At 32.0% G+C, this 52,130-nt stretch overlaps 4 protein-coding genes across 8 annotated transcripts in view; 1 reads left to right on the top strand and 3 right to left on the bottom strand.

Annotated features, from left to right (window-relative positions):
• On the bottom strand, positions 3,144 to 16,775 carry LOC109350272 (villin-1). The gene is made up of 23 exons (XM_019591473.1): positions 16,571 to 16,775; positions 15,355 to 15,468; positions 14,016 to 14,115; positions 13,644 to 13,712; positions 12,178 to 12,411; positions 11,690 to 11,867; positions 11,479 to 11,605; positions 11,040 to 11,205; positions 9,395 to 9,545; positions 9,225 to 9,310; positions 8,975 to 9,130; positions 8,499 to 8,567; positions 8,226 to 8,294; positions 7,983 to 8,120; positions 7,167 to 7,295; positions 6,832 to 6,979; positions 6,677 to 6,687; positions 6,185 to 6,325; positions 5,604 to 5,729; positions 5,302 to 5,364; positions 4,905 to 5,130; positions 4,275 to 4,450; positions 3,144 to 3,469 (listed from the first exon to the last, which is right to left on the bottom strand). The coding sequence occupies exons 2-23, from the start codon at positions 15,408 to 15,410 to the stop codon at positions 3,356 to 3,358; spliced, it is 2,733 nt and encodes a 910-aa protein (XP_019447018.1). The 5' UTR covers positions 15,411 to 15,468; positions 16,571 to 16,775; the 3' UTR covers positions 3,144 to 3,355.
• LOC109350538 lies at positions 21,446 to 22,141 on the bottom strand. Its single transcript, XM_019591770.1, has one exon. It carries the CDS (start codon positions 22,139 to 22,141, stop codon positions 21,446 to 21,448), a length of 696 nt encoding a protein of 231 aa, XP_019447315.1.
• LOC109350273 (pleckstrin homology domain-containing protein 1-like) lies at positions 30,909 to 41,244 on the bottom strand. 5 transcript variants are annotated; one of them, XM_019591478.1, is made up of 3 exons: positions 40,728 to 41,244; positions 32,792 to 32,802; positions 30,909 to 30,918 (listed from the first exon to the last, which is right to left on the bottom strand). In XM_019591478.1, the coding sequence occupies exon 1, from the start codon at positions 41,174 to 41,176 to the stop codon at positions 40,736 to 40,738; it is 441 nt and encodes a 146-aa protein (XP_019447023.1). In that variant the 5' UTR covers positions 41,177 to 41,244; the 3' UTR covers positions 30,909 to 30,918; positions 32,792 to 32,802; positions 40,728 to 40,735. The 5 variants fall into 5 exon arrangements, with proteins under 5 accessions (XP_019447023.1, XP_019447022.1, XP_019447021.1 ...); XM_019591477.1 differs by lacking the exons at positions 30,909 to 30,918; positions 32,792 to 32,802 and adding an exon at positions 39,170 to 39,181; XM_019591476.1 differs by lacking the exons at positions 30,909 to 30,918; positions 32,792 to 32,802 and adding an exon at positions 40,326 to 40,481.
• LOC109350539 overlaps positions 51,893 to 52,130 on the top strand; it is a 985-nt gene continuing 747 nt past the window's right edge. Inside the window, exon 1 of the mRNA XM_019591771.1 lies at positions 51,893 to 52,103. Coding sequence (XP_019447316.1) covers positions 51,893 to 52,103 — 211 coding nt within the window. The remainder of the gene's footprint in view (positions 52,104 to 52,130) is intronic.

A 52,130-nucleotide genomic window follows, 5' to 3' on the forward strand; every position in this document is an offset into this window, starting at 1 on the left:
TCAAATATTGTATAATTAAATGTTATTTATTTGATTATGTTTTAGCTAATAATCATTGTATGAAAATAACTCATAAATTAAAAACACACTAAGTTAGGATATGACAGATATTTTTTCTGATAAATTTAATCAAAATAATAAAAAGAGTCTAATAATTGATTTGTTATATTCCTAATTAAAATACATATATTTTTCATGAATAGAAGGAAAAAATGTGAGGAGGAGGTGACATGTGACATGAAGGAAAAAATGTAAGGAGAAATTGACATGTGCATAAGGGAGTTTTTTTTATTATGTTGTTAATAGAGAAAAATTAAAATTCAAAAAATCTGAACTGTAATATTAAAATTCAGTGCGAAAAATGTCAAAAAACTTTGATGATGTGGAAATGTACAATTATTCTTAGATTAATGGTAAACATTAAATTATATAGATAGATTAATGTAAATAAATAATTTGAATGTGAAAAATGATTTCAATTTCATCTAATGTTCAATGACTATTACTTTTTAACATAACAAAACATAGATGTTGTAAACACTCAATTTTAGTGGGGTAGCGACATGAATCAATCACTAATTAATATTAAATTATTATTAGCATATAAAATATATAATATATAAAGAGTAGGAAGAAAAATATGTGAGGAGGAGGTGACATGTGGCATGAAGGAGAAAATGTAAGGAGAAAGTAACATGTGGCATGAGGGAAGGAGAAAGTGACATGTGACATGAGAGAATTTTTTTTATTATATTGTTAATAGATATAGAATATATCAACTAATAACATATTGATGCCTAAAAATAGAATTAATTGAACTACATTCTAACACATATATTATTATGATTAAATGATTAATTTGTCAAACCAACAAATCGTTGATATAGTAGTGTAAGGCTTCACTGGATACCCAAGGTAAAAAGTTTGATTCCTAAGAGCGCCACTTGTTGAGAGGGGCAACAACGAATCTCGAAAGAGATTATTTTCTTACCCAAAAAGGTGAGGGATACCCTTGGTAGTACCAAAAAAAGATTATTAATTTGTCAAGGAATTGAGAATTAGTTTATTTAGCCATTTGATTTGTTTACTCAAGGAATTGATAAATAGAAAAGAAGAAGAAGTGATGGTGGGGAAAATCATATGAATGTCATAATTAGATTCTATAGGACAAATAGTGAAACCTAATAACAAATTCTTCATATTTCAGCTTAATATCTTTAAATTGCTTACTTTTACATTAGTTTAAATTTAATATTTTCACTAAATGAAAACTTTTTTCAACCCAAACTTAATTACTTTTCTAATTAAAAGAATATCAAGTAAGTCCTGTGGATTCATTATATATTTGTTTGCGGTAACCCGTTTGACTAAAAATAACAACTAATTTGTCAATTAGCAAAATGATGCCATTATCGGGGATCGAACATGAGTTATCCACATAACAGGTGGGAATACTTACCATTATACTACAACAACTTTTAGATATATATTTTTTAAATTATATTGTAGCCGTTTGTTTGATTATATTAACACAATCCTATGAATGAAGTTTTGAACTTGTGACATGTATCTTTATAGTAGATGTAACTAATATTGTGATAGGATTGTGACAATATTAACATAATACGTATAAAATTGTCACTTTAAAATATATTAGACTTAATATTTTAGTTATTTTATGAGTTTTGAAGTGTATTTTAGAGTTACAATCTTTGATAAAAAAAACTAAATCCAAATTGATCCAAATCGCATATAATATTTGAATCTGATTGGATTAGATGTTTTAATATAAACAAATCAAACTGAAACACAAATCAATTATGTGTTTGAATCGGATCATTTTTGCTTAAAAACTAATCCAAACCAACTACATACCTCATCATCTCCAATATTTATATAGTTATTAATTTTTAAATGAAATTTAAACGCATAAACTAAATGATACATTAACAAGGGTAAACAACTCTCTTGTATTAGTAGCTACATACAAAAATGGTCACGTAAGAACCATCATTACCTTTTATTTTTGGTGGGTGGATCAATTAAAGATAAGTAAGGACTTTAAAGGATGGAAAATGGAAGGTACTTGCAATTCCAACCCCTACCTTACCTTGGCCACAATTTTTTCCAGATATTTATTTCTACATCTCCTAAGTACATTTCTTGACTTGTACACTTATTAAATGTCACATTTTCGCATTTAAAGTTTGGTGTAATAATAGTGCTACATGTATATCCTTAGATAATCACTTTTTGTCATATGAATGTGACTCCTGTCTCCGGATACATGCCTATGTGATTTAGATATGGTGACTTTTATACTGTATGATAACTTTATTAATTTGGACCACTAGATAAATAATCGACTATTCAAATTTTAATTACAATAAAATAAATTTAAATAGAATTTGCATATGGTAGGCATATACCCTATTAGCTACACCCACATTTTTAATTTTCATGTTTTATAACTTTAACTTCGAGTACCAGGGTGAATGCATGAATAGGTATATATTGTCTCAATATTGTTCTCAAATTTTGCCTTACCCAATTATAATAAAGTAAAAATAACAATAATAACAAAGGTTTACAATTTTTAATTAATACCATATATAAATTCATGGATTGTGATTAGTAAATTGATTTAAATATATGATATTATCAGCTGTAATGTTTCTTTACCAATCAAAATCTATGATGCAGGTTGTACCACAAAACATTTTTTTATTTCATTTACACTTTCTTTCCTTGGTATAGACCTTAAATATTCATTATGGGAGACAATTCTGCTCAAGTCGAATGAGAATAAGTATAACCAATACATCCTCTTATTATTTGGGTAAGAGATTAATCTTTTTTGGGTATATGACTATCCTCCAAATAAGTGTCGTTTCTAGGAACCAATGAGACGTTACACCATTAGCCTAAAGTCTTGTTGGTAGCGAGAATATGAATAGTAAAACTCTTATGCCAAATATTTAATGCTATCCATATTTAGGACTTAAAGTAACTCCTAACAGCTGATCCATGACCTTGGCCAGTGCAAGATTTCTAAAACTGCTTCAAGTAAATTTGAATAGCTGAATGAAAATATCATTCTACCATCTTTTTTCTTTAAGGGAAAAGCAGAACACAGTGTAACATGCATGCAACAAAATCATCATTCACAGTATATATAAGATGAAGTAAAAGAATTTATATGTAAGCAAGTCAAGAACAATAATTATGACTTGCATTTCACAAAAATGAGAGCCACTCAAAACTCAAACACTCAATGCACTGAAAAAGGTACATGTTTTGTAATGCTACATAATATAGTGCCACAAACCGCAGTCATCTCTGGAACACACAAGCTCTAGAATAGATCCAGTGACATCTTTAGCTTGTTTTGTTTCCATTTAGGAAGCTTGTAGAAGGCGGGTTTTGACATTCCAAACTTCTCGCGGAACTCTTCATTAGATAAATACGCCTATTTTCATCGAAAAGTGCAGATTCAAGTCAAGGTATTGAGAGTTAAAATGAGACTATCTAGCATGAAGAGAGTGAATGGCAAGCTATATCTCATGTATTCAGACACAAAACTTAAGCATGGTATCTCAATCAGGAACCATAACTATCTGCTCAGAACTCATAAGAGTTAAAAAAAAAAAAAATTAGTATAAAAATATTGAAAATAGTGATAATGGAGGTAAAGGTAAGTCTTATGACCTGGACGTGGTCCAAATTATACAAACAGTCTATTCACTTATGAGAATAAAACTGCTTTCAATTGTTGGATTTTTTTGTTTGTTTTTCTCGTCTTTTAAAGGGGATTATATTATCGGGAGAAACAAGAGACAGTTGCCTCAAACTAGAATTTATTTTCATGTTTTTTTCAATAATCATTAAAATACATATGGTAAGATTCATTCAGAATCGACATAATATCTTATGGATGGCTGCTTCTATGTTAAAGAACCTAGAACCAAAATTCCAAATTCACCTGATTTTTCAGTTGACATTTGGTTCATCATGTAATTATTAGTGAGTGACCACATTTTAGTGTTTGACCATAGATATAGATATTTTTATCCTTTAGGATTGGAAATATTAGCCGACTCCACCTAGTGGTATAAAGGCTTGGTTGTTGTTGCTGTTGTAGGATTGGAAATATCTGTTATTTGTCTTTCTCGGTGATCCTCAAACCTGAAGATAAGGAAGTTGAGGTGGCTAGAAGAACAGACTGAGTGAATGTGAGAAAACTACATGCTAGATTTCTTCAGTTTAGGTATTACCTCTCTTCTGGTTAAATCAATTCCTGTTGCTGGATTAGGAGAAACCATTCTCAGGCGCTCATAAGGATATATCAACAATTTTTCATCATCCGCATTTCTGTCCTGTGTAGAACTTTCACTCTCATTTGATGACCTCAGTTCTGTTGATGGAGAACCAGATAGTGGTGTTGTTTGTTCTGGAGAAATAAAAAGAGGGTAAAATAAAATAAGAAGAAGAAAAGAAAGCATGAAAACAATCATTCTGGTAAGGTTACCAAAAGAAAAAATGTAACACAGAATTACTATGATATGAAGAAAACTATCCCTAAGCAAAATGATAAAGGATGTACTATTGCACTCTAGTATTCTACCACATATAGTTCCAATTTTCCATTGTTCAAATAATCAAATTTCATCTGCAAACTATGTAATATAAACATTGACTAGCCTAACTATAAGTTAATCAGATCAGCATTGTGAATCCTACTTATGATTCAAACTGAATCAAATACATGAACTAGTGGAATACTTTTCAACTATACTAACATTAGACTAGATTACTCCAAAGAGCATTTATGGACCTATTAGCTATCTTTCGGAATTTGAACAATAAATTTCACATCATAACTTGGTAAAATGGATTCTTATTACCAGCACTGTTATCTGCAGTGGATCCTTCAAAGAGCTTCTTGACAACTAGCGAAGGGCTCGAAAGAAGCCGATCACCTGATGCCCTAAAATCTGAGCTTGCACCACTTGGTACAGGTGAACTACTTCTTCCACGAGGACCACGGCCATTGGTGGTAACAGGAGTGCTTCTGTAACCAACAGGGGTTGAGTCCCTGGATTTTGCCTTCAATGAGATTCTTTTATGCCCCTGATTATTATTAGATTAAGCAGATGAATGAAGACAAATGAACCGAAATAACCGAACTGAAACTTTCTGAAATTATCATGTTAATTCTAAAAACTAGGCAATAATTTCTAGAAAAACAATAACCATATATATATATAGGACACCCAAATAACCACCAAGGCAGTCACTCACTTCAACAGATGTAGATTTCCCTTTTAGAATTGCAAGCTTTCTTTCAAATGAGTTACCAAGAACCTGCAAAAATATTTTAGTTAAGTTGATAAGATGGGTGACTACTATACTATACTTGAGATGTGAAGCTCAAGAAAGGTGAATCGACAAAGGCATAAATAATAGAAATTTCTTGGAAGGAGATCTGCTATCGATTTATATTTTTGGGGCAGTGTGGTGCTTGGGGTTTGCCTCTGGTCTCTATAAAAAATTAATCTGTCATAGTAGATCAATATATATAATTTTGAAGGGAGAGAACTTACATTTGCTTTTGAGTGGTCCCATGAAAAGAATCGAGTAAAAAAAGGCGGCTCATTGCCTTCAGATACAACATAAATAGGGACTTCCAGAGATAGGCCTTCAACAAGAACATCCATTTCCAGAAATTTCTGCATATTACAATTTGAATTGTAAGAAAAAATCGTAGCCAAGTGTAAGTCTATAAACTTTTACCTCATTTTATAGATGAATAAAAATTAGTTCCTAAAATGTGGTTACCAAAAAATTACTGAATAATGGAGAAAAGAGTATCAAACATGATTCTTTATGAATTTTAGTAAGATCCACAGACAATGATTTCCTTGCATAACATATAACGTTTTTAATGAAGCACAAGTATGGTGGATTCAATAGCATAAAAAAGTGTTCAAGAGGGTTCCAATCATGCTAGAAAAAATAGTTGAAGTACAAACTACAAAGTAGTTTAAGTTTAACAAAGTCTTTACAACATATACTAACATTGGGAATTCATGTAAGAGAGAAGAAATTCCATATTGAGAAAATGCTACCACAAGAAAAAGTATATTAGAGAAAAGATCAATATAGGTGGAAACAGACAATTTACCAAGCCAAGGCTTAGAGCTTCTTGTTTTGATCTGATAACCGAATGTAAGCCAATCCAAACATAAATCTCTCTTTGACAATCAAGCAATAAAACATCTTCCGTAACTAAGTCATCCTGTGTATAATTGTATATCTCTTTTACCTGAAATATTATATCAAGGTCACGATTAATTACGTTCAAGTTGCATTATTACATGCGTCGGAATTTTGTTAACAAAAACAGGCCATAATACAGATTTCACAGAAATTATTGACAAAAAATAAATGGCTTAAATTGCAACTGATGCCATTTTCTTTTCAATCTTAGTGCAGATTTTTATATGACTTCTAGAATTGCTACTGTTGGGGGCTTGGGGCTTATCTTGATATTTTTAAGCATTAATAATTTTGTTTTACTTACTGCCTAAAGCTTAGTAGGATATCATAGATATTCAAATTACCACATGTGAAGTGTAAAATACATGAATAGCTTTAACTTGTAGAAGCAGTTTACCTTGAAGTCGCCTGGTTTTGAATTCCGATAAATGTGCATGAGAAACAGAAGTTACAGAACCATCAATTAGACAAGCTTTCCCTGTCATTTTACCCAGGATAATTCGAAACCAAATAAGAAAGATATTATTTTTCACAAAAGGGCGATTTCTTTACCTCCAGTTAATTTTAATGCAAACAAATGTGGATCATCTGTGTATCCTTGAATTTCCTTTCCTTTTGGATAATCTGCCTTTCCACCAAGAGCATCCCAGAAAATATCAGGTTCATTCCCTTCCCTCACAGATACAGGTAGCCATGTTGGCTGCAAGTTGTGTCGAGAAATAATATAAAACTTAAATCCATTAGAAGAAATGGCTCAAGTAGAAGCGATCATCTCCGTTGTATAAATTAATATTAATCCCAACGCCAAACTTATTATAAAAAAATGCTTCCTTCCCAAACAAAGATTATCATTTAGATAAATATTTCAAGCAATTGTGATGACATACATTAAATAGTTCCACCATTCTATCGAGAAGATTATGGTCTCGAGATGAAGATAGGCTCCCAATCCAAGTAAAGACAGATTCTTCAGTTTGTAGAATGTAGCAGTAGGACGAATTCAGGGAGCTTGAAACCTATAAAATTTCTAATACATAGTCAATAAATGCTTACAAAGAAAGAGCATATATCAAAAAAAGAAATGAGATACACTAAAATTATGTTACAATAGTCGATAACGAACTGTTCCAAGTAAAACGAAGAAAAAATTACTTTGAAGAGATTATTCGAATTATCATGTTGTTTTGGTTCTCAAGACTAGATGGAAGTTCTTAGGGATTTATTACTACATATATAACAGCCAACAGACATGCAGAAATAGGGCACACAATAGGCCGGAATTTCATTATTTAATCCATATTCAATCAGAATAAGATATACAGTTAGTAATAATGCATAACTGTACACAATGGGTAAAACTTCATTATTTAATCCATAATCAATCAGAACAAGACAAACAGTTAATGATGATACATAATGGTAACTGACACAAGCTTTCTTCATGCTGAATATCTATTTTTTGAGTAATTAGAAATGAATTATGATAGAGCATTATGGCGCCGTTCAATCTATGTAGTTGACCCCATCTAATGAGATAAAGGCTTGGTTGTAGTTGTGTAATTAGAAATGAATTATGCAATTTAATTGAAAGGTTTCAGTAGTTTTTCAAGCCTTAGTATCCATTATCGAGTTATTAGAGATAAGATATATGGAAATACAATAGCTCCACCCAGCATAAGAATGTCAGAATCATTGAAACATACTTGATCAACTTGGATAGCCTGCATATTATCTGGACTTGTACCTTGAACCCGAAACAGAGCTACACGGTTTTCATTGTAAGTTTCATCCACCATACCTTCTTCTTCTATAAACTTCTTATATCCCGGACTGTTTCCCCCCTAACAACAAAAGAAAAAATGAAAGAATTTGGAGCATGTTACTTTTTCTAGTAATATTACATACTTACAAACCTTAAAATGACATTACACTAAGTACCGACTTACCTTGAATATGATTAGTCTCTGGAGTATTGAGAAAAACTGAGCTGGCTCCTTACCCTCATGAATTTGAGCCTAAACAGATATACGAATATGTGATATAAACCAATAAATTAGGCAAACTAAAAGAGTAGAGGTTGTATTTTGTTATGGATGTGCTTAAGATGCAGAAATATAAAAGATAAAAATTGTATAGGCGTTGTCCAGAACAATAATTTGAATGTTGCACACACTTAGTAGACAGCATATATCGAAAAAGTTAGCAAGAGCAACACTGACCACAACTGGACTAGTTCTAGCTGAATTAATCATAGTATCCATGTGGGAAATAGCTGCTGTTTTATCCTCCTGCAAGCCAAAAATCATTGAACAAAACAGTATTTTACGATAAAAAAGTTGACAACAACCAAGCCTTATGCCACTAGATGAAATTAAATGTTTATCAGTGGCAACAAAAATTGAAGAACTGAGAACAAGATACAATTTAGACAACTTCTCGATATAAATTTGAATTTCTCAACCTGTGTGTAAACTTATATTCAAACAAGATGTCCTAGGCAGCTATTTCATCAAACTAAGTTGCAAGTTACTACCTAGATTTAACAGATACCAGTAGAAAATCCTATAATAAGTTTAAAAAGGGAAAAGAAAGAAGGGAATTTTTTTTGGATATTTCAAGTAAACAATCTAATAATGATAGCTTAATCTCCACTGCTATGAATTACATGTGATAGAAAACCTTGCCTAGTGCCTACCATTACACATCTGCCACCAAGCCAGGCATAAAACAGTGTCTCATCCTTTCCATTTCCAGGAAATATATACTGTACTATATAGCAATCTCCGCTGTAAAGTCTTGTCTGCTCTGTAACTACGAGAAGGAACAATTCATCACCATCCACCCGCCAAACCTGAAATTGCAGTATTCAGTTAACAATTAACACGGAAAAGGAAAATATGACCACAGAACAATGAGAAACAGTTAAGTTTTGAGCAAGAATCTACTTTTGTTGTGCCGGTGCAATCTATAGATGGCTCATTGTCTTCTTCAGGAAGCTCTTTCACATCATAACCTTGATGCTTGAATATGGCTGGGGCATAAAAAACAAATATAAAGAAATGAACTATAGACAAGCGCGCACTTGAGCATAATTAAGTTGTATAAGGTACTGAACCTGCCACTTTTTCTCGGCCTTCCTCATACAGTCTAGGCTCCACTGTTTTAGGCCAATTAGCAAAGAATGACCGAAATATGGGACTTTCTAATCCCTCTGATAAAAATGTCAAATGAGTCCTATTTGATCTGCCTTCATTTCTGACATATTCCTGGTAAAATGGAAATGGTATTGAGAATATGCAAATAGCATTGCCCCTAATACAATGCTTATGGAAAAGTACAGTTGACTACATTCATCAATGTAACTTACCTTTCAGACAGTTATTCCTTTATTATATACAACAATAACCAAAAATATCATTGTCCCACTAGGTGGATGGATTACATAGATGTAATATACCCAGTCCTTTTTAGTAGTTTCACCTGGAGTCTTTCTTGGTCTCTTTCTACCTCCAACTATTGGGTTATCCTCTATCTACTTAACTTTTCTTACTGGGCACCTGTTGACCTTCTACTCACATGGCCAAATTCTCATATTAACCTTGTATACCAAATTCACCGTAGCACGTTATCTTAAATAAAGTCCTAAAATAATGTAAAAAAGTGACGAACCGCATACCCGTACTTGTAGTTGTAGGGTTGTACCACATATTCAGTAACAATGGGCAGAACCACATTGAAGGCACACCCTTAACTTTTGAAAATGTGAAAATTAACATTTAAGTTTTTATTTTTTTCTTCATAACATAATTTGAACCATTTGTAAAATTGAATTTAGTTCCCCATCCCGCCAAATGTTTTAGCTAGTTCAGCCCCTACTTACACAAGATTTTAGCATCTTTTCCTCAATAGGTGCAACAAGTGACAGAGCTGGAACATAGGCACTGAGGGGTCAAATACCAAAAGAGCATTTGACTTCTAAATATAGGAAAAAGTTAACTACGTAAACAATAAATGTGGAAATGCAAATAGGCACAAGAGAAGTGTGTGCAGAAAGAAACCTTCGATCTTTCAAAAAATGTGTCGCTGATAAATATAATAGGCTAAAGAAAGATAGTAATAAATTACAATATTATATATAGTATATACAACTAGTGAAAGTAAATAATTTGGGGGTGACAATGGAATAGGGAGTCACCCCCTCCCTCCCCCATTGGCCACAAACCATACTTTCTTTGTGTTGCATTTATTCCTGATCTTGTATTATCTTGCCTTGTGCATCTAATCATCCACCATTATGCTCTCCTCCCAAGATACAGTATGATAAAGCATTTCCGGTCTTTAGAATAAAGCAGTGCGATTTCATTATTATATACTGATAAGGAATTTTGACTACTAAGCATATATAATAAAAACAACACTTAAGGAAGAAACCTTCCAAACAATATATGTTTCTTTAGGAATGTAATTTGTACCATAGGAATAATATGGTGTGTGATTTTCACATAAAAATTCCATGAAGTGAATGGCCTGCAATCAGTTGGGATCAACTGCGATGCTCAGGAGGTGGATTTTAATCTTTAAGTGGGATATTAGTTGATGAGTGAAAGTTTGAGATAGGAACCAGTGTATGCCTCATTCTTAGGGACTATTGAAGTAAAAGAACTCACAAGGATAGCACTGCAGTCTGGCAAACGCTAAGATCTTTACAAAATCCTAACTCCTATGAGACAGAAGGGAAACTTAAAGAAAGAGACTCTTACTTCTATAGCTTTGGTTGCTGTTCTTCTTTCGGTTAATAAAGTCTGCCTTCCCATCCAGACAAATATTTCACCATCACAGTCTAACATATAGCATTTGTCACTTTCTAGCATTTCTTTGCTGAACGCATTGCTTCCAGTTTGGCGAAGTTTTCCCTGTAAATTTATCCTGTCCAAAAGAGAAAACAACCTCTCCTTAGTTAAGAGGATCAAAACTATTTCTTGAAGTAAACAAAACCATTTTGCTATTTCAATTCAATTAACTCCGATGCAAGTTGAACCGGTAAAGGTTAAGCCTATCAATAAGAATCAGTTTTATTATTGATCCAATACAAACTTGCTAGAAACTTAAGAGAGAAATAAGGTGGAGCAAGTATATATTATCAACACACGCGCTAACACATTCACACAAGCATTGTGGACATATATGTATGAACCTCACCAAAATAGCTTTATGGATGGAGCCACAGGTTCCTGAACAGAAGGCGACTCTCGAGGAATGGGAGCATAACCACCAAATAAACTCCAGAATTCACCCACATCAATGTCACCAACAAATTTCCCATCCTCTACAGAAAATGTACAATTATCATTTGTAACATCTTTCGCTCGGAAGCAATATATAAGCATAAAAGAGTAGCATATATTCCAACCTATTGTTGCCACCTCACATTTTCCACCATGCTTGTTGTCCTTGAGATACTGAACAACCTCCAAACCTTTAGCTCTTTCTTGAATGGTAGAGTTGCACCCGCTGAAGAGGAAGATTTTTGGTGCAGTATCAAGTATGAATATATCTTCATGATTCAATGATGCCCGCTGAAAAGGCACCTAATGAATACAGAAGCACATTAGACATGCTACACCAATCAACTTCCCATCAAACAAAGATTTAATGATAAAATATTATAAGAAATCAGTGTTCAAAATCAGACAACTGAAAACTAACCTATCCTTTTGAAAAAATCATAGCCAATATACAAACCGTTCGAAATAATTAGAAAATCATACAGAATGATATGAGAACCAAACAAAATATAAAAAAACATTAGCATGCTCGAGTAAATAACTATGCTTTTTCAGTTAATGGAGTTGCGTGAGGAGAAGATTTACAGTGAGAAAACATAACCAGTAAACTTACTTCTTTCACATGAACAACATAGTCTCCCTTGCATGTGTACATGCGTACTTGGTATTCACCATTCAGGTTCCCCTGCTTTGAAGTAAACACTCCTTCAATAGGTATCAAACAAGGCTTGAAATATGATAAAAACTTCTGTGATTCTTGGCCTTGAATTTCCCTATACTGAACACTGCACGATCCTAAGGCTGCATCCAACTCAAGTGCCTTCTCTGATGCCAAGCCTGAATCAACCTGAAAATGCAGAACTCAATAGTTAAACTATACAGATCATGCTGTTTTATTCTTCAAGTACTATCTTCATTGCCCGGTGTACTCATTTTAACCAAATTGTGCAAATGGATATTTGTTCCTCTAAAACACATTATAACTCTAACTTGGCATATGTGCCTGACTTGTACAGGTTTCATTTCTATAACCACAGCACTGACATTGAAGTTAACTTCTAAACAGCCATTCTTGATCAAGTTTACCGCTCCTTGGTCTATCTATCCATGATTAAATGGTCAATAATATTCTTAGATAAGCCAATACATAACCATAGGGTGTTCTTGATGCATATCGAGAGAGCAAAAACACAGGCGAAATAATTGTACCAGGGATGAGAATGTTGTGATGGATATAAGTGGACATAGACAAGATATGATTAGAAATGAGTGTATTAAAGAGAAAGTTGGAGTAGCTACTATTGTAGAAAATATAGTAGAATCATGTCATGGGTGGTTTGGACATGTGTGAAGTTGACCATTAGAAATCTTAGTAATGAATCAAATGGAGGTTAGCCAATTTCTAGACCAAGAGAGAGTCCAAAAAAATCATATGCGAAAGGATTAATGCTTCATTATTGTTGTATTGAGAGAGCAAAAACAAAAACAACACTAGTGCTTGAATCACATGTTAATTTTATGCGTTTTTACATGTTTGATGACTAATGCACGTGACTAAAATACCCTTTGTATTTTGTAACCCAAATTTCCTGAAATGTTTTTTGTAATACATAAAGGAAGGCTGGGGAAATAAAGCAGTAGGGTTTTTTTTGTCCAAACTTGTGACCTAGTTTAGTGGATAACAAAAATTAAGAGTTTTGTGTTGTCCCGTGATTTGCTTTTTGTCCTGTACTTAGACACTAGTATAATAATCAAACAGAGTACAATTTTTTGTGCTATGTTGTCTTTGTTTTGCTGTTGGAAAAACAAAAAATACATATCAAGCAAATCTTATTGTGGAAATCTTAGTCACTTTAGTTTCATGTCTTTCAATTTGATTTGATAAGCTATGTTTCTACAAGTTCCACCCTCTTAAAGAACACTAGAATAATTTATTGCAGTAAAATGGGAACCCCAATGGGGTGAAAAGGGTAAGCACTGAGGGTAAATAAAGCTTAAAATATACTTCCCTTCAGAGAATTAACAGTAATAAACAATCATCACTGGAAGCAAGACTATAAAACAAGAAAGGAAGCAAACCTTTTTCGTGTCATTTCCCAGCCAATAATGTATGTCATAATGAGGAGTGCCAATTTTTGGAAAAACTGCCTGTTTCCACAAAGAATATAAGAAGGTTGAGATCAATTGTATAACTTAAATGAAAATTATGCTAATACTGATAGTTATCCACTCATTGATTCAAATTGTGGACAGCATACGGCCGCAACCATTAACACAATCGCGACGACAACCGCAATTAAAAACACTATATTCATTATAACTGCATTATGATAAAACTATGAAAATGATTGAGAATATAAATGAAAATTTGGATTTTAATTGAGATATAGCCATCAACTTCTTCATGACTTTAAAAGGATCAACAGGGAATTAAAGTGAGCAATATCTTACATTCAAAACTATGTAAGCACTTCCAGAATAGAATTTTCCATGGCTTGACTTTGACACTGGAACCAACAACTGATTCTCAATACACCAAACTTCTAAGCCTCTAATAATTGAAAAGGCTAAGTAGAAAACAAAAACTTAAAATAGAGAAATGTACCTTAAGCACATTCTGGAAAAATAGAAGACATCTAAACAAATAAGCTCAATAATAAGGTTAAATACATGGGTATACTTATTCTACTTTATAGAGTGGCTGGGTTAGTGATACATTTTAGTTTAGTTGATACTTTCTATTTTTTATATTATTATATTTTTTATTTACTAACATTTGTCCATATATTAAAAGATTAAAACCAACAAAGAGTTGATCTAGTGGTGTAAGGTTCCACTGGATCTCCAATATCAAAGGTTCGATTCCTATGAGAACGTGTAAGAAGGGACAGCTACGAATCCCGGAATGATTCCTTATCAAAAAAAGAGTAAGAAATACCCTTAGTACCAAAAAAAATATTAAAATTAAAAATAAGTTATTAAGGTCATTTACTTTGCCAAAATAATTAAACAAATTAGTCCACTAACTAAACAAGCTCATTTAGAATTTAGGGTATTTACTTTACTAAAATAAATTAATAAATAAGCTCATTAACATAACAAGTCTATTTAGATTTTTGGATTTTCTTCATTCCTCTTCTCTGTAGCTTCAAGTGGCAACATTGTTTGTCCATGATTCGGGAACGAACGCGTGCCAAAACACTAAGTAACTGCAAATCGGTACTTACTAATAGGTAGCATATATGTTATCTCAAAGTTTGTGTCACTCTATGTGCCTATGATATGAGAAAAATACTTAATAATTAAATTTTAACTTATATATATTTTTTCTGACCAATCACAAGTTTATGGCACATGTACTAGTACAAAATATGAGACAACAAATGTGTACCACATCACCTAAGACTTGTGTACTTTCCAACTATGTTTAAGAAGAATCTAGATCCTCTCCGGTATTGACAGAGATTGTGACATGTGACGTTTAAAAATATTCAGTGGTACAGATTTTAAATAGTTTTGAATTAAACTTTTTTAACTTATCAAATCATTATGGATCTCACATTCCAGTACTGGACTGTCTAATACTAGAGAGAATCTCAACCCGTTTAAGAATGTCATTATTAAAATACAAGAACTACTTTTCTTCAGCATATTTTTTTTTAAAAGAAAAGGAAACTAAACCCAGAGATAAATATGACCAACTGATCAATATACAACAACCAATCACATGGATCAAAAAATACAAACATATATTATAAGGCAATTTGAAGGTAATGGTTTGTAAGGATACGGGTTTGCTCCTGCAGTTAGAAATGCAGAATCCAAGTCTTTAGTGACAATAGGCATTGTCTCTAACTCTCTATGGCTCTAATACTCCACCAATATAACTGAACAGTAGATTATTCTGCAATGCAGGATTCAAGTTATGTTAGTCCACATAACTCAATGTAAATGTAACTATAGTAGGATTCACTGCAATTTTCAGAGTATAAAATTGTAAATTTTTTTTATTCAAGATGTAAGATATAGAGATATTGCAATTAGAGCAGGAAGGAAGAAAGTTTGGGTTTTACATTGATAACTTACGCCCTGCCCGTATATAATCCAGAAGCAATATTGTAGGAAATAAATGAAGGTAAACAAGGATATGCTACAGTTATGCAATCTCAAACAGCAAAGATTGCATTCAAAGACAATAATCAAATCTATTAAGTCCTTAATTTGCAGAAGTTGGTATTTGTATGGAAGCCACTTGATTGTAAATTACTCAGCCATAATGTAAGAAGTAATCCTATCAAGTGAATAAGCCACATGTTAAGATTGCATCTAGAAAGAAGTCTTTTTTTATTACTGAATACAATAAAAATCAAATCACACAAAGTTCTAATTATTTTGGTATGAAAACATCCCAATGGAAAATGTGCATCAGACATGAAAAGAATGAATATTTTGTTTCTGCAACATCTATTAGATTTAACCAATGTTATTTTCTTGCTTAAGTAACTAGGATGGGAAAAAATAAATATGATTGATAAGCAGATACTTTTGCCTAGGCCTCAATGAATTTAAACATTTTTTTTCATATTCAGTCTGATAACCTTTTTATATAAATAGCAAAATGCTTAATTTATGATTTGAATCATTCTATAATCTTTAGGATCAATACTTAAAATCTAAACTATTGACAAAAACTATTGCCTCAAATTTCCAGAAGAATGTTTGAGAAACAAGCCCAAAACATAATGTCCCAAAATCAAAATAACAATCAAGTTGACTTGAATCTATTTTACAAAAGTCAACAACACCCTCCAATGAATGGAATAAAACCCAGTTCTGCATAACACAATCTCAAATTTAAGCCTCTAAAATCACTATACCAACAGAAAAACAATTCCTTGTGTGAAAAAATTAATACTAATGCAAGAAAAAAGAAAGAAAGAAGATGATCTGCAAAACTCAGAATCTGCATGGAACAAATTCAATTAACAAAATAACTCAGATCATACCTTGTTTATGCAAAAGATTCAGAAGCATTCAACAATCTAACAAGTATGAGAGTACTGATGCTGATGCTTGAACAGACAGGGAAAGAACAAAACTTGGATATTCCCACTTGCTAGATGCCACATTGAAAAGCAAAGAAGACTATAAGATTGGACATTTATATTGGCATTAAAATATTGATATTAATGTTTGGTAGTGAAAGAGACTTAGTTGAAGAAAACCAAAAAACAAAAAACATGCATAGCTTTATCTTCCAGCTTGTATGGACCCCACTAAAGTCACTTTCTAGTTGTTCACTTTTTCATATGTAATGTGGGTATTACAGTAACCAGACATAGAAACAAGGCATGGTCATGGAAACCAATACATATTTCTAAGTCTTATGACTTCCAATGATTTCTCACATGCCTCCTAGATTTTATTTATTTTTACAATTTGGTGTTGTGACTTTAAATTTTTAGAGGGAAATTCATTTGGGTTAAGTCCCATTATATTGTAAATGTTCATGGTTTCAATAGTTGAGAATATTTGCCGTATAGATAAAATAAGAATAATATATCATATCAGTAAACACTATATAATATATATATTTTTTTTGGGTACTATCAAATATATCATTTAACATATAGGTAGAACTAATTTATTTCAGTGTATGACTGTCTCTCTTAAACAAATATCGCTCTCATGTAGGGATGACAATAGGTCTAGATGAGTCTGTGTATTGCATTAGTTAGATCTGCCATGTTGCTTCATTTTTTTATATACCCAAACTGGCCTAGATCTGTGCTAATACCAGCTAGGTCTGCTACCCACAAATCTTTGGGTATCCACTCGATCTATGGATACCCACAAATTCAAAAATATTAAAATTAATTGTGAGTAATGCATATAGTTGTGTATTTGTTTCACACCCTCTTACATATTATGTAGACAATCGACAAGAGAGAAAAATATAAATCTTAACTTAAAATTTTAAACAGAATTTAAATTGATTATTAAACACAACTCATTTTACTCAAACTAACATAAAAACAACTTCAATATTAAGATGAAAAATTTATTTAGTAAGAATTATTCAATCAACTTTATATCATACATAATACATATGAGTTAACAATATAATATCACATCACTACTTAACAACATAATATTATTGTTTAACAACCTAATATCACATTATTACTTAACCGCATAATATTATTGTTTAACAACATAACAATTATATTTATGAATTAATATGACATTACAATTATAGATTAATAATATAACATTATAATTATGATTAACATAAAATTACATTTAGATTGTTATATATATATATAATTTATGAAGAAATAGTGGGTTCATGTACCAACGAGTTTGGGTTCCTCATTATCCACACTCAGACTCTTCCAACAATGAGTCTCAAAATATCGTGTCTTAGTTACCCATGGATTCAAAAACACGAATCTAGACTTGACCCATTACAAGTATTATTTGTAGGTACCTGCATATTCAGTTCAGGTATGCATTGTCATATGCACCTAAGAATAAAATTCTTGACATTTTGGTCATTCTAAAATCTAGTATAGTCTTATATCACTAAATCAACACTTTGTTGGTATTACGTAATATAACATTAATATTTAAATAACCATCAATTTAGTTGAAAAAAGAATTCCATGTAATGAGTAGGGGTGAGCATGACCCTACCCTACCCGCTCACCTGGTACGGCCTGTTCATGATCGGGTCCGAATATGGTTGAGTCTGATTGAGTCTAGGGTCGGGTTCAGGTTCGGATTCAAAAAATAGACCCAATCAATATTTCTTGTGTACGAGTTTCGAGAAGTATGTTTGCGTTGCATTGAATTTGTGCCTTACTGGTAAATTGCAGAATAAAGTAAGGCTAAGTACATCTTACTTATTTACATACCTTTTACTTATTTATTTGTTAATTTTAAATACATAATGACAAACACTAAAAAATGTTAAAATAAAAGATAATATAAAAATTAATGTTAATATTAAAAAAACAACATGATAAAATAAGACAATATAAATGATAAAATAAGAGGAGAGGTTAATCCAAAAAAAGATGTTATTGAAATTTTAGAAGTAAAATGGGAAATGGAATTAGTAGGGAAAAAAATAAGCAATCTACAAAAATAATCTACCATAAAAGAGATACCATTTTTTTGTTTTTCAGTATTGTGAGAACAATACCAGATTGGGCAGGTTCGACCTGACAGCTAACCATACTTGAAAACAACTCTGATTTACAGTCTTAACCGAATGAGGGTTAGACTGTTTTGAACCGGGAAAATTCTAGTCTGATGTGTTAAACACAGTTAAACAAGAATAATCCCGGAATGTTCACTTAAAATTTAAATAAATGGAACACTACATCAATTTTTTGTTTTAGTTCAGTCTAAAAAGATAAAGATATATTATTTCGATATAATTATACTTATTTTTTAATAATATAAAATCTTACATTTATATATAACTATATTTTTATAGATAAAAGTTATTGATTATATATGATGTTTAATTCGAGTTTCATAATATTTCATTTTTTATAAATATAAGCTGAGTTTATAATTCATCACAATAGTCAAACAAAAAAAAGATGCAATTTTAAGTTTACTGTAAAAAAATAAACAAAAACTGTAATTTACAAGTTATACCAAACAAGGCATATTACCACATCGTTCAACCGGTGGATTGTATAATTAGGAAATATAATTAATATGTATATTTATATTAAACTTATGTAACATTAAATATTGTCATTTAAATTTTTATAATAATTCATTTTCACTTATTATATCTTTTATTAATTAGGTAAAAATAAAATTATAAATACAGTCTTTAATGTTGCTTCGATTTTCTAAAAGACACGCAACAACAATCTGATTTGCTAATAAAATAATTAAGGTATATAAATTCAATGTACCAAACAAATTTAAATTCAATCTTAAATCTCTATACTTGCCATTTTTTACCATTCAGAATCACTTAAAAATGGTCACGCATTAAAATTTCATTATATGTATAGCTAAAGTTCTACCAAACTATCACCTAAATATTCAATTTGTTTTTATAAGAGATCAGTGGTATCATACATTCATACATCAGTATCATACTCGATAATCGGGAAACATAAAAGTGTTGGAAACCAATATTATTAAAACCGTACCTATTATCAAACTGGTCAGAGTATTGGTACAGTGGTATACTAGTTCAACCAGTGGTTCAGTAATTAAACCGCATGCCGGTTAAACCGAACATACATGCTTATATTTATATATATATATATATATATAAACCTATAACAAAAAAATTTCAAATAGGTAAATATTCAAATTTATAATTCATATTCATAATCTACTCTAAAATCACATAAACAAACAACCTTAAGTCTTTAACAAATTCAATGTCTAAAGTGCAAAACATATATCAATCCAAAAGTATAACTTAACAAACGCAAAATATAAATAAATGATCCGAATTCACAAGACATTCTACAAAACATATAAATTTAGAGTTTTAACATTTAACACCAGATAGTCAAAGTTATCTCATATTGAGGTTCTATTTCTTCATCATGTGAGCCTAAAAATTGACCCACATTGTCTTCATCCAAGTTCACATTCTCCATAGGGTTGAGTTGTAGACCAGAAAATAAAAAACATACCATTGTCATCAAGTAATGGTTGAATGGAAATATTTGCAAGGTCATTCCGTAAAGCCTCAATTTCTTCAACAGTTAGGAATGGTGGTGACTCCTCCAATATAAAATGAGAATGATCCTCAAATATTTCTAAGTTTATTGGGTCATAATTTTGATGCCTCAAATGACTCCTACGTTTATTGATTTCATCGCATACAAACATAAATTCATGCTACATATATGAATATATAAGGAAAGACAATTAAGGTCATGATAATACATTTGTTGTAGCCTCAAGTTGTAACGAACAAAAAAAAGGATCATTAAGTTTTTGATGTTCCAACCTATTTCTTTTATTGGTATGGATATTTTCAAACACACTCTAGTTCCGCTCACAACCAGAAGCACTGCATGTTTGACTTAGAATGCGAACTGCCAACCTTTGTAGATTTGGTGTATGACATCCATAAGTTTCCCACCATTGATCTAAAAAATTGCATGAAATCTAACTCAACATCTTGTTTAATATTAAACATTTAACTATTTAAGACAATTAATATTAAACACTAAAGACAATTACCAAATATGAAAGACTAATTATACCTGACATCACTTTACTCCGTTCATGCATCGTAGTCGGTCTTCCAAAATCTAGCTCAACATCTTTATATATCTTCATTTCACTAGTTAACTTATCTAGCAAATCAGGATCTCCATGAGCATGCTTCTCAAAAACAAGGCCGGATGTTGTGAACTTATGTTTTTCAAATTCTTCAATATTGAAGAAACATTGTGGGTTGAGCCAATATCCAGCAGCATGAAGATTTCTTTTTAATTGCAAGTCCCACCTACTATCCATAATTTCCAAATAAGGCTTTATTTTGGTCTTGTTTCTTTGAAACCTCCTCTCCATCTCATGTCTAGCTTTAAAGAATGCTTGACAAAGAAAACCCATCACAGACTTATCCTCACTCTCAACAATGTGTAACACGCGAGCAAGTGGCTCGGTAATTTTAACAATGTCAGCACATTGTTTCCAAAAGTTTGAATCCAACGCTTGTTCCACACATATTTTTGCCTTAGCATCTTTGGGATAAGTCGAGTTTGTCCATTCTCTTGATGTTACAAGAGCTCTAAGTGCATCCTTTTGGGCCAATGCAATGCAATGAAGTTAGTGACAAAGCGAGTTGGAGCTGGACGGAGTATTTCTTTCCCATGAGTGAACTACCTCATTAGATACAAGGGATGGCGATGATTATATAAGTACTTGGTAATATTTGCAGCATGTGATACCGTGTCAGTTACTTCCGTTAACTTTCCAATATCTTGAAACATCAAATTAACACAATGAGTCGCACATGGAGACCAAAACAGGCGAGGGAACTCTTTCTCCAATAACCTACCAACAACAACATAATTAGCAGCATTGTCTGTAACAATATGAACAATGTTCTCATGACCGACATGCATCACTACCTCCTTGAAAAGCTTGAACAACATATCTGCAGTTTTGGAAGCATGTGAAGCATCAACAGACTTTATGAAGACAGTTCCCTTAGGACAGTAGACGAGAAAATTAATGAGAGTTCGTCTGCTTCTATCAGTCCAACCATCTGCCATGAGAGTGCATCCAATTTTCCTCCAAATAGATCTATAGTCATTAACAAGATTTTTCACGTCTACAACCCACTTGTTTAGCAATTTACCACAAACACGATAATAGTTGGGACCTTTATAACCTGGACTCATGCTACAAATGACATCAATCCTGGGTTGATAATATGCCAAGTTAGTTGCATTAAATGGCACGAAAGCATCAATCGTCCATTTGGAGATGGTGAGGTCACATTTCTCAATAACTTCCTTAGTTTGCGTTACGCTTTTTAAAGTGGGTTGAGCACCAGGAGTTGTTCTAGGCATAAAGTAAGAGCCTAGATGTGGATGTGTGAGGTGCTTCAATCGGTTCAATATGAAATAAATCATTAACTTCATCACATGGATTACCATCCTCATATTCCCTTTCTACCTTCCTTTTTTTACTCTTCATTTCATAAATTGATTTCTGAATTTGGTGTTGAATATCCGCTGGTACTTTCTTGAACTTTTCAACCTGTCCTTTTACTCCAGCCAAATGAGACTTAAACCGAGTGATGTCACCCCCTTTGATTTGTTTCATGCAGAAAAGTCATAATAGAATCATTCTTCCATTATCAACAACAACTTGTTTGAAATGTGCCTAAGCCAAATCTGATTTACCCCTATAACTGCTTCTAGAAGTATTTTATGTTGATGCCTCTTGTGATGTTAGTAATTCAGGTTCATTAGATGGCATCTAGTTCTACAACATAAGCAATTAAAAAAAATTAAAAACAATTTCATTATTGATGGCTATTGTCCACTTACAGGTAATAAAAACATTTTTATTTCTACAACACATGAGCAAATAAGAACAATGCTATTTGTACCAACTTTAGAAATAAAGAAAAGCTTTTATAACCATTAAGTGGTAACAACTACACACACATAATTATAAAACATCAAACTACTACCAAGCATATGCAAATTGATTTGATAGTTCTTCATTTGCATTAAACTATACACGCTATGCATTTTGCAATTATGTGATAAAAGTAAAAGATTTCACAAGGAATTATTATATGATTACTAATGATAAGTCATGAGCATGATCTTACATAAAACTCATAATAAGAGGAAAATGACAAATTAGTAATAATAAAATAGTTTGATACATAAGATTAATAACAACAAAGTGTTCATTCAATGTAGATATTAAGAGCAAAAGTGCCTAACAGTTTTACAATAGCAATCAAAATTTCCACAAGCAAACCATTTATGAGGAAACTTTTAACAATGGTAATGCTTGTTATAATTCCACTGATTCCTGAACTTGCTGATTCATGAACTTGCAAGTGCAAAAGTGCAAAAGTGCAAAAAGTTGGCACAAATAGTAAACCTTTAACATTTATGAGCAAAAGTGCAAAAAGTTGTTGATTCATGAACTTTCAAGTTGCCCAATTCAACTGAATCATTTAAAACTTGCACCGAGGTCAAGAATCTTCTCTAATCTCTATTAAAACTTGCACAATAAATTGGATTGCACAGTATATGAAAGGCATAAATTGGATTGCATAATAAGTTCATAGAACCACTATGACACTATTCTTTGGACACAATAAGTTTACTCTTTGAAACACTTACAAAACAATTGCATAATAAAACAATAAAGCAAAATGGAATCTTAGTTAATAGAATCACAGTTGCCCAATTTGTCCTTCCGAAATTAGTCAATTAGGTTTTCTCCTTAAATGAGTAAGAGTGCAATGTTACCTCAAAATCTTTTGGTCTCAAACTGGAAGAAGAGAATCACAAAACCAAGTGGAAGGAAAAAGGAATGAACAAAACTAGTGGAAGGGATAGGAACCGAGATGATGCACGAGTGGAAGTCTGGAACTAGAAAAAAAGTGAAGAAAGTAGAAAGGTTGAAGAAGGAGAAAAATTGAAGAAGGGTGTAGAAGGGTTAAGAGCCGTGGATGAATGAAGGAGAAAAATAAAATCCATTGCCTTACAGCTTAAACGACGTCGTGTAGGGTATTTTGGTTTTGTAAAAAAAATTGTTTAAACTGGTCGGTTTAGTGGAATTTCGGTCGGTTCCACCGGTTTTGACGAAATTCGACCGGTTTTGATGCATAGTCGGTACAACAACCATACCTTACTAGTTTGGGGTCCGGTTCACCGGTTTTTCGGTTAAACCGGTCGGTACGGTCTAGTTTTAACATCATTGTTGGAAACTACTAATTCAAAAATTTAAAACACCATTACTAAAAGAAATAAAAAATAATTAAAAACAAGCTTAACATTGTGTTTGAAACCCTCTAGATCCCCATAACAACAAATAAGTTAATAGTTTGATTCTTGTGAGTGACACTTGTTAAGAAGAATATTTATACACCAAAAAAAGATTAGTTCCTTACCCAAGAAGTGAGAAAATAACATTGGTGATAAACAATAATGTTTGAGAGATAACTCGTTCTTTTAACTAATCTTGAATTAGTTACATGTGTTGTAACTGAATCACAAATATATGGTAGCAGATGATAAAGAAGACAAAATTAATCTTAAAATAGTAAAGTTGGTTTCTGAAAGTAATGACATTATTATTATTGATACTCACCAATAGGTGAAGAGATAACTTTATCACTGGGAAAAAACTAATAAAGAATGTTTCATCCTAAATTGACAATGCATAAAGTAATGTACTATTTTCTTGTTGGCCATGGTCATGGATAGTTCAACTAATTATATCATGTGATGTAATTGTAATATTATGGTTTTAGTGGCTTCTCTATTAGAAAAAATTCGCATCACAATGACCACAAGCATAATAATCATAATTATGATCACAATCCTAATTTAAAATATTGATTGAGCTAATTAATGAATGTGTGGTATCACTTTTATGTTAACAACTTGTATTCCCTATATTAAAAGAAAAGTCTAATATGACAATTTGTCTTGATATAAACTTTCTTCAGACAAATGGTGCAATTACATAGTAAGGGTGAGCATGAGACGAATTAAGACTTATCATTTATTCGACCCTAAATATTGACCGGGTCATTTTTTTGAACCCATACTCGACCCTAGACCTGAAGCTAACCCGACCATAAATATAAATCGAGTTGGCCTTTAAACTCAACCCTATACCCGATTAAATATAATGCATTCTCATTTTAATATATATATATATATTATTAGTCATGTATATATGATAAAAATTTAGAGAATCAATGATACTTTTAACAAAAAATGTGTCGTTACTCTCTATACATTTGAATATAGACACATACAAACAAGATGAGTGAGTGACCATGAGTCATGTCAGGTTGGGTCATGCTCGGTCCCTTATTGACCCTAAATATTGGTCGAGTCTAATTTTTGAATGTGAACCCAATCCTATACTAGATGAGACCCGACCATATTTGGACTCGACCATGATTGGGTTATACTAGGCAGTGGCAGATTTTGAGCTAAACTTTAGGAGGGAAAACAATATTTAATTACAATTTACAAATAAAATAAATCATGTAATGAAAAATATAAAGAAACATAATAATTGGATAAGAAGTAAAATTTTAGCTATTTCTTTTTAAATATAAATCATTATGTTGTCTGCAAGAAATCCATCTTCTATTTTATTACAAAATTTTGTTTGGCTTTCTTTATTGCTGAAAATGATATCTATGTTGTAGCTAAACCACAATATATAGTTAAGATAAGACAAATAATTTGATAAAATAAGATATGACTAACGGTATGTAGAATAAAATATTGAAATTGATATCTCAAACTAATCTTATCTTGCTCATTGAAATTCATATGATAAAGTTTTTAGACAAAAATACATATATTATCATTATTAAATGACTTATAAGCATCATCATAATATATATTATACATACATACATATATAACTCTTTTATCAAGTTTAAACCATTAGAAACTCATATTATTATGAGCAACATTTTGCTGGTGAAATCATATTATTACGAGCAACATTAACATCTATACGTATAACAGAACTTGATTTATTATGTATAATTTGTAAAAAAATCAAACAAGTTGCACTATAATTTATTAATCAAGCTACAAATTTAATAAACATATGAATTCCAATGAATATCTCCACAAAGATAAACTTTATTTAGGTGTAGGTAAATGAAATACAATGTTGTTCTAAAAAGTATGTTGTAAAGGTGACAAAATTATCTATAATACATAATCCATCCAAATTAAATTCATCAATTAGAGCTAATGAATTTAAATTGATATAATCCAATGGATAGTATTAATAATAAATTGATTCAAAATTATCCATTATATCCAATGAATATCCATGGATATATCCATTCGGATAGATATCCAGTCCATCCAAAAAATCAAAATTCAAAAATGAATTTCTTTGCTTTGGAATTTCATTTAATATTTAAGAAAACTAAATTCAAACAAATTCATTTATGATTCTCACTCTCACTTTTAATATTTTATTAAATTGATGTCAATTATATGACATGTGTATGTAGTTAATATTAAAATTTTATTCTTAAGTATATATATATATATATATATATATATATATATAAGTATGAGAAAAAATGTATACACTAAGAATGCATAAGTTTTATACACTATCACTACATCATCCACCATTTATATTTAATCATAATTGAGTCTTCAAAAAAGTAATTCAAATGAATGGTGGATGATGTAGTGATTATATATAAATATTTAAATCATAGTGTATAGATATTACACTCTTTAAGTATTTTTAAATTTTTTAAAAGTGTTTTATAAATGATTTTATAAGTGTTTTTCTAAAAGGTGGTTTTAAAAAATATTTAGTTGATATAGTAATTTTTAAAATAATGGTTTTCTTCAATAGTATTTTTAGTTCCAATAATAAAAATCAAATCAAATGGGATATTCATCCATCCAAATCCATGAAAATAGAGTCATGGATGAATTGGATGGATTAGAATCCATTTAATATGGATGAATTGGATAACTTAAAATATAGTTTAAATAGATTTATATGAATTGATGGATAACTTTCTATCTATCCATTAACATCCAGATTCATTCATTTGTCACCCCTAATATGTTACTCTATAATTCACTTATTATTATTGGTAGAAAAAATGTATTCTATAATTTAGGAGTTTAATAATTAAGTATTTTTTGGCCAACCATAATAAGTGGCAAATGGAGCAACATACTTTGTAAAATAGAAGATGTGAAATTTAGGTAAAATATAAAAAGAATATTAATAAAACAATTAAAAATATTTAGGGGGCAACTGCCCCACCTGCTCCTTGTCTGATATGCCTCTGATACCATTTGAAAGAATGGGGTCAGGTCCTGCTCACCTTTAGTATGTAATAGGAGTGTAAAAATTCAGTTCGGTTTGGTTTTTAGTGTATTTCAGTGGCCAAACTGAACCAAACTGAACTGAACCACTCTTTAATGGCTTGGTTCAGTTCCATTGTTTTTCCTATTATTTTTTTTTTATAAAAAATCTCGTATCAATATAATGTTCAAAATGTATTACAAGATATATTGTTTGTCCATAAAAGGGAAAATAATACTACAATTATTATCAAAAATTATGAAACATATATAGATGAGTAAAAAAATTGAAACTCGTAATTGTTAGTATATATAACAATTATGAAATTCGTGGAGAAAAAAAACAAATGATCACATATATAATAATACAATTTACAATTAGTAACACATATAATAATACGATTCACGATTAGTAACACATATATATATATATACATATAAATTAGTAAAATATATAATAATTACATATATAACCTTACAATTCACAATTAGTAATACAAATAACAATATATATATATAACAATATATGGTATATGTTAGTTTCACACTCAATACCTCAGAAATTGGAAGATACGTTCCAAATCATCAAAACACTACAATTTAGTAAGTAATAATATATAATACTAATATAATAATAACTTAGTAACATATAACATTATAATTCATACAAAATTGATAATTTTAGCCATAAAATTGGTTGAATAATTTAAACAACAATAAAATATCATTCCCTAATATTTATTTTTTTAATATGCGGTTCTGTTCGGTTTCAATGGTTCCTAAATTTCTAAAACCATAAACCAAACCAAACCAAACATAAATGACTCATTAAAAAATAATTGAACCTCGAAGCGGAACTAAACTATATTTTGCGGTTTGTTTCGGCTTAGTTCCATCAGTTTCAAGGTTTAAACCGGAACCACTTACAACCCTAGTACATAAGAAGAAAATATATCAAATAGACACCAATATTTAATTACTATGAGCAATATCTATTGGATGAGACAATCATCTATTAAAGAATGAGACAATCATCCATTCAAAAATAAGATCTTTTTCATACTTATAAAATATGGAAATACTTTTAATTAACATAAAAAATGCAACATAAACATTTTAAACTAAAAGACAGCAATTCTGAAGATCTAAAAATTTATTTTTTTATAACCATTCATGTCAAAGGCGGATGTTTTTGGTATAGGTGGGGACAATTGTCCCCCTGATTTTTTTTTAAATTAGTAAAATAATATTTTTTTACTTTTTTATTTACAATCAAATGATGTACCCAGGAAAATAGTTATTAGGGCTCATATTTTTCTTCAATTTGTAGTTTGGTAAATATGTAGATGTAATGTGTGATCATTCTAAAACTACATATATGAATTCTCTTATATGTGTAGATACTGATATTGCATATGTTACTGTGATTTTATTTGATTTCGTAATGATTATACTTTCAAAATAAATTATGAGGGTCACAAATTGTTTTTGTCAAACTTTGTAGCATAAAGTCCTAATATCCTAAGGATTTTTGAATTCTCTTATATGTGTAAATGTTGATATTGCATATGTTACTATGATTTTATTTGATTTCGTAATGATTACACTTACAAAATAAATTATGAGGATCACAAAATTGTCTTTGTCAAACTTTGCAGCAAAAGTTTTAATATCCTACGGATTTTTGTAAATCATTTAATATTGATAATTTATGTATTTTTGTGAAAAAATTCTACCATATGGAACTCAGTGAGCAAGAGAAGATTAACTTAAGACGTCAATTTAATATTTTATTGTTAATATCGTTAGTCGTTCATGTTTGTGAAACACTCACCATATCTGCATTAACTACAACTTCGATAATAAGGGGAAAGTGGATGCATATTTTTGTTTCATTGAGCCATTTGTCTTATCTTAACTATATTGATTTAGCTACTACAAAAAAGTCATTTTTGGCAAGGAATACAACAAAACAAAATGACATAGTAAGACAAAAGATGAATTTCTTGCACACAACATAGTAATTTATAATGAAAATAAAATAACTGAAATTTTTACCTCTAATTCAATCATCGATGACTTTAAGTCCTTAAAAGAATTAATAATATTTTAAATAAATGTACTTTTTTGTCGTCTATAATTGTTGATTATTGTTATTTATAATTAATATGTTATTTTGAAACTTTGAAATAATTATGTATATTTCTTTATGTATATTTTTGTTATTCAACTAATGTTAATTGTAATGAAATATTTTCTTCTTTATAAACTTTAGATCAAGATCTGCCACTGAATGATATCTTATTACCATATGAATAAAGAACTAATTTCTTTCAATGTGTGTATTTATCCCTCCCAATAAAGATATTAGGAATTGAATTTTTGACTTAATTTGATACTTGAGGATCTAATAAGGTATTACACTATTAAAACAATGTCTAATGATAAACTAACCTATGCCATGTATTATAATTGTGGAGATTCCCAAAATTTTAACAGGCCTCAACTACAAATCAAATTTAAAACACACTCCTTAGCATTTTTCATGTGCCGTCATATAGGCCATTGTGTGCTCAAATGATATTTTAAATTTCGAGATTATTATATTAAACACCAAAATATATATCATTACCATTCCAAAACTTTTGATACTTAATGTTATGTACAAAGTTTAATAAGTCAATAAATGATGTAAAAATTGAATATAATTTGACTCAAATATTATTAAAATTTCATATATTTCTTACAATTAATTTTTCTCCATAAATTTGAAAAGAATAATACATTGAACAGTGATGAAGAGAAAAAAGTTAATCTCAATTCTATACTTGTATTCAAACTTTTTTTTAACAGGAGACTAACTGGTACATAGAAAATAGAGAAAAAAATTCAAAAAAATTAGAGTGATATTAAATTAGGTGTAAAAATTACTTAAATAAATAAGGATAATTTTGAAAATAATAATATTTATATTGAGTTTATAAAATATGGTGAGATATGTAATAAAATAAGAAAACCAAAATATGAAAAGTTTTAGATAAGTGGAAGTAATAAAGTTGCTAGCTCCCAAAAGTGGCTTGTTGGTTAAGGCTTAGACTCTCAACCTCCAAGTCTTTGGTTTGCAGCTAGCAAAAAATAATGATGAAAGAGTAACATAGCATAATATAGATTATATATTCCAAAAGATTTATGTTACATCCTAAGTCAATGATATTTACTAAATAAATCTTGATTTCTATAATTTTTTAATTAATTAATATTTTTTTATTGAGTTAAAACTTAAAACACCAAATACTAAGACAAGGTGATATGTATTCATAAGAGAAAGTAATAAAGTTAAAATTTGCCCCGTTGATGGCGGATTCTTGTTTGAAACATCATAGGTGCTATGAAATTGGGCTGAAAAGTTATCAACAAAACTACAGCAATAATTACCGTCACATGAATTTGGAAACCCATAGAATCCCAAAGTTCCACGTTGTCTCCTGAAATTCTTAAGCACAAACATCTTGTTTTTAAGCATGCAAATTAACTTTAACAATAAATTTTTCTGCTTTAGCATAAAATTAATTATTTTCTCTTGCCCATTAAAATTATGACATTTGTTATATATATTTAGTTTTGAAAAATATTATTTTATAAAAAAGTTAAATAAAGCACATATAATAATTGTAGTGGGCGAGAAGATAACTTATTTACTGATATTACAAGTCATTAGCATGTACGAAATAATAATTCAGTTAAAAATACACAACTCTACTAACACTACATGACTGTCAAAAAATGCCACCGAAATGTTTTTCTATTATCTCATACATAATGAATTCAAGCTTGAGTGCAAACATTTTGGTCAGCCATCCACGAGAATTAACAAAATAACATTTTTTTTTCTTTTGTTATTTTGCGCAGGCATAGAAAGCAAGACCAACACACTCTCATTTCATATAATGATAGCATCTTTGAGAATATTATGTAGGATAATAATGTTTTGTCCAACATGGAAAATGATAAATGTGATGATGTATTGATATATGTTAGTGTTGCAAAAGAAGGAAGATCGAAGAAGATGAGAGTGAAATTGGAGAGAAGATTGTAAATAAAATTAGAGAGAAGAATTAGAGAATATGTTTTCAATGAATTGTAAATTGTATTGATCAATGCCTCAATGATACAAGCTAATATACAAGTTTCCAAAACTGTTTCAACCAACTTAACTACTTTCTATAAATGACAACTCTCTCAACTAACTTTAACTAACTCATTTGATTACACAATTAACTAACTCATTTGATTACACAATTAACATGCACTCTTAATCAAAGAGTTGCTACACATAAGAGATGCCATTTTCTTCATCTATAGTATTCAGTATTACAACCAAACGAGATTCTTTCAAAAGCTAAATACATTCACCATGTCTCTTAGCCTTTTGAATCTATCAACCTTGAGTGCTTTTGTTAATACATCAACCTTTTGAATTTCTATGGGACAATGGAACAACTTAACTCTACTTTTTCCAACTTGGTCTCTCAAGAAGTAAAACCTTGTTTCAATGTGTTTGCTCCTTCCATGACTTACAGGGTTCTTTGCCAAGTTTATTGTTGACTTGTTGTCCACCCTTAGCTCGAAATTCTCAAAATCTCCATACTTGAGTTCTGTTATCAGATATATCAGCCATAATCCTTGGCATGCAGCATTGCAGGCTGCAATGTACTCTGCCTCATAAGTTGAGAGAGCTACCACATCTTGATTCCTTGAACTCCAAGATATAGGTGCACCAAAGATAATGAACAAATACCCTGAAGTGCTCCTTCTATCTTCTTTATCTCCACACCAATCCGAGTATGAGTATCCCACAAAAATTGAATCACTTTTCTGCTTCTAGTTTGGAAATAACACACCATAACATAGAGTTCCTTTCAAGTATCTAAGGATTCTCTTTGCTACAATCGTATGTGATTGTGTTGGATTAGCCATGTGCTTGCTTATCACTCCTACTCTATAGGTTACTTCAGGCCTGCTGTGGCAAATAAATCTGAGACATCCCACAATTTTCCTATAGAGTGTTGTATCTGCTGGATTTTCCAGACCTATTTCATTCAACTTCAGGTTTCCTTCAACCGGTGTTGATGTCGGCTTGCAATTTTGCATTTGGAATCTGTCCAGCACATCTGTTGTGTACTTCCTCTGATGCATAATGATTCCCTTTTCTGTCTTTAGGAATTCTATGCCAAGGAAGTATGCTAACTCTCCAAGATCTATCATTTCAAACTCAGATTTGAGTTTCCTTTTTAGCTTTAGGATTTCAACCTCGCTACTCCTTGTGATAACCAAATCATCCACATATAGACAGATTAGGATTAGATCACATCTTCTTGTTAAGTTCACATACACACCATATTCTACCTTGCACTTAGTGAAGCCAATAGATGTTAGGAATGAATCAATTCTTTTGTTTCAGGCTCTTGGAGCTTGTTTCAAATCATACAATGTTTTCTTCAATCTTAGCACTTTGGTTTCCCATGCTGATGTCTCAAATCCTGGGGGCTGAGTTATATAGACCTCCTCTTCAAGTGGTCCATTAAGGAAAACACTCTTGACATCAAGTTGCCATAATTTCCAGCTATTCCAACTAGCAAGAGCCACAATCAATCTAACTATCTAAAATTTGGCTACTTGGGAAAACACTTCCTCATAGTCATAGCCTTCCCTTTGCATGAATCCTTTAGCCACAAGTCTTGCTTTGTGCTTAGAGACACTTCCATCAGGTCTTAATTTGACCTTATACACCCATTTGACTGCTATAGGCCTTTTATCATTAGGTAGTTCAACTTCTTCCCAAGTGTCATTCTTGTTGATGGCTTTGAGCTCTTCTTCCATTGCCTTAATCCATACATCTTCCTCTAGGGCCTCTTGGAGAGTAATTGACTCAGTTTCTCCTAGGAGTGCTAGATGAATCAAATCACCTTCATCTGTGCTCACATCATCAGCAAACATCTCAAACTCACTAAGCCTGAGTGGTAAGTGCCTTGTCCTTCTAGGTCTGGTCTCAACAACCCTGATTTCCCGATTCCTTGTTCTTGGATCAGGATTCAATTCTTCTGTGATTTCCTGATCCTCGTGCATAGGGATTAGAGTTAGTGACTTGTTGTTCTCACCCCTTCTATGAAATTCTTTCCATGAGCTCATCTCATCAAAATAGACATCCATGCTGAACACTACTTGATTAGTCATAGGATTCAAGAGTTTGTATGATCCTGTTGGGTTGTAGCCAATAAAAATCATTAGTTCACTCTTGTCATCTAACTTCTTTCTCACCTAATCAGGAATGTGTTTGTAGCAGACTAAACCAAACACTCTTAGATGCTTCACTGATTGTCTCTTTCCGGTCCAAACCTCTCCAGGAACTTGATTATCAAGGGCTAGAGTTGAACATCTATTCAATACATAAGTTTTTGTGGTCACAACTTCACCCCAAAGATTATGAGGTAGATTTTTGCACTTCAACATACACCTTACCATATTCATGACAATTTTGTTTCTTCTTTCAGCCACTCCATTGTGTTGGGGAGTGTATGAAGCAGTAACTTCATGAATGATGCCATGCCCTTCACAAAAATCCTCAAGTTCTCTTGAGGTAAACTCACCTCCTCCATCAGTTCTGAAGATCTTCAGGAGTTTCCCTGATTGTCTTTCTGCAAGGCTTTGAACTTCTTTAGATTCTCAAATAGTTCACTCTTGGCTTTGATGAGGTATATCCACATCTTCCTATTATGCTCATCAATAAAAGAGACAAAGTATTTGTTTCCCCCTAGTGGGGGGACCTCAAAAGGTCCACATACATCTGAGTACACAACATGTAGTAAATCAACAGCTCTGGTTTGAGCATGGTTATTAAAAGATGTCCTGGCTTGCTTGCTGGTTAGACAACTATCACAAATTGAATTTTGAAGTTTGATATCTGGCAGACCAATCACCATTTCTTTAGTGCTTAACAATCTAAGATCTCTATAGTTGAGATGACCATACCTTAGGTGCCAAAGCCAGGATTCATATGAGATAGTTTCTGCATTCAAGCATTGTGAGTCTGCAATTCCTAGCTTGACTTGAAATGTCCTATTGCTTGAGAGTGGAGCCTGTAGAATTCTCCTCTTCAAGCTATCATAGACATCCATAACTCCATCATTTAGCTCCATACTAAACCCTTTTTCATGTAATTGGCCAAGACTAATGAGATTTGTCTTTATTTCAGGAACAAGTAACACATCTGTTATGTATGCCTTCCTACCGCTTTTCATCTTGAGAGGAATATCTCATGTTCCTTCAGTGATCACCACTCTATTATCTGCGAATTTGACTTTATTTCTTTTGGTTGAGTCAAAGTTCACCAACCATAATTTGTGCCCAGTCATGTGGATGGAGTAGCTAGAATCAAGATACCAGATGTCATTTCCTCTGATTTTGAAATCTGTTTTCATCATAAGTTGCACAACTTCTTCATCCAAATCATCATTCTCTTCCTTGACAATATTTGCTTCTGATTCTTGTTTTCTTTGATATTGATTCTTGGTAGGTGCTAAGCATTCATTAGAGTAGTTCCCAAGCTTGTCACAGTTGAAGCACCTAACCTTCTTCTTATTAACTTTCCTCTTCAACCCCTTGAATTTCTTACAACCATTCTTCATATTGAATTGTTCTGGTTGTTCAGTATTGTAGTTATAGTTCTTTCTTGTAGTGCCTTTCAAATCAGGGTACCTCCCTTGATTCTTGCTTGAATTCTTTGCACAAAATGACCCTTTTTTTTATGTATGCATTTGAAGAACCTGATGTGAGGATCTATCTATGATCCTCTCATTAAGCCTTTGTTCATGGGCTTCAAGTGACCCTTGAAGCTCCTCAATCTTCATGTTTTCAACTCTTCATGATTCCTCAATAGCCACCACCACATAATCAAACTTAGGGGTCATTGTTCTTCGGACCTTTTCCACAATGGTTGCATCATCCATCTTCTCACCATAAGCCTTCATTGTGTTTTTGTGTGTGATCAACCTAGTGAAAAAATTAGCAACTCTTTCACCTTCTTCCATATGCACGAGCTCGTATTGCCTTCTCATAGTTTGTAGATGAATTTTCTTCAATTGTGCAGCACCAACGTAGTGTTTCTCCAACATATCCCATGCCTTTTTTGCTGTTGCAAATCCTGCAATCTTTTCAAAGTGGGCATTGTCCACTGCTTGGTGAAAAAGGTAAATTGCTTTGCAGTTCCTTTTCTTGTTTTGTTTATGTGCATTTCTCTGTGCTTCGGTGGCTCCTTCTTCCAAGATTGGTAACCCCTCTTCCACGATATCAACTACATCTTGATATCCAAAAATGGCCTTCATTTGTATGCACCATCTACTCCAGTTCTTGCTGTCTAGTACATGCAGAGTTGTGGCAAAATTTCCCGATGATTAGGCCATATGTTGCAGCGGAAATGCTTGATCTTCTTGCTGGCTCTTGATGCCAAATGTTAGTGTTGCAGAAGATCGAAGAAGAGTAGAGTGAAATTGGAGAGAAGATGAGAGTGAAATTGGAGAGAAGATGAGAGTGAAATTGGAGAGAAGATAGTAAAAAGAATTAGAGAGAAGAATTAGAGAATATGTTTTCAATGAATTGCTAAGAACAGATATCGAATATACCTACCATAGTAAGGCTACCAGTGCCAATTCCCGCAATACCCACAATATAGCAATCAATGTCAATTCTCGAAATACTCACAATATAGCTACTCGTGCCAATTCTTTTCATACAATCTGACTACTAGTGTCAATTCTCGAAATTCACACAATATGACTACCTGTGCCAATTCTTAGTACCATAGAAATAAAAAGGGAGAAGTTTACCAGAAATGTGTCGGAGAAAAGTGTAAGGGAGAGAAAAAAAGTTGAGTAAAAACATACTCAACTTGGGACAATAAAATATGAAGGGATGAGACTTCTATTTATAGTATGAGATTTTTTCAAGTTTCTCATTTTTTCTATGTGGGACTTGAGAGTTGTTTTTTCAAAAATTCTTCTATGTGGGACTTGATAGTTCTTTAGATTTCACTTCCAAAAGTTCTCACTAATGACTTCCAACAAAGTAAGTTCTAATAGAAACCTTTAACCTTTTGGTCATCACAGAGATCTAGCTAATCTTACACCATTAGATGAATGCCTTGTTAGTGTATTGTTATATTACGATAGAAGAGAGAAGTAAGAATTGTGAAAATGAGTAAAAGATAAGATAAAATTAAATTGATAGAAATATAAGGTTTGAATTACGTAGGAAAACCTATTAGATTAATATTTTAAGTTATTTTGTTGTGTTGAAGTTATTCTCATAAGTGTTTTTTCATTTCAAATATATCATTTAATTTTGTTTTCTTTACAAATTGTTCCTTGAAATGTGTTCTAGAAGTTGTTTTTACATTATTTTTAGACTTTAAAATCTATGCACTGACAGTGTAAAATTTTTTATACTGTCAGTATATCATCCATTATTGATTTGTAATACTTTTATTTAAAAGTCAATATTAGTTAACAAATGAATGGTGAGGATTTGCTGACAATGTAAAAATCACTTACACTATCAATATATACATATTAAATCCTTATTTTTAACCTTAAAATTCATTTTCTTATTAGTACAACTTCATAAAAGCAATAGATAAATTTTGTAGATTTTTGTACTATTAGTGTATACATCTTTAAAAATATATGATTAAGCATATATACCCCAATATTAAAATTAGATAAAATTAAAAGCAACATAAATATGTGAGTGGTAGATAATATAACGACATTATATAAAAAATTATACTATTAGTAATTATAGTACACACATCTTTTTTCATTACCAAAATCATTGCCGACAAGGTTCACTACCAAATCTTTATAAATTGACTCTCTTATGTTATTTTTTTTCACGTGTAAATTAGTCAAGATTTATAAAACATTATTGTAACACATTTTGCTTCTATTCAATAAGTCTGTGAAATTGAACAATCTTACAAACAATTTAACATGGAGTACATGAATTGAGTTCAATATTAGTCGATGTGGCAGGCAAGTTCAAAATTATAAAATTTAAATCCTTACACTTATGATATAAGGTTTCATACATTTATAGTCTAGATAGGAGTCTCGTTACTTTATTTTATTCATTTTTGTACTGCTTAAATAAAAGTATAAAATATATGATTAAGGAACCTAAAACACAAATCAAAATCACTGTTTAATCTATTAAATAAACACTTTAACATCATTTTCTAATAAAAACTTGATGGTTTTAGATTTTTAACCATTGCTCTTAAGGTACCTCTTCATCAAAGTTCCTACATGATTTTTCACATGATCAAATGTTGTCACTTTCTTCATTTGGAAAGGGCAGTATCACTCAGAAAAGGAAAAAATGATTGACTCACCTCTTTTCCAGAATATCATTTTCAAACCTGCTTCATAAGCATTGATTATCTACTCATTGTTGTTTCGAAAGTCCAAGTCTTTTGGAAAATGATTATACAATAGGTGCAAAATGTGAGTGTATAATTACACGTGAAAAATGATATATGCCCAATGCTTTTCTAACCACTACTTTTGCTCTCTCATTCCTCAACTACAACAACTGCAATATCACTCACCATCTTTACAGCATAACAAACATTCTATACCATGCTCAATATTGAAAAATTGTGCTGCAAATGCATCTCTTCGTTTGGAGGAAAATGAGGTCTAGTCAGGCAGAGGAGTATTGTTGTATTTATGCACCAAGAACAACTAAGTTTTTATCTCAATAGGTGAGGTCAGCTATATGAATGGAAAGACGACATCATGTTTTATCATAAAATCATGTTCTTTGACAATACATTAAGTTCTAAGTATTTCCTTATCATTTCTCCTATAGTTTTTCTTGATCTCCTATCTCTAGAATTGGACTAGTTTCCATTTGAATCCAACTTACTGCCAACTTTTTCAGTGAAAGTGAAGATGGAAAAACCTTAACTTATTAGAACAAAGGACCCGTCCACAAATCAGAGACAAACTCCAGTAAAATCTTCAGTTGTAATATTCAAAGAAGAAACCATATTACTCTTCAGTTGATAATTAAGGGAGTTAAAAGAGAAATGAAGTAACAATAATGGAAAGAAAATGGAGTTAAAAGGAAACGAAGTAAGACATACTTACATTTTTTTGGTCTAACAAGAATATGTTTCACCCTTATGTGTAATAAACTAATCTCTTTTGGGGTGCATGACTAACACTCCCAACAAATATTGAACTCGGAAGTTAAACTCTTAATCATAATGAGATTTAATAGGGCCTTACGTTACCAGACCAAGGTATTGTTAGTAGACACAATGACATTGGGTCAAAGTAATTGTTAATCACCCAAAACTCTCTAGGAAAAAAATCTACAACGCAAAAAGAACAAGTTGATTTGTGAAACCAACTTATATTGATTCATTCATAAAACAAATCTAATAAACTTGGACAATAATATAGGCTGATAGTAAATCAAGCAGCAACTTAAAGGATAAAACTCGTCAATGATTTCCAGCTACAGTTCAGTTAGTGCTCAATATATGATTTGGCTGACAGTCAGGATGGAAAATGGTCCAATGCTGATAAAACATTATGCACATATGAGTTCAGAATGCAGTCAATGATCTATAACAAGATCAGTCCCTTACAAATAAAATCCTTGACATATAGTCAAAGTGCCCATCATCAGAACCTAGCAATCGATCCCAGGCGAGACATACATAGAGACCGACAAGCACTATAACAGGATGGCCGCCATACCGGAGTTTAGGATAGCAATAATTTATACTACACATAAATGCTTAAAAATGTTACCCAAAGTTAAAAACATACACACCATTAATAATTAACAGTGACAGTATAAAATATAGATAACAATCACCATCAAATCTAAATAATTACTCAAGTAAGATAATGCCAAAAAAGGTGGCTGTCTGTGAATAACACAGCAACCGGAAAAGGTAAATAAAAAATGCTTAAATACAGAGGAACGAAGTAATGGTGAGCAACAAAGTATACAGCAAGACAGGAATCAAATAAAAACAAGGGAGTTCAAAAGCAGTGCAGAATGCAAAACTAGGTAATCAATGGTGGATAGAAGAGCATAGCTCAAACCACAAAAATGCTATTGCGGGATAGCCACTACGAGTGTATATAATTTATACCCTACACATAAATGCTCAAAAGAAGGAGGGAAGAGGTTCATAAGATTTTGTGGTACTTGAACCAGTATGAAATCAGAAAAAGAGGAGGGCGAAAATATCTAAAGCATTAAAAATTAGGGCTTGCCAAGTGTTTTTAGTAAGGGGGAAATAGGATTTTCAGCCATAAAAACATGGTTTCGTTTTCACGAACTCAACAAAGCTGCAATTCCTGTAAAACAGCTGCAATTTAGCTGTGATTGGGCACAACAGATGTCCGCGCTTGGAAGGGCTAGAATGCAAGCTTCCTCTGCAATCCCGACATGATTGCATGCTACAGACTACCTAGGCACAGAAGAACACTTCGCAGACTAGATTTACCATGACACCACTAGGATACAGGAAAATGGCCGAGTTTGGCATAAAAAATGCCAGGCTCCAGGAATATTAAGCCTTGGTTTTGTGGGGGCTGGGGAGCACGAAAAGAGGGTAGGGGTCTTAACTGGTCGAAGATGGGTCCATAACTTTAAATGAGTTATTCATTAATAAAATGCAGGAAACTACTAAAATGTCCTAATAAAATAGGAAACAAGTAGGAAAGTGGACAAAGTCAGGATTTCTTCCTCAGATCAGACTGTGTTAGTAAAGTACACGGTAGCAGCTGCAACTCACAGAGATAGTGGCTACAATTGGCTGCTCCACCAAAACATGCCGCAACAATTTGGGTGTCATAGCAACACAATGCGACATGGTGTCAAAATTTCCCGCCATTGGTCACATAGCATTAGACCAAACATTCCAAAAACATCAGGTTCTCTAGCATTTAATGTTGGTTTGTACTATTGATGGAATCACAAGTTCAGTTAACAAAAAGGATAACTTATGTGAATAAAAAAACAGCACACCCATCTCAGATTCAACCAGATCCACTTCCACACCAAACAAAACCCCAAAACTCCACACACCCATTGCTGAAAATGCCAAAAAGCAAACATTTTTATTGACAATTAAACATTAGAAACCAATCCACAACACAACAATTAATTTTACAACACCAAACCATTAACATTATACTATACACATTACACATATAGTAGTAAACAAACAACAAGTACATGCATTAAATCAAAAAAACTATGAGCAAATACATGTTTTAGTCCATTATGTTTTTTGAATTTTACCGATTTGCTCTCTCAAAAGTTAAAAAACCCAGAATATTATCAAAATATTTCAAATGTGGGTCAACTTAACACTTGACATGATCATCCCTACAAAAACTAATTTGACCCACATTTAAAATTTGTGGGAAGGATTTTGGGTTTTCCAAATTTTGATGGTCGAAAAAACATGATGGATTGAAATAAGTATTTACTCAAAAACAAAAATAATCACCGTCTACTGCTATCATAATCAACAACTTCATTATCAGCAAGGGATCGAGAGTGCTGAACGATAGCTCTGCCAATAGAATTGATCCAATCCTCCTTCTCCTTATCAGAATCAGCAAGAAAGTACATGGTGGAGTTCGGTGTCGAGATTTCAAAGGCTGAGGGTTTACGGAGAACGTCTTCGGCGCCCTTCACGGTGAGGCAGTCGGAGACGGGGATGACGCCACGGGGGACGCCGGAGGGTGATGCGGCGGTGGTTGGGTCCTTGAACCAGAAGAGCTTGCCTTGCTTGAGGACGAAATAGCGGCGGCGCCAGGTTTTGATGTAATCGCCTTGCTTTGTGAGCCAACCGGTTCGTTCTGGGTTGGACCAGAATTGGATGCCTTGGTAGTCTTCTGGGTTTGGGTCTTGACCAGTTGCTAATCGCCATAGATTCTCCATGTTTCAGAAATGGAACTTTGCTATGCTGGATTCGGTTTACTCTGTGTGATGGTGAGTGTATTATAAGTCCTAACCCAACTATATAAATGCAACAATAAATCAAGTTGTTTATGTGGACACAAGTTCCATTTTAAATAATGATTTAATATGTAAAATGAAAATGTTTTTTATATTGTTAATAAATTTTTTATCATTCATATCTTAGTTATTATTATGCATTATTGTCTTGAAAGTATAAAAACTTTCTTTAAGTAAATATTATTCTTTTTAATAAACAAATTTAACTAATTTTAATTATATTAAAGAAATCATTTAAAAAAATTAATTGATTTGATTTAATTAAAATAATTGTTCAGCATGTTGAAAATCATTTCAATTAAAACTGGTATTGAAAACAATAAAAGTAATTATTAAAAAAAATTGTTTATATCGAGACTAGAGAAAATTGGGTATTGTTATGTGTTAAAAGTTGGCTAGGGCAATATTTAAGTATTCAAAAACATAAATTTCACGTTTAGAAGTGATATATTTAATATATGAAGAAATAGTATTTAATTTTTTTAATGTAAACTTTATATTTTGGGTTCTTTAAACATTAGATGTAGGCTAATAATCTAAATAAATAAAATATTAAATGATAAATAAGAAGTTTGTCTAATATTATAACATTGTTGAATTCTCATATATTGAATAAGGTTAGGTTGAACCTTCACTTATACTAGTGATAAACATATTATCAAAGAAATATGTGCATTACATCCATGATGTGCCTAATAAATTGTCCTCTGACTATGAAAGTTCTCCTAATATGTTTTGTTTAGTTCAACTATAAAATACTTTAAAAGAATGTCAAGAATCCTTTTTGAATGAGAATTGAAGTGAGTAACACTTGTTGCTTGAGAGAATAAAGCAGAATGAAAAGAGATTAAAAGAGAAAGGAATGAAATGAAAAACAATTCCTCTATTATTGATTAATTGAATGAATGATGACAAAGGTGAGTGATTAATTCAATTTATACAATAGAAAGTTAACATAACAAAATATCCCTTGGAAACTAAAAACACACGTGCTAAATTACAATTAAATGAATGTTAGTTAGGTTGCTTAGAACACAACCTACCCAAGTCAATATTGCTAAAGTTGTGCTTGTGCATTTGATTTTGTTCCACAACCTACTCCCATTCTAGTGCATAGTCTGCCTAGTCCTGAGCGAGTTTGGTTGACATGGTTTGGTCGAGATGTGAAGCTTGGTGAGCCTGGCTGGTTCCGATTTGCCCAAGGAGGTGTGTACATGTTGTTTCAGTCATGTGATGCGTTCCTAGTGTAAATTCCTTGGTCATGGAGAATAGGCAATTGATGCAGCCTGGTGCATGGTCCTTATTCAGTTGATCAGTCTTGGTGCATTTGTCTTGGCTTGATGAGTTGGTAGTTTTCTAGGTGCTTCCTAATTTTGGCCTTGTTGACCCCCCCAAGCTAGGGCATATATGTTGAGTAGAGCCAACTTGAGATGAATTGAAGAGTAGTCCTTAGGTCCTAATGGTTTAGTGAGAGCGTCTACAAGTTGAATACTAGATTTGATGGGCAGATGTTTTATCAATCCTCTGCCACATTTTTTTCTTGTAGTATGACAATCTAATTCAATATGTTTAGTCCTTTCATGGAATACTAGGTTAGTAGTAATATGAATGGCAGATTGGTTATCACAATAAAGAGAAACAACAATAAGATATAAATGTTGTAAGTCATAAATCATGTATGTTAACCAAGTAAATTTCACAAGAGGTAATAGCTAATGTCATATGCTCAACATCACACGAGCTCCTAGAAATAGTCCTTTGTTTATCTGATTTCCAAGAAATCAGAGAATTGCCTAAGTAGATGTAAAAACCAGTGGTAGATCTTCTTGTATTTGGACAAGAAGCCCAATAACTGTCACTATAGGCATTTAGGTGTAGAGGAGAGAAACTAGGATAAAATAAGCGTAAAGAGGGAGCACCTTTGATGTACCTTAGGACTTTTAGTGCATCATTATGATGTGTGACAGTGGGATTAGCCATGAATTGAGCCAATTAATTAATAGTAAAGGTAAGATTAGGTCTGGTGTTGGTTAGGTAGATAAGTATACCAACAAGCCTTCTTCTATAAGCATGAAGATTGTAATAATGGTCAGATGAGTCTTGATATAGATGAGTGATAGGTATCATTGGTGTGGAGGATGGTTTGCAGCCAAGAAGCCCCAAGTCAAAGATGATCTCAAGGGCATATTTTCTTTGGTTGATGGATATTTCAATTTTATTTCTAGCAATTTCAAAGCTTAGAAAGAATTTTAAAGGACCCAGATCTTTGATTTTGAAGGTTTGATCTAAAAGGGAGTATAATGTCATCCACATAAAATAATAGAGCAATGATTGTAGTTGTGGATGTCCATTTGATGAATAAAGAATGATCACCTTTGACTTTTTAATAACCATGCTTTATCAAAAAGGTAGACAATCTAGTGAACCATTTATCTGTTGGTCTGCTTCAGTCCATACAAGGACTTTTGCAATTTGCAGACTTGGTTAGGAAGAGGGGAAGTGAGGTCAGGAGGAAGAGACATATACACTTGTTCCTCTAAGTCACCATGTAAGAAGTCATTATTAACATCTAGTTGTAAAATCCAATTATGGATATAAGCTAGAGGAATGACCAACCTAACAGTGGTAACTTTGGCCACAGGAGAAAAAGGTACTGATATAGTCAATGCCTTTAGTTTGAGTAAATTCTTTGGCCACAAGTCTACATTTGTGTCTCTCAATGGTTCCATTAGGATTGTATTTGATCCTAAAAACTCATTTTCAACCTATAGGTTTCTTAGAGTTAGGAAGGTTAGTGGTGATCCAAGTATTGTTTTGTTGTAGGGCAGATAACTCTTGTTGATAGCTTCTTGCCATTGAGAATGCCTAATGGCTTGTTTGTAAGTTTTGGGCTCTAAATGAGATGAACCATAAAGAGTTATGAATTTGTGTTTAGGAGATAGTTTGTGTTATGAAAGGTAAGAGGAAATATGATAGGTAGATTTGGATTGAATATCAATATTATGTAAGAGGGCACACTGATACTCTTGTAGGTATGTAGGAGTTTTGTGAGTTCTAGTACTCTTCTTAGGCTGAGATGAAGGCTGATTAGAATGGTTTTGTTCAGTAGGAGCAGGAGAGTGGTCTTGTTGAGGGTTCTCATATGTGGAAAGGGATGGAAAAATATCATCATAGAGATATGAGTTGATGTCTTGGAAAATTGGTTGGGGTGTGGTAGTGGAGTTGGAAAGCTAAGCAGAAGAGTAGGGAAACATATCCTCATGAAAGATAACATCTCTACCGACTTGTATAGCTCTAGTGATTAAATTAAGAACAACATAACCTTTAATCCTTTCTTGGAAACCTATCAAGACACATTTAGATTATCTAAGATCAAATTGTTCTCTAAGATGTTTGTGAGTACTAGTGTAACAAACATAGCCAAAGACTCTTAGATTCTAGAAATTGAAAGGTATCTTGTGTAAAGTGTCATAGGGAGACTGGTTGGCTAAAGTAGGTCTGGGTAAGGTATAAATTATGAGGACAACATGTCTGATGGCATATGGCCAATAGACTTTAGGAAGATTGCTCTAGATTAATAGAGCTCTTGCCACATTTAAGATGTGTTGGTGGTTTCTCTCCATAATGCCATTTTGTTGTTGAGTGTAGATACAAGAGGTCTGGTGTATGATTCCTTTATTGGCATAAAATTCTTTCAAGAGGAACTCAAGACCATTATCTGTCCTAACTATCTTGATGGTAATAGAGTATTGAGTGTGAACTAGAGCAATGAAATTTTGCAATGCTATAGAGGCTTCTGTCTTATTTTTCATTGGGGGTGATCCAAGTGTATCTACTGTGGTCATCTACTCTAGTTAAGAAGTATTTGTTTCCATGTAATTATGTAATGGGAAAAAGACCACAAATATCAACATGGATCAAATTAAAATGAGTGTTTGAACATGGGCTGCTTAAAGGAAATGAAAGCTTCTTTTGCTTAGCTTGATACCAAATATCACATATGTGATCTTTATTAAAAGAGATGAAAGGAAATTTAATCTTAATCACATCTATACAAGATTTAGAGGGATGGCTTAACCTATAATGCCAAAGGCTATTCTTAAGGACAATAACATAATTGCTAATGGAAAAATTTACATTGTAATCAATCTTAGCTCCTTGCAACACATATAATATGTTTGAGATGCTAGCTATACCAATCATCTTCAAGGAATCATTCTCCTGTATTTTGCAACAAGAGGCATCAAAGGACAAAATACAGGAGGATTGGGATTTTAGCTTAGGTATAGATAGCATGTCATAAGAGAATGAAGGAAAATACAAAACATCATGTATGATTAGGTTCTTAGAGATGACTATGGTTCCTAAAAATTTGGCTAAGACCTCATGGCCATTGGGTAATATGACCCTCACATGTCTGATTTTATAGCATGCAGAGCAATAAGACATGTTATAGGCAATATGATTAGAGACACCACTGTCTAATATTCATTGAGATATAGAATTACTTTCTTCATGTTGATCCTTTGATAAGGAAGTGGTAAATAGAGTGATGATCATATTTTCAGCATTGGATGGATCTTTATTTTGGCTATTATGTTGTTGCAACATGTTGATGAGGCCCTGATATTGCTCCTTAGTTAGTCCATAGGTAGTGTCATCCCCTTTTGTTAGTCATGCTCATGCCTAGAGGTGACAAAGTTAACTTGCTGATTCTTGGTAAACTGAAAATTGGGAGGAAAGCCTTGAATCCTGTAACAGTTTTCAACAGTATGTCCTAGTTTCTTGCAATGGATACAGAACTTGCTTGAGTTTGTGTACTTGTTCCAAGAGCCTTTGCTATATGAATTCATATTTCCCTTGGTGGATCCTCTATTGTCCTGTACACCATCCCTTCCATACACTCCACCTTTCTTCCAATTAGTTGCAACATTCATTATCTTTGTTTCTGATTCATCGTCATACATTTGCCTTTCCTACTAAATGACTAATGAGATAACCTTATTCATGTTTGGAAGAGGCTCCATCAACATGATTTGTGATCCCACACTTGAATATGAGTCATTTAGCCCTTTCAAAAACTTGATAACTTTGTCTTTTGTTCTGAATTTTTCAATGTCACAGTTGCATTTGGCAAGGGGCCTGAAGATTTCCAATTCATCTCATAGTGTCTTCATCTCAATATGGTATTTGATGACACTAAAATCACCCTGTCTATAGTTAGCTATGGTTTCTTGTAGGTCTGCAATCTTGAAGATATTACCTTGAGAGAACCTTTCTTTGAGTTCTTCCCAAATTTCATATGCTTTGTCAATCCATAGAATGATGGAGAAACTGACCTTATGACCCAAGATGTGACTATTTTGTTTGCCCTTTCCCAGGACTTGAAGATTGGATCACCCTTTGCTACCATTTGAATGCTGCCATAAACAAATTTGAATTTCTATTTGGAGATGAGGCTCATCCTCATAGATCTACTTCGTTGGTGATAGTTTTCAACACTTAAAAGGGGTGAAACTAGTGCAATCCCTGGATTATCTGAGGGATGCACATAATATAGATCTTGTGTGATATCCATATGTGAAATGGCTTGTGTTGTGGAAGATAGTGAAGAAGACATCTTGAATGCAACAGAGCTCTTTATGAAAAGAACTCTAATACCATAAAAAATGTCAAGAACCTTTCTGGAATGAGAATTGAAGTGAGTAACACTTCTTGCTTGAGAGAATAAAACAGAATGAAAAGAGATTGAAAGAGAAAGGAATGAAAAACAATTCATCTAGTATTGATTAATTGAATGAATGATGACAAAGATGAGTGACTAATCCTATTTATACAAGAGAAAGTTAACATAACAAACTAATAGACTAACAAAATATCCCATAGGAACTAAAAACACATGCTAGATTACAATTATATGAATGTTAGTTGGGTTTCTTAGAACACAAGCAACATAAGTAAATATTGCTAAAGTTGTGCTTTTGCATCTAATTTTGTTAACAATATGCTAATGTTCTGGTGCATAGTTTGTGTGGTCATGTGTGAGTTTGGTTGATATGCTTTGATCGAGATGTGAAGCTTGGTGAGCCTGGCTGGTTCTGATTTTCCCAAGGAGGTGTGTAGATGTTTGTTTCAATCATATGAGGTAATATGTCTCTGCTAAGATTCATTCTTGGTGTAAATTCCTTGGTCATGGAGCATAGGCAATTGATGTAGCCTGGTGCATGGTCCTTATTCAGTTGATCAGTCTTGGTACATTTGCCTTGGCTTGATGAGTTGATAGTTTTGTTAGGCGTTTCCTAATTTTGGTCTTGTTGATCTAATACACTTCTTAGCATCCAATTTGTTGACCCTGCTAACCTCTCTCACTTTTGGAAAATAATGAACCAAATCCCAAACTTGTTGTCATGTGAACATGTAAGTTGAACGATAACTCCGATGCTTGTTTCTCATAAATCTCATTTTACTTCTTCTTAATGATCTTCTAGAAAGAATCAATGATAACAATCAGACCATGTATTTCCCCAATCTATTTGAGGCTGAAAGCTTTTCCATCTTATATACAATAAGGCTTTGTTTGAGAGTTATAAGAGAAATGGGAGGAGAAGGATCAAAGGGTTAGGAAGGGGGAGGAATGAAAGGAAAAAAGAAGGAAATTATCCCCATAGTTTGGGAGTATAAAATTTAGAAGAGAGGAATAAACTAATGATAATGTAATAATATTTTTTTATATTTTTCCTTTAAAAATATAATTAACAATGAGAAATTGACAATAATGTATAATCATATAATATTACTAAAAATATATAACTATTTTGACATTCTATTTCAAAAAAAACCTAAATTGGGGAACTTTAAAAATAGATACATGGAGGGTTTGAGAGATCCTCCAAAACATTTTCATCTTCTTCATCCAACTCCCAAACAAGGATAATGCTTTCCAAAGTCATTCATTCCATTCATTTCCCCTCCAAAACCCAACTTTCAAACAAAGTATAAGAAGATTTCAATTTACCTTGCGCCATAGTCGAGAAAATCATTGATTTTCTATATTAACATCGCCAATATGACAAAGTTTTATTTGGTGGAGATAAAGTTAGAATGCCACAAATCTGTAACTCTTTTAGATCATAAATTAAGAGTAGCAAGCATAAAGGTAGAATTTAGGATGATAAAATTTGGTAAAACTCAAATACAAGTAGTCGATAATCCAAATAATTTATTATATAAGTAGAAATTATTATAAATAATATGATGATAAACTCCAATAAATACCAATAAGATAAACTTAAATAAAATGGAACGAATTAAATCATAAATAAGATCATGCTCTATCGATCCACATATATCGTACATGTATAAAGATAAGTCAATGTATGGCTTGGTTATGGAAATTTCATGGAGAATATTGTAAGGTGTTACTATTAGTGGCCAACATGAGTATGGTGAAGCAAACTTTTGAATCTAAGGTGTAAACCATCCGTACATAGACCAAGCCTCATCAAAGTGTTTCCAAGGCTTCCCATCTGATGAGTGGCAAAGAACGCTTAGAATCATTTTGTTCTCATAATGCCATCTCATTTGTTACGCAAATTGCATTTAATGCATACAGTATTGATCAGTGGGACACTCTCTTCACGGGAACATTATTGTAATTTTCTATCTCATTCTATTGGGAACGAGTAATCTAAATAAGTAAATGGGATTCTGCCAATTATAGATAATAGGATTCATGTTGGGTATGGGAAGTGGGAAAAGTCACAAGTGAGACACCACGTCTTGAACCAAAACCTTTCCTTCTTATAAACTCTTTCACTCCTCCCTAGATATCCAATGTGGGACTTCACACTTGAATAAACCCAACATTCTTAGTATCAAAATTTATACAGAGTCAGTATATTATGTATAATTCATTTCTATTATTTTTATATAAAAGTCAATAATAATTAAATACGAATGATATAATAATAATGAAAAAAGAAGTTTACATTGTTATTACATACATAATTTTCTCATGCAATCATGTGTATTCAAATTATGCTTTAATCTGAACCATTTTCATTTATCTAAGCCAATACGTCTTGTGAAGTGGAAAAGAACACTTTAATTTGTTCAAAACTGAGTATATTTCTTCTGAAACGTTTTTATAAGCATATCAGTGTCTAAGTCTTTCTCACACATACTCTGATCTTCCACTTTTACTCTTCCCTTCCAAACCCTAAACATTGTTAGAACCTGTCTCAAAATCAAAACCGGATAATAAGATGAGAATCCTTGGGGTAATTAACAACTTATACTCTGTGACAAGTACATAATATTTTAAACATGATATAAAATCAAATTATGCAAGTAATAGACTACATTTTTTAATGAACAACAAACTATGCATTTGGTAATATTTTTTTTTGGTTACAAAGGAAGTGCATGCACTGAGTAATATGATTATCAAGAAACAAATGTACATAATATGAAAACTACCTGCTCCTAAGTTTGAAATGAACATATACTTTGACATTCCCTCTCAAGGGGCTCCAAAATACACAAATTGATTCACTAAATTCAACTAAAACAAAAGTAAAAGATGTATGCAACTAAAGTTTAAGAAATATTTTTAATACGTCGTTGTAATTTCTATCATTTATATTTAATTATTATTCACTTTTAAATATAAGTAATATAAATGAAGAATATGATAAATGATATATTGATTATGCATAAAATTTTATACTGATAGTGCTAGATATTACACTCCTAAAACAAAATAGTCAACTATGCATTAGATACTAATATGTAATGTATTTTATATTATAATAAGACATTGAGTGCCATGATTGGTTGTTACTAATAATGCTAATAACATGGGAGGGATTTCTATCATGTGTATTTTAATTTAACCATTACAGGAAACAACCCCTAAACATATGACTTCATTTGCAATCAAGAAATCGGAGAAATAAAGTAAAATGACTTGATAAAAAGGGTGTAGATAGTGGGATAAATGAATAGAAAAGTTGCATTGTGTCTTGCTACATTATATTGTATTTTTCTTTGTGTAATGGTATCCAATACGATACTAATTTTAAAGCACAATTATAAAGAGGTAAAATATAATTGAGGAGAGTCCACTTACTCTAAGAATAAGTTTTTTAAACTTATTCATCATCTTAGTTATCAATTTTAGGGAAATCCAATGGTTTGAATTAGTAAATAGATCTAAACCATTATATTTCCCTACTCAACCTAATTTGATACTTGTGATCGATATCAATGGTCGGATTGTACAGTTAAATTATAAAAATATTAATTTGGTTTTGGATGTTTTATTAGTTCATCATTTAGTTATCTCAACTGAGATCTTAAGTAGAAGATCAGGAACTCTTGTTAGTAAGCATCGTGATTTATCAAGAGTTACAATCTAACACGGTGGACACTTGGGCTAGAAATGACTCCAACTAAGTCGGGTCTAAATTCAACTCGTTAAGAATTAGTTTGAAATGAATTATGTTTCCATATGGAACTCAACTCGGTTGAAGTTCGCATACTTTTAATTTGACTCGTCAGCTCAAATTGGTTTAATTTGTTAAAAGTTTACAAATTGTTTAGCTCAACTCAATAGCTTGATTAGTCCATATTAGTTGTTCTCATTTCGCAATAACAATTGTTTTCACTTGAATTATTTCCTTTATATATATATATATAAATTAATTGAGTTAGCTTATTAACCCAACAAATCAAATTGTATTTCACTCAAGTTGAACTTATTTATTTAAGGAGTTTAATTTTTAGTTGAAGTTCGACTTGTTTAATTTATTAACAAAATTTATTGAGCTGAGTTGAACTTCAAATGAATGTCAAGTTAGTTTGGTCATTACTAACCCTAATGAACACTATTAGAAATTATCTCTAGGTATATATGTTTGATGTTAAATTATGGACGTAAAAAATGTCCGCGAGAAGAGTTAGCCCCACGTACCTATGAATGTTTGTAGCTCGGACATGATTGTTTCCAGTGCGATGATATATGTGAGAAACCAAAAAAAAATTGGGGTTTGAGGCTAAACAATCAACCACCCGGCCAAACTATATATTTGTGAATTGGTTTTTACTCCTATGAAAGTGGATACTTTATCTTTATTGCACAACTTGTTGTGAATGAATGAGTTTTTTATGATTCTACTAATTTAAGATTAGCCCCTACCCCAAAGCAATCCATAATTTCATGACAAACATTCACTAAGAACATAAATATTCTATACTCATTATTCTTGATCACAAATCAGAAACAACCATTTCTTTAAAAAAGAAATTAATTTCCATTATAAACAAATTTTTAATGAGATATATGTTTCTTGTTTGGAAATAGAATAACACACAATAGTGGTATAAAAGATTTATTGGAATGTAATCAATAGTTAGTTGATTTGGTTAAGAAGTTTCTATTTTTAGTTTGGTAGTTATTGTTAGTTAGCCATATATAGAAACTTGTATAAATAGGATTGATATCTTGTTAATCAAGTAACCATTCATTGGAACTCAAAACTCTCAACTCTTCTCTTTATTATTCTTCTTCTTCTTCTGTTATTTTCGTTAACATTTGGTATCTAGAGCTACAAAAGATCAAGCCACTCCGCTGCAAACATGGCTCAAGCAACAGGAAATTTTGTCACAAATCTCCCTGTGCTTGATGGAAAGAATTGGTCAAGATGGAGCATTCATATGAAAGCCATCCTTGGCTACCAAGAAGTTGCAGACATTGTTGAGGAAAGGTTGCCAGTATTAGAAGAAGGAGCAACAAAAGCACAAAGAAATGCTCACAAACAGAACAAGAAGAGAGATTGCAAAGCAATATGTCTCCTTCACCAAGTAGTGGACAATG

This window comes from Lupinus angustifolius, chromosome LG06 (genome assembly GCF_001865875.1).
Source record: "Lupinus angustifolius cultivar Tanjil chromosome LG06, LupAngTanjil_v1.0, whole genome shotgun sequence".
Lineage (NCBI taxonomy): Eukaryota > Viridiplantae > Streptophyta > Magnoliopsida > Fabales > Fabaceae > Lupinus > Lupinus angustifolius.

Coding starts and splice junctions, on each gene's coding strand:
- LOC109350272 (XM_019591473.1), bottom strand. CDS start 15,410: ATGCCTATTGTCACTAAAGACTTGGATTCTGCATTTCTAACTGCAGGA. Junction 14,116..15,354: donor CTAACTGCAGGAGCAAACCC/GTATCCTTACAA, acceptor TTCAATTATTAG/AGGCTTAGAAGTTTGGTGTA. Junction 8,295..8,498: donor CTAGAACTAGTCCAGTTGTG/GTCAGTGTTGCT, acceptor ATATCTGTTTAG/GCTCAAATTCATGAGGGTAA.
- LOC109350538 (XM_019591770.1), bottom strand. CDS start 22,141: ATGCCTAGAACAACTCCTGGTGCTCAACCCACTTTAAAAAGCGTAACG.
- LOC109350273 (XM_019591478.1), bottom strand. CDS start 41,176: ATGGAGAATCTATGGCGATTAGCAACTGGTCAAGACCCAAACCCAGAA.